General features: G+C 43.0%; 1 protein-coding gene across 3 annotated transcripts; it reads right to left on the reverse strand.

Annotated features, from left to right (window-relative positions):
* Window positions 1-274: 274 nt before the first annotated feature.
* Window positions 275-45,849, reverse strand: TMEM184B (transmembrane protein 184B). 3 transcript variants are annotated; one of them, XM_048500242.1, is made up of 10 exons: window positions 45,546-45,849; window positions 32,511-32,756; window positions 27,589-27,754; window positions 18,236-18,326; window positions 16,841-16,916; window positions 9,321-9,412; window positions 8,601-8,770; window positions 6,386-6,580; window positions 5,481-5,504; window positions 275-4,566 (listed from the first exon to the last, which is right to left on the reverse strand). In XM_048500242.1, exons 2-10 carry the CDS (start codon window positions 32,712-32,714, stop codon window positions 4,325-4,327), a joined length of 1,260 nt encoding a protein of 419 aa, XP_048356199.1. In that variant the 5' UTR covers window positions 32,715-32,756; window positions 45,546-45,849; the 3' UTR covers window positions 275-4,324. The 3 variants fall into 3 exon arrangements, with proteins under 3 accessions (XP_048356199.1, XP_048356200.1, XP_048356201.1); XM_048500243.1 differs by lacking the exon at window positions 45,546-45,849 and adding an exon at window positions 40,223-40,374; XM_048500244.1 differs by lacking the exon at window positions 5,481-5,504 and having other exon boundaries at window positions 45,546-45,848.
* Window positions 45,850-58,356: the final 12,507 nt, after the last annotated feature.

The raw sequence follows: 58,356 nt of genomic DNA on the forward strand, positions 1-58,356 counted from the left end.
GGCATGAATGACAATCTTAGCAGCGCTGAAACCAAGGACCAAGGGTGGAAGATACATTCTGGCAATTAGGATTACCTGCATTTTTCTATGGCCTTCAGAGTCTGTCCCTTTTGACCACAGTAAAACCTTCACCTTACTTGTGCGCAAAGTCAACATTGACAAACAAAATGGCACATCTGGTCATCAGGTTTCTTCTCTACCAGAGAGTTCTGTCAAAAGCACTTCAGTAGAAACATGGACAAGACCCACAAATTAGCAGCCAGAGACATATCAATTACAATCTATATTATCTCTTTATTTTTATTCGTCATATTTGCTTGTTTCCACAGAGCGGTAGAACATCACAAAAACCAAAACGGAGACGGCGCTCGTCTCTCAGTTCACATCAGTTATTACAGGATAGGTACAAAACTAGGTAACTCTGTCTTATCATACAGGATAATTTCTTTTCAATCATTTATATACAAATAACTAAAGCAACATGGAAAAATAGTAAAAAGCAAATTCCAAGGGATATATATATATATATATATTTTTTACATGGTTAAAAAAAGCAAGGAGAACGGAAGAGGGCTAAGCAAGGAGTAGTCTGTCAGGATTGATGCGGATGCACGGATACGGCTGATTAGCCTTTGAGAACCCCTTCACGGAGTACAGGATGAATTGTCGAAAGCTTTCACAGCCGGAATCACTAAGGTGTTGTGGGTTTTCCAGGGTTGTATGGCTGTGTTCCAGTAGTATTTTCTCCTGACGTTTCACCTGGCAACCCAGCCACAGATGAAGGCGAAATGTCAGGAGAAAACACTACTGGAACATGGCCATACAACCCGGAAAACCCACAACATTCTAGAATACAGGATCTTAGTGGTCTAATGGATCCAGGCTGCTTGAGCCTATCCCTTTCCTTCACCGGGAATCAGCAAAAAGACTACTGGTGCCTTTATAGCTCTACTTCTTTTTTTAAAGCCACTCAGCCAAAGAGTGCATTATGCTTCTAGGTACTACTGGCCCTCGCATTTGCTTTGACATATGTATTCCGACTTCGCACCACTACTAATGGGAAGCTTCAAGAATACTCTGATCCTATTCACAGTATATATTTATAAATAGTATACATTTTTTAAAAAATATATATAAAAATATATAGATATATATAGAACTACTCCCAGTGCTGAAATAACCGCACGACAACAGCATCGACTTCAGCTGCATCTTCCACCCAGCCCCTTACAAAAGCGGGTTCCCTGGGAAGACTTATCACTAATAAATGAAAAAAGGTGTGTGTCGGCGATGGGCACAAAGAACTGGAAAGCGCATGGATATGGTGGGGAGACACAGGCCCATAATAGGTGCGGTAGGTAGAGCACAACCTCCTCCAGAATCACAAACTGAAAAAGGTCAAGCACAGAAGTAAAAAGGTCATTTCAACAAAGGGCTCTTTGAAATCCATCCCCACTTCATGAGGCTGTTGTACGCCCCAAGGGCTGGGCAGAAGTCTTTCTGCTGGCACAAAAAAAAACAATTAATCTTCTTCAGCTGGTGCGGACCTGGCCTAACCCCACCAATGGGGTGTCCTACACTGGCAAAGAAGGTGGGCAGGCACTCCCCCCTTCCTTCTGCAGAAAAGGCACAGCTCAACAGGGCCATGTCTAGTGCTGAAGAAAAAGAGAGGATTATCGGGCAAGTGGGGTTCCTTCAGCTGTAAGGCCTCAAGTTCAAGCCTGATCCCTTAACAGTTTAACAACTGGGTGTTAGTTATTGCAAGACAGTGTGTGGGTTGCACGGACAATTTTTTTTTTTTAAGCAGCAATGTGATTTTCAAAATCAACCCATAAGAATCTACTGCACTGGTCTAAAAGCAAAAACAAAACAAAAAAAGGTGTGTGTGTGATTTCATATGTACAAAAACGTGTTACTTTTAAACCTCTACTTCCTTTCTGAGTTCTAACCCCTCTGGCTGTTTTGAGCAGGAGATATGAATGGAGCTGTTGTACTCCTGCCTCCTATCCAGTTTCTTCTGGAACATACAGAGTGAAGCGTAAACCACAGCAGCAGCAGCAGCAGCACAACCATCCCTCCAGGAAACACAGTCACAAGTCTTGGCAAACCTGCCCAACCCCACACGGTAACACTCTTACCCAACCAGGCGCAACTTGGATGAAGGGTGCTGCTACTGCCGTTGGCCACGACTGCTTGTGTGTATGAGTAAGACAGAGAGAGAGAGACCGGGGGGGGGGGGGGGAATTAAGGCACAGAGAAAAGGAGCAAGAATCATTCCCTGCAAATCCTCATTCCTGGACTCTCCAAAGAAAGGGTTAAACACACCTAAAGAGAACAGGTGCTCAGTGATTACAAGCAGTTGTGGGAACGAGACATTCTAGCCACTTAAACAGAACTAGCATTACTGGCAGTGAACAGGGAAGAGGAATCGAGAGACGTGTGGGGGAAGGACGAGGTCTGATGCTATTCCCCTTTTCTGCGGGCAGTGTTAATACATGCACAATTAACCACAACTACAACACAGAAGCGCAATACGCTGCATTGCTGTATTGCCATTTCCAGCTTTAAATTGTTAATGCACTGAAGTGTCACGTCACTGGCAGGTATTTCAGCTTGTAAAAAGGGAACTTAAAAGTCTGACATAGAGATGTTCAGTAAAGGGTAGATCAGGCCTAACGGGAGACAAGAAATTCTGTAAACAGTTTTCACTATATGGGCCACAGAGAATGCAACAGCACAATAACAGATACACATCAGAAAAAAGATGTTTGTTGTTCTTGGTCAAACTGCCACCCGCCTAGGATGTGAGTGAGGGAAGAGAAAAGGGATGTCCATCTTAGGTGAATATTCAGCACACTCTACGCCAGCGGCACTTATGTAAAACTAAACTATAACAAAAGGATAAAATAGAGATGACAGCAAAAAAGATCAAGGGCCTTTGAAGCAGATGATCTAGAATTTAAATCAGAAGAGTATCCCGCTCCAACAGAGGGCCTGGTGTAATACTAAAATTAAATATGAAGCTGCTTTTGGAAATCTTCCCTCTCAAAAGAGAATACAGAAGGGACTGAAATTAAATTACAGAATCTAAATGTCGACGTATAAAAGCTTTACGACAGATCCAGCTGAGAGAAATCCATGCAGAGAAGCAAATCCACTCCTGCAGATTCTCTCTTCCCGGATCAGTAATGCAACTAAGGGCCAGTCATCCAGTGTGATCCCTCATCCACACTGAAGTTTACAGCTGAGGATACACATTTTTATCCACCTGACATCATGACCGAAATGGCCATACACATCTGTTGTCTGCGACACTCTGTTGAGCAGAACTATCCCTAGACTGTGGCCATTAACTTCTCTCGTCTGCTGTTGACAAGTACTATTTTGCAGAATGCGGTGAGCTCCTCAAGAGAATACGATTTCATCACAAAAACGAGCTGCCACCACAATAAGATGTTTAAGAGCTGCTTATTGTTTCAATCCAGAAATGTCTTCTCTTCCTTCACCCAGTTCTAGTTCCTCTTTTGTGCAGCTGAATATTGTCCCTTCTGAGGAACCCAATGCAGGCCACTGGGGAGGGGTTATGGCTCACTGGCAGAACATCTGCTTGGCCTGTTGAAAGGTCTCAGGTCCAACCCCTTCCATCCACAGCTACAAAATGAGAAGGATCAGAAGTAGACCTTTACCTAAGGCCCTGGAAAACTGCTGCCAATCTGAATAGACAGCATGGTCCTTGAATGGACCAATGCTCTTGTTCAGTATAAGGCAGCTCCAAGTGCAACTAGTCCAGAATATACCTAATGGGATTCTCATCAAGATCGCCAAAGTTAATACTGAGTCAAAAACTGAACATCCAGCGTGGACTCAGACAAGAGTACAGAAGTACATTTTAGTAGTATAGGTGAAAAAAATAATTGACTGCTTCTGTTTTCAGTCAATTTTATTCCACATAGCTAAAGCAAGTGAGTAAAGATGCATTCTGTGTTTGTACACTGCCTGGCTCCTACCCTTGCCCTGAAAAGAATAAAAACAGAAAGACCATTTAAAAGAAAATCTGATCCCTCCTGAAGTTCTGCTCCCTCTGCCTGCATCTGGTGGTTCTAGGGCTCCTTACGTTTTCCTTGAGTGAAATATACTCCAGTTAAACCTTTACAGACAAGACCGAGAAAAAAATGCTCCAAACCACCTGCCTTAGCCAAAATGGTCCACGCTTGCAACTGGCGACAGGAAGAGCCCACACTTGACTTCAGCACCATTTAAAAAGGGATATGACTTGTGTTTCTGGTTCAATAAATAAAGGTCGCAGCATGCTTCATCAAGTTCTTTAGAACTCATCATCTGAGCTCAGCAACAGGGTCTTTTCATTGTCACGGGCACCAGAGTTGCTATGGGAACGAGAGATGACGTGACTGCCGTTACGCCAAGGTGGTCCGTGTTCCAGGGTTGACTGCTGGGTGTACTGCTGGTAGGCAGGGGAGAAATTGTGGATGGCATCCTGCACAATATCGTGAGGGTTCATGGTCTCCTTAAGGCTGCTGGAGATACTCTTCATGGGGGCACAGCGACCTGAAGAGAGAACAGAGCAAGTTGGGACAGGTGGAGCAGCTGGATATCCTCCCAGCTGGATAACTCTGGCAAACCTTACCTGATCGTAGTGCGTTAACGATCACATGAAGAATTAATGCACAACCATCCGGTAATTTTTTGCCAAGGAAAAGTTAAAAGAGTAATGGTAAGGTTAGGAAATATATTCAGGAGAAATGTAGCTTCAGGCAATGATCAGTCCAACTTAAGTATAAGTAAAAATAAATTTTAAAAAAAGTTTAAAAAGTGGTGAAAAGGGGATGAATAGGTGTCCAAAGCAGACCCTCTGAGAATGCTGGCAAAACCAAGTGAAGAGAGAAGCAGCTCAAAAGGAAACTCAGACCTCTGGGTCGGAAAGGGGTACAGGAAGCACAGCAAATTGGTACAGGGTACTCGTCATAAGGTGCAGAGAAGTTCCAGATGCTGCTAAATTTATTCACAACTGGAAATTGTCATGCTTTAAAACACTCCATGTTTAAATACGGTGAAACCTGCCTTCTGGATAACACATTAATTGGTTAATTTTAACAGGTTAAAAAAGGACAATACTATTCAAATAATGTAGCCAGTGGTTTGAGGGTGGAGAGTCATAGAATCCATACACATGCACAGTGGACACATCTCATGTGCAGCTCCAAGTTTTGTTGAAGCTTTCCTCAAAGTAACAGACTCAGCCACAGAGGAAAGTCACTTTTGCCTTTTTTAAAAAACTCAAATGTTTACCTTAATGGCCATCAAAGCTTCTGAGGCACAAAAAAATTCTCCAGAAGCCTCCCCTTGCATTTGTAGTTTTCCCAAAGTAGAGAATGTACGTTTGTTACTGATAATGGTGTACACACACCAAAGAAAAAGTGAAATAAATGCACACAGAGAGAGCGAGTGAGGATGGCACCTACCGTATGGCCCATATGTCGGAACAGCTGCACCAAACACCAGAGCCCAAAGCAGAGGAAAGAGAAAGTGGGGGAGAAAAAAACAAGAGACAGTGAGAGAGAAGAAGGGAGGGTGAGAGAAAAAGACAGGAGAAACAACAGGCTGAAAACTTCTCAAGACTCTCAACCACACCATCAGCACAAAATGCCACTCAACGGCAAACCTGACAACGGAAGCTATATTTTAAAAATTCTTGGAAAAAACACAAGGCCCTCCCTCCCCAGCTTTCCCACCAAACCCCTAAAAGTGGATTTCAGGCTCACCTCATCTCAGAAGTGTGCTGGGCCTACTCCCCATCTCAAGCAAGAGGAAAGACAATCTATAAGTTTGACTACAGCAATGAAGGGACTGGGCTTCACAGTAGTTTTTAAGATGAAGAACAGCAAAATTTCCAGCAAAATAATTGCCTTGCTCTGTAGTCATGAACTTCCTGACCCAGATGAGGTTTCTCTGGCTCCTTTGTCCTGAATATATCTACAAAATATTCTCACGGTCCACCCGTCAGGCCAAGAGAACTGCCCAAGAGCTATATATTCTCTTATCTCACCAGGCTGGACAATCAACATGAAAAGGATTTCTATTCTCCTTGTGACTGTTTTGTACGTGGGAACAAAGGAAGAGTGTGCTCGTGCACACACAGCGAGGAAGCTGCAACAGCGCTCAAAGAGAACTTCACCTTCTCCAACAGAAGACTGTCTCTCAGCTTTATAGTGGGTCCAGCTGAGCCCATGGGAAGGAAAGCCAGATCAGAAGCTGAGCCATAGAAGATAAGAGAGATTGTTCAGCTGCCCACATGGGACGCCCAGAGGAAGAATGAAGCCTCTAGAGTAAATCGTTCCATCTCATTGCGCTGCCCCAGCTTCCCTACCTTGCGCATCAAGACGCTTGTCTGCGTAAACCTTGTGCGTGAAGGCGTGCCGCAGAGCAATGGCTGCAAAGAACATTTCCACACAGATGATGAAATCCTGGTAGCCAGCTGCCACTGTCCCCTCGCCGACAGAGACGTTGGCAGACTGGATCTTAGGGATTGCACCACACTTCTCCAGAATGGCCAGCAACATCCCTGCAGAGAAGAGAACCAGATAGTGAAAGCTGAGAGGGGATGCAGAACAGTCCACAATGCAGCAATTAACAGCTGACTGCAAATGATCCCAAAAACCAGTGCTGAATAATGTTGGTCTGGGACAAAAGGAGATGTACCGGCTGCCCTAAAATTTATGGTAAGACATCCATCTAGTCTCCACATTTTCTGTATTTCCTGCATATCATCCCCCCTCCCCCGCAGACACTACAGCCGTCCTATCAATTTCTTCCGCACCATTTCATCTCCAACATGAAATAACTGATCTCACAGATGCCAGGGATTTGTCACCTCATTTCCCCCTTTCAGCAATTTCAGCAGGGGTAAAATCCCATTTATTTGTTGGTAAGCCGACTCTCACCACATCGCATCCGACCCAACCCGAAAGAAAGTGAAACAACAGCAGCAGTGTCTGATAAAGGGGGCTTTGACTCTCAAAAGTTTATACACTGATATATGGTTGGTCTCTAAAGTGCTACTGGACTCAAATCTAGCTCTTTTACTACAGATCAACATAACTACGCTCTGAAACTAACATGCAACCGTTTGTGTGGCCTCACCCAGTGGCATATCTGCCCAGGGATGGGGGGCACCCTGTCCCCAGGTACCACTAATCTGGTCACATGACCAGCAAGACGGTTTCCTGCTGCCTCGTCATCTTGGACCATCCTCAGTCCTGCCCATGTCGGCATTGATGTGGGTGGGGCCAAGGAAGACCAAAGACACTGTCCCCCAAGCCTCGCATCCCCCTTCTGGCTCTCAGCCAGCAGTCCCTTCTACCCTCCCCTCTGAGGAGAGCAGAAGCAACTGAAAGGCTCAGTTCTCATCTCCTTTGCTTTTATAAGCATGGAGGTGAGGCCGGGGGGGGGGGCCTTGGGGGACACCACCCCCAGGTGTAGCGGGGGGGGGGCTCAGAGAACAGCTGTCTCCGGGCACCATCTCCTCCCCCCCATACACCTCTGTCCTCACCCCTCTGTGGCTGGGCTCTCACATTTGAGAAATTTGGGTATATTATTGAAGGAACAGAACAGAGCAACATATGTGACTTTTCATGGCACACATCAAACAAAACAGAATTTACAACATAGTATAACTGGACAAAGAAGTTTTCAATTTCTGCCTGAATTTACATCCCACAACTGATGCTCATTTCTGTCTGAATTTACATCCCAGAACAACTGCGCTGGTTTCTTGCCAGTATATGCAAAGGGAAAAAGTTGTGACCAGGAAGCTAATTATTCCTAAGTTGCATCATATGGCAAAGGCAGCAAAGGCATTTTCTTACTTTCCCATGGCTTTTATGGGGGTATGACCAATACAGCACCTGGATGCTCACCTGAACTGGATGCTCACAGTGGACTACTAACCCAACAAGGATGCTGTAGTCACAGACAACATTTCCCAAAACTGCAAAAGTAATTTTATTTGGAGCCCTTCTTATTTTGCTTCTCTCCTCAACGGGGACTTAAACAGTTTACAGAAAAGACCAATACCAGCAAGTACAGCTATGCCCTGCTCTTCCAGGTGCATTGATAGCAAGCTATGTCTGTGGATACTGCAGTACCAAGATGGAGGAAGTGAATGAAAACAAAACTTAAGGTTCCAAATGCCTCAGCATTTCCCATTATCTGATGTGCTGGGAGGTACAAGGAGTGAAGTAAACATTTGATTGTAATTCTTAATAAAAAATGCTGTAGGATCTCAGACTTGTCATATCATTACCAAAAAACACCCCCTCTCCTATTGCCTGATTGAACAAGTTATCTTTTTAGAGCCCAGTGGGGTTGGTAGCAGGGTCAAGAGCAGAAATGGATACTGAGGAAGGAAGTAAATAGAAATGACTTCAGAAAACGGATCTTAAGCCGAGGATAGGTGACGACCCCCTCCCCCCTAATATTTCTGTGTCTGCTAGATATGCCTCATCAGGTCTGAATGGTCTTCAAGGCCACCCCAGTCACACACCTGCATCCTGTTTGTGGAGGGTATGAGCTAAAAGTCTCACCTTGCCAGAAGGACAGGAAAATGACAGACTTGACCATGAAGAATTTGAGGACAGGACTATAGGGACTGAGTAGTTCACGTGTGGCGAAATAGAAGAGGAACAGGGCGTAGAGTGCCAGGCTGACGGAAATATTGTAAATGATTGTCACGTACAGATACCCACTTCTGACACTGTAAGAAAAGAAAACACGAATGAACTCTCAGATACTTTTGTGCTTTTTCCTCCCACAAGCAGTGTTAAAGAATTTCTCTCAACCTGAATCCTACCAACCAATTCCATAGTTCAACAGGGACCCAAAAGACACAGGGAGAGATCATCATACTATGAGTACAGCCAGTAGCAGCCCCCATTCACAATACATTTTGCACCCATTCAAGACCACCTTCTGAGAACATGGTAGCTGTGAGGAAAGCATACCCATGTAAATATACAACCTGTGCGAAAACATACACAGACTTCTCTAGAACTTTGCCCGTGGCTACCGTGTGTCTAAAAAATTGCGCTAATCAGCTTTTATTTCTGTTTCATCCTACCAACCCACCAGGAATTGGTACAATTTACAATATTTCCTGAGTTCATCCTCACAATGACACACACCCTCATCTAAGAAAAGTTAACCAAGATTGGGCCCTAATCTCAAACAATTCGACTGCATCACATCTTATTGCAACTGGCCCTATCGCTTAGTCCAAGACAGAAGTTTCTATGAAAAAGACTTACTCAAAATCACCATCCTGGTACTTCCCAAAAGCCTGAAGGATAACCGTACTAATAGCCATGAGGGGCTTCACCACACAAAACTGAAGAGTAGCCTGGAAGAGACAGAAAAAGGGAGATGTGATGAGTACAAAAAGAACTGAGCATATCTTCCCTCCTTTTTGCCTTGACTTGTGTGCTCCAGGGTAGTCTGACTGCCTCAAATTTCAAAGCTAAGCAAGGCTGGCCCTGGTTAGTACTTGGATGGGAGATCACCAAGGGTGTCTAGCATTGCTATGCAGAGGCAGGCTGTGGCAAACCACCTCTGTCTCTTGCTATAAGTTGGCTGCGATTTGAAGGTGCTCTCTACCCTCCTCTACTCTCAGGTTTTGATCTCTAGTCAGCTCAAACCACCTGAGAACTATGACTAGCATTTCTGTTCAAACAGACTGACAATTTGTTCATGGGTTAGATGAATTTGGATGACATTGGAGAGATGAGACAGGGTAAAAGTATGTAAAAACATGGCTTCTGTTCTGTCTGAAGAATATGTACTGAAGGGTCTGCTCACAGCTCTTTCTGAAGTTGGGCAGAACAGAGAAAAAGGCAAGGCAGCAATATGTTCCACTTCAATTTTTAATATATATATGCCAGCCACAGACGCAGGCGAAACGTCAGGAGAGAATGCTGCTAGAACACAGCCATACAGCCCGGAAACCACACAGCACCCAAGTGATTCCGGCCGTGAAAGCCTTCGACAATACATATATAATATATATATATATTTTATGTTTGGATGGGAGGCCGCCAAGGAATATCAGAGCTATGACATGGAGGCAGGCAATGTTCAACCATCTCTGAACATCTCTGGCTTGAAAATCGCACCAGAGGTCGCCGTAAGTTAGATGTGATTTGATGACAAAAACATGTGTAAGCATATATATATATATATGCTTATATATACGGCGACCTCTGGTGCGATTTTCAAGCCAGAGATGTTTAGAGATGGTTGACCATTGACTGCCTCCATGTCACAGCTCTGATATTCCTTGGCGGCCTCCCATCCAAACACTAGCCCAAGGTCTGGCCCAAGGTCACCCAGCAAGCTTCCATAGTGCAAGCGGGGATTTGAACCTGGGTTTCTTGGCACCTTAATAACGACGCCACACTGGCTGTCACACACAAGATCATTGGGGGGGGGGGAAGTATTTAGCTGATCTAGTGCAGACCCACGTTAACAGAACATCAAAAAATGATGACCAAGTTTCTTTGAAAAATTCACAATGTTGCTTACAATCACAGAGATGGAGCTAGTCAGCCACTGAAACTGGATTCTACATCACAGTTATTATTTCAAAAGTAGAAGACTCTGGTTAAGGCATTTTTGTTAAAAAATCTTTTTGTAGCAGTTTGCACTGGCACAATGCTTCTGCTGGTTTATACTAATCAAACTGTGTTGTTACCTGCCTTGGGTCGCAAAAGGCTGGAAGAAAGGAGGAACTGAAAATATTTTTAAAATATAATATTCAAATATACAGGAGATCAAACAAAAGGGTATATAACCCATCACAGTAATAACCTTTCCTCCAAAGGATTTAAGTTTTATGCAGTTTTAGAAGACATGGATAAGGCAGGCTTTTGGTTGAGATTATTTCCTGTATATATCATTTCCATTCTTTCTCAAAGGACAGGACATCAGATTCAAGAAGAACAAGAGCTTCCAATAGCCTTCTTTCACATTCATACAAAGTGAAAAAGTGGGACCTTTAATGGAACCTTTGTGCTAAGATATTTCCCCCACTTTTAGCTAAAGCTATCGCTGTAATTGTCTTCCAAAGATAATTCAGATGATAAACCCAACATAACACATTCCCCAATAACATATTATAGTAAATTATAGCTTTAAAAATGACTTTTTGCTGATAAATCCCTAATCTAACACTTTGCAAAACCAATGCTTCTCAGCTGAGGATACTAAAGCCATTGAGGCACACATTTATCCTCATTTATATACTCTACATTTTCACTGTCAGTCCTCAATATCACATGATGGATAATAATACTGTATTTGGAAACTCTGGAAATACCAAACAACAACAACAACATGACTTCTTTTGAAGATGATTTCCTGTCAATGAAGCAGAAATGTAGGCCTGTGAAACCAGAATGACTTGCAGATGCACAATCTGTATTATACACAACTCACTAACTGGCAAGAGCTAGAGGCTGCCATATAGTGAGTCAAAAAGTCAACATTTATTTATGCCACTGTTGTGGGTATTCAAGCTAGGATACATCTAGCTATTTCCCTTCCTGTCTAGAACAGGAGGCTACCATAGTGAGTCAAAAAGTCAACTTCTTTATTTATGCCACTGTTGTGCATATTCAAGCTGGGAGACATCTAGCTATTTCCCTTCCTATTTAGAACAGAAAACAAGGCACATTCCAAATAATAACCAGATTGTTACCCAGCACAAGCATATCATTTTTGCATACAACAGTTGACATACAACTGAAAAGAAAAAGCTGGAATGCCACAGAAATTAAATTTGGGGCACTTTCTTCATCCAAATATACCACTCCAAATACAGAATGTCAGGGGTCTGGATAAAGAACTGATAGGAGGAACCGGGGTGGGGGATTCCAATTCTACACTTGAAGGTATGAACTTTCCTATAACTTACTTTTATGCCAGAACCCAGAACTTCAAACTGCAGGGGACTATGGTCTCCTTAGTCCATTCTCACTACAGCAGTGGTTCTCAACCTTCCTAACACTGCGACCCTTTAATACAGTTCCTCATGTTGTGGTGACCCACAACCCTAACATTTATCCATTTTACAGATGGAGAACACTGATGCAGAGAGTCTTAGGCGACCCCCAAAGGGGTCCCGACCCCCAGGTTGAGAACCACTGCACTACAGCAAGGTAAGACATCCTTCATGCGGAGCCTTTACTATAGCACTGGGAAAAGTTCCACACTGCTACATAATTATGCATCTACTACATCTACATCTCTCTTAGACACTGCCAAGTTGAATTCACAGTAGGACCATTCCAGTTCACAATAATCACATTTACACGAAGCTCTCACCAGATTTGACCACTTTCACTGCAGGAGTCTAACTAACCCTCTCTCCACCTTCCTAATCAACCTGCCTCAAACCAGAACTGTCCACACCTGTCTGTCCACACTGCAGCAAACAAGTTCAGATCTTCACTACGATTGTTCCAAGCACCATATTCATTTTTATTCAGTCTTGGGAAGTTTTTAGGCAGGTGGCTTTTGCCTTTTTGCCCCATAGCTACCCATCTAGACAGCAAGTACTGTTGAATGTATCTGAATTGTGGCTGTTTTTATCAAAAGCAGAACTATATTCACTGTGAGAGTAAACTTTCTTAAAACATTTTAAAAAGGGGAACTGCTGTTCCTTGCTTCAGAAGCCAGTACAGGAGAACTGGCTACTCTACTGAAAATTAACCCAACAGGTAGAGAAGACCTTTCATTAGCTGCAGAACATGAAAACGGGGGGGGGGGGGGAATACTCACAGAAGAATTTCCTGATTTTCATTTCTAAGATGTTGGAAGGAACAATAACAGCTGACGGTGGCCTTGGAAAGACCAGGTTGGAAGAATGTTTTAGGAATGGAGTTAATTGTCTTAGTGTACAGAATAGGTTAGGTCACCGAGTGGTCCAAACTCCTTCTCCATATACAGGATGCTGCTTTTATCCCACATCTGTAGGCAAAATATGAACTAGGCATCATGTTCAGAGAGGGAATAAAAGGGATGCAGCAGCCATCTCTTTTCTGGTAGGTACTCAAGCAGTAGGAGCTAGTTTACAGTTATACAAATGAGATGAGAAAGCGGGTGTTGTGTGTGTGGAAGATTGGGAGAGAGAAAGATTCCTTGTGATAAGATGCTCTTGGATGGTGGTCATAAGACTTCAACGAGATTAAAAATCCCAGCACAAGCCAGCTGGTGAGTCATGGCCAAGATGCGTGCTAGAAAAGGTCAAGCTAATTGTTAAGCTATGCCTTTGAGCTTCCTCTTCTCCATTTTGGAAATCATTTAATCATTTTTTCCCCTCCTTTTTGCAACACAGCCCCACAAAGCTTCTATTTTTAGACGCTTCCTGGTGAAGAAAGCATTGAGACACACAGGAACAGCCAGTGGGTGCAGGTGACCTTGACAGATAGCGGCTCTGTCACCGGACATAAATCTGGGGAAAGACCGACTTGCATTATGTTCAAGCTGTCTCCTTGTCTCAGAATGGCACGTTTGCCTAAGGCAAACAGAGTGCCAAGAGCAAGCAGTTTTTACAGGGAGGAAAGGAAGGGGGAGAGAAAGTTCTCAGAACCTGTCAAACCTGTTGTTTCAACAACTGCTTCCAGAGAAGCCCTTTCCTAAGCGGATTAGCAAATCCAGACACACACTTCTTTGTGGCTACCTCCGTGGTGGCTAGAAGAGCCGGTCTTCTGGTTTGTAAACCGAGGCAAAGATTACCGAAACTGCTGCACTCAACTCCTCTGCCTTCTCAAACACACTTGGCTCTGTGGCGCAGCAAGCTGATGGTGTTCTACAGTAAAGATCCCCCTGCAGTATGAAGCGTCACTAAACAGTTATTCACCATACGCCCCTGGTTGAGTGCCAGAAAATCTGACCAAATCTGAGACAAGCCTCTGCAGAGCAACAAAAACCAAAATATGAAACAAGTCATTCGGATAGGTGTTTGTTGTTTTGCATGGACTTCCTCTTGAAATGATGTGATGCACTGAATGGTTGTTAACAATGAAAACAGAAGTTCAACACAAAAATCGTTAAGACTTAGGGACCTGCAAGTTCATTTTTCAATCATCCTGTTGTGTTCGTACTCACTGGCAAGTACAGTGAAAGCCAGGATGAGTTCATTCCCAGCAATATTGCCTGCAGGTTTTTCTTCATTATCCCCACGTGTAACAAGGCTTCGGATTTTAATTCTTTAAGAAAGTACACTGAAAATTCAATGAAAGGGTTGAAAAAGTCTCTCTTAGGAGCCAACTATTCTTAGGGGCCAGAAACACACTCAGATGTCATGAGAAATAGACGGTCCTTCTGAAAGGAAGGAAATAGATCAAGCAGTGATTGCTCGAGAGCAGACAAGCCTCCTCTGTTCCTAATGGCACCACCGCCACTTTGGGAAGTGAACAGGTCATTAGTTTTTACGACTCAACCCTATAGACAGATTTTACCAAGAATAATGTTCTCAGCTCTTTGTGTAGACCTGACTGCATAATTTATTCGGTTTAATAACAGGGAGAGACTACCTCTGAGTGTGGTTCTTCCTGGGATGTTTTCTTGGGCAAGCCCTCGCCACAAGGATCTCTTGGCTTGCCCTTTTTGACGGGCATGTGACATTTTAATGACATATACGAACCCGGAACTCGATGCCCTTCATGCAATACAAACATGCTGGACACGGGCGAGTCAGAAATCTGCATATCTTGATACAAACTTGAAAAAGAAGCTAACTGCTCAACATCTACATGGATTAAAAATAGGAGTAGCAGCCTCAGTGCCCCATATCTCCAACCACGCTTTCACACAGACAATCAGGTTATACATCATTCTCTTACATAAGGTGTACCATAAATCCTCTCATTCTCAAATCTACTTAAACTGAACAATGTTCACTGCCTTTCTGTAACCTGACCACCGAGTGTGTCCCATCATGCCTTCCCTTTTCAATCCTTTCCCTGAGTCTCTTCATTTGTGTTTTGGTAATTATTCACACCAGCTTTTTACTCAGTACCATCCCTCCATAGCACCATTTCATGCTTGTTTATTAAAATAAGGTATTTCAGTATGGGCAAGGCTGAACATTTTAACCAAAGAACGTGGGTGAAAATATGCTGTTTGGGTGCACATGGACATTCTTCCACACTGTATTGCAAAATAAACAAATGAAGGTAAGCATATGAGAGACAGTCTGGTACAGTGGTAAATATGCGAGTAACCGAAGAGTTCTGGTTTCAAATCCCCACTCAGCTGTGAAATTCACTGGATGATGCTGGCCTAGTCACATCCTCTCAGCCTACCACACAAGGTTGTTGTGAGGATAAAATGGGGGAGCTCCTTGGTAGAAGGGCATGATCTCCAGGTACTGTTGACCTTTTAAAGGGAGGCTATCAGAAAGCCTTTCAGAAACATACAAGACAATGGGATTCAGTAAAGGCGTAAGTTTTCTTTCTTTAAAACACCTGCTCTTAGACTAAGGTCTTTAACAATAAAACTTCAATAAGACCCATATGTAAAAACACCTCCATTTGACTCTTCTCTGCAGCTTCAAAAAAAGAGAAAAGTACATTGAGGCTCAGAGTCCTCTAAGAGGAACTGAACCGCTTGATCTAATATTGGTCAAGAAAACATGGACTATTTATTAAAACATGGCACAACCCATTTTTGCCTAAGTTGAGACACATATGGATGTTGCAAAAGGATATGTACCAAGGAGTCCACTGACTGAACGGGGCTGGGATACAGCCGGTCTGAAAAAGGGGCAATGGCCGAGCAATACTTTTTACATAAATACCCCCAAACTTGCAAAATGTCAGGGTAATCAAGAGAGAACATGGAATGAGGTGAAAACAGAACAAGTTTATCATGGAAGAAAAGAAGAAAAGATCATGTGAAAATTAATTGTGTGAACACACCCTAAGAGAAATCATTTTACACTCCAAGTTGAACTTATACGACAGTAGAGACAGTAATATGGGCAGAAACTAAGCTTTCCTTATGCTGACATTATGGGTTCTAGCCCTATTGTGGTTTCTGCATTAACACTCTCCACATATTTTACAAAATGAAACAGTACAGATTCCTCTTATTGCAGAGCAGGGCCATGGCTGAAAAGTGAAGCTGAAGGTTACATAAGCAGAACAAGTTGAGATTGTGCTTCACAATTTCCTGTTGTATAGATCAAAAATATTTCCTCAAGGCTACACTGCTGGGTGTAATTAGAAAGCGGTCTTCCATTTCTGATGTTTTAAAATAGTAGTAACGTTTTCAGAGGTAAGAGCAGTATGCATGATTTAATACCTGAGTAAAATTTAAGCTGAAATTTCTAGCTGACAAAGAAAACGGCCTACTTCCCAGGCATACACTCTTGCAGTGGGAGAAATGTAATTACCACTTTTATTGAATAAGATCTGGGCTGAGCTTTTGTCGATCACATGTTTCAGGTGGGCATGGCCAGAGGTATGAGGCAAAAGGTTTCTGACCTGTGGCTTGCTCCCTGTGGCCCTGAGTGAACTAAGCCAGCCAATCCAGAACTCAGCCCACTGTACTGTTTATTCATTTAAATGGCTTTTTTTTGGGGGGGGGGGATCCCCATGAGGGAAAAGGAGAAGAGTAAAAATCTTAATAAAATATAAAAGTATTGTTTCAGCTGCTGCCGCCAAACTAGCCTAAAGAAGTCTGGTTAGATCCTGGTTTCAAAAGGTCCCATGAGGAGAATTATCCCCACAACTGGCTAGCTCACACATCAAATTCTCTTAGTCAATACCTGTTTGCAGAATCTCAGGAATCCAATGGAGTACGTTTTCCCCCATAAACAACAAGTTCCGTACATACAACTGGACCTAAAGGCGACACAACAGGACAGCCTATCAAAAAAGTTAAGGCAGTTTACAATGAATTAACAGTGCTATTATATTCCTTTTTGCTTTTGTTGAAAGGGGTTTTAAAATCCAGGTAACAAACAAATTAAAAAACCAAATGAAAATAGGCACATGTTTTAGACTTCCCCCTTTCCACAAAACTTTTTTTTCCCCAGGCCTCCAGCATTACTGTCTAAGCCATTTCCACTGTTTTTAAGGGCAATGCTCACCACTCATTTTAACAGAGCGGACAGCACTCTCAAATTCTACTAGAGTGACTTGACCAGAAGAAATGATCTCTCTGTTTCTGATGCACCATACAACACATGAAGTGCTTGGTGTACAGAAATAACAATGCTGGTTAATATGAAAGTACAGAATCAATGCCAAATGGCAAAGACAAAACTCCATCCACTAAATGGAGGTGGTGAGATAGCTGAGAGAACAGCAAAATGGCTGCAGGTACAATTCATGTGCAATTAACGTAATGGTCTGAACCACTCTGCAGCAATTAGTAGTAAGCACAAAAGAGGGCTCAGGCCATGTTGCTTCACTGTCGAGTTTCCAATGACACAGGCAGGACTGCAGCCCCTCACCAGGGATGAGAAGGGGACACAGGACTTATCTACAGCTCCAGAGGTAAGGTTTGTGGTCAGTGAAGCTTCAGAGCCAAGATTCCTCAGGGCGACAGAAGTGGGTAGTGAGCTGGCCATGCTGTGGCTTCTTGGCAGGCCAGAAACCAGACCCATGCCTCCACAGCCCAACAGCGGACTCAAGGAGTCAGGTCATAGAAAAAGGCAGAGCAAAGCTGGCCACAAGGAGGGACAGATCACTTCCAATACTTTCCCAGGGATGGGAGACAGCACCCAAAACTGTCTGGTCCCCCCCACAAACCAGTGGGAGAGACTTGCACTGATTGGAAAGAGGTATTTTAGCTCCTCCAGCCCAGCACCAAGAAAGATAGTCAGGATTACTCCTCCTTCCACAAAGCTAGCTCAGAGAGAAGGGTAGGAGAGGGAAGGGAGTGTCTGATGGGAATAAGTGTGGACGGAGTGAAAATTCAACCCCCTTCTTGTCCCAACCTGAGGCCTCTGTAGGGGTGGAAGGTGAACTCCATGTGCCTCCAAAGAGGGAGGATGTGCAATACCATTGCTCAATGACCCACCAGCCATATATTGTTGTATGGCCTTTTGCTTGCACTGGCTTTCCTCCTCATACTGTGATACATGCTTCCTTGTGTACTCACTTCCACCAAGGGAGGAAAGACAGACATGTTACATAAGACAGCACTGCATACTCACTCAATAGGTTTCCCCCGAATCTCTGACATGATAGAACTCTCCCCTCCAAGGTACTCATAGCAGAGACTAAGGAAGTTGTAGATTACAAAAGCTGCAAAAACAGAGAAAACCAGAAGAATCGCTCAATACACTGACAGCATTACAAAGGATATAACTGGTCTAGACTGCATGGAGGAGAATCTGTAGCTTGGGTGCTGTGGGTTTTCCGGGCTGTATAGCTGTGTTACAGTAGCATTTTCTCCTGACGTTTCGCCTGCATCTGTGGCTGGCATCTTCAGAGGATCTGAAGCCTTTGACAATACAATCTCTAGCTTGTTCCACGTCTAAACTAGACAAGGCTTATCTAAAAGAGTCATACCTTGCCTTTCAGCCAGGACCCAGCTCCCAATTCGTATTATTCAACAGTTGCCACAGGCAAGGACATAGGTAAGGGGGGGGTTTCTCGGGTTCAAACCCAACCCCCCCCAATTCATGTCCGAAGCTCTGCCCACCCATTTGTGGGTTTTTAAAACATTTTTAGTGTTTTTCAGTTTTTGGCCTTCAGGGGGCGCATTGTTTAGGCTAGCAGCACCAAACCTTCAGGGATTGTTTGGGGGACTCTCCTGATGATACTACCCAGGTTTGGTGAGGTTTGGTTCAGGGGGTCCAAAGTTATGGACTCCCAAAGGGGGTGCCCCTATCCTCCATTGTTTCCAATGGGAGCTAATAGAAGATGGGGGCTACATCTTTGAGGGGCCATAATTTTGGACACCCTGAACCAAACTTCACAAAACCTGGGTGGTATCATCAGGAGAATCTCTTACTGATACCACCCAGGTTTTGTGAAATTTGGTCCAGGGGGTCCAAAGCTATGGACTCCCAAAGGGAGTTCCCCCATCCCCCATTGTTTCCAATGGGAGCTATTGGAGATGGGGCTACACCTTTGAGGGTCCATAACTTTGGACCTCCTGAACCAAACTTCACCAAACCTGGGTGGTATCATTAGGAGAGTCTCCTAAAGATACCCTAAAAGTTTGGTGCTGCTAGCTTAACAATTGCACCCCTGACAGCAGGCACCCCCCAAATTTCCCCAGATTCTCCTTTTAAATCCACCCCCTTCGGCATGGATTTAAAGGGAGAATCTGAGGTCCTCAGTTTAGAAGAAGAGTTTGGATTTATATCCTCCCTTTCTCTCCTGTAGGAGACTCAAAGGAGCTTACAATCTCCTTCCCCCCTCACAACAAACACCCTGTGAGGTGGGTGGGGCTGAGAGAGCTCCAAAAAGCTGTGACTAGCTCAAGGTCACCCAGCTGGCGTGTGTTGGAGTGCACAGGCTAATCTGAATTCCCCAGATAAGCCTCCACAGCTCAAGTGGCAGAGCAGGGAATCAAAGCCGGTTCCTCCAGATTAGAATGCACCTGCTCTTAACCACTACGCCACATTGAAAGTGATCCTGTTTCACAGTGGGTGATAATCCACCCCAAAACAGCATCACTTTTAATGTTGTTGTTAAAAGGAGAATTTGGGCTCTCTAGTTTAAACACCATTGAAAGTGATGCTGTTTGGGGGTGGATTCCAGCATCACAGCGGCTGCCGGGGGAAGCGGGGCGCAAAACTCAGATTTTGCACCGGCTCCATTTTCCCTCTATGCCTCTGACCAAAGGGGAGGGCAGAAGGAACTGCCAGCTGCCGGCTGGGAGCCCAGCTGGTGGGGGGCAGGGGAGGGCAGGGCGGGGGAGTCTACCGTCCCCAGCCTTGGAGAGCTGCTTTATAAGCGCTAGGCCGGGGGTGGGGCTTGGGGAGGTGTGGCAATGCCCTAGGGGTGGGTGGGGGTATGGCCCACCCGAACCCCCCCATAAAAAATCTATACCTACGTCCCTGGCCACAGGGGAGGTGAGAGGGCGCTGGTGCTTGTATGTTTTCCCACTGTGCAAATTGCAACTCTGTATGTAGGGAAGAGGAAGTTTTGAACTTAGGGAAATGGTGGCAGGAAGGAGGGGAATCAACCCTCCCCTCCTTCCATGCCATGGTCCCAAATCACGGCCAAAATTCATGGCTGCCACCCCAATTAAAAACACTGTAGTGAGCCATTCATGGATCTCCCACTTTTCAAATTGGTCCCCACTTCCAAAGAATCATACAACTTTCCACTGGTTGAATAGGTGCTGCCAATGCCTTGTGAAGTCACTATGGGCAGCTGCAGCGACATGAATGGTTGTGGAAAACTTTCAAGGTGAAATTCATCTACCCCACTGGCCTAAGAGGTCAGAGAAATACACAGATTTTAAAAAACACCATTTCTTGGGATGCAAAAATATTCCATCTTCAAATAAGGACACTAGAAATGAAAGGAAGTCAATAGGTAACTATCTCAGCTAACCCTAAAGATGCTCCACTGGAAATCTATCAATGCCATCCTTAGAACACTTTCCTGGAAGTACGCTCCACTGAACAGACTACAGTAAGATTCTGAGTGGACATGCTTAGGATCGCACCCCTAAGTAGGTTATTTTCAGCACATGCTAGATTCTCCAGACTATGATCTCACTGCATATAGTGAATTTCTGGATGTATTCTTCTCCAAAAGACCAGTAAGAGTTAGCATTCTATACATTCAGATGTAAGTTCCATTCAGCTAAGTATGATGTGCTTCTCAGTAATCATACACAGAATTAGTCTGCATACAGTTCATTTCCCATCAACCTTGTCTCACCAAACTTTTATCAAAACAGTTAAGCCACTCCACCACAAAATACTCCCAGCAGAAACCATGATTTGTTCAAAATTCTTCTGCATCTCAATTTAGACGCCATTTCCAGAAACAACAGTGCTCCCTAGTGTCATTCTAGAACACTTATAATGTACCACAGCAGACAGGGAAATGCCCTTTTTAAAAAAAAATTAGTCACGTAACTTCCTTGCACTTTTTCTGCTTACTCTGAAGATCTCTTGTCTAGATACTAGCCAAGTACCAAAGTGTTACACTTGACATGAACCCTCTTCACAGTATGACCTACTGGCTCTAAGTCCGATTTTTTTCAAAAAGGAAGGATATCCCGGCACTTGCAATTTTTGTTGTGACTGGGCTTCACCCACAGCAGTACACTATGCTAGCTGCAAGTGGGTGAGTTTCTAACAGGTATGTGAAATTTGGATTCAGAAATATCTAGAATTCACCAAACCATTTCATACTCCAAACCCAAATGTTACAACTCCAAATATTTGGAATAATTCCCAACATTCAAGTGGCATCGGTTCCTACAGAAAGCAGACTAAGCATGCCAGTGAAAGTGAAATATATTCTTCAGACAGCTCAGATGCAAGGCAGGAATACGCAGGGACCTGACTGTCTTTTAATTGCTACAGCCATGGTTTGCCAAGGGAGTGTGGTAAGAACACAGCCTCTGACTGATCCTGAAGCAGACACAAACAGAAAGTACTTTCTCATTGGTCCTTTCCAATTTTAAATGCAGACATAACTGCTTCACAATCCCTCTGCTGTTTCCTGTAAATTAATGCTCCACATGCTAGAGCAGGCCGCTTGCCCTGTTTTGCCTTGATTTAGGTGGGAAATTGTTTTTTCCCCAACTGTCTTTAATGGAAGTCTGAATAAACTTTTAAAATCTGATGGGTCACATTTCCAGATTCTCATGCATGTTCCTTGTTCAGAACCTTATCCCAGCCGATAATCCTCTCCCCATCTGGACTGCAGGAACAATGACCTGCTGCAAGGGGTACTGAGATTACACTTCTTCTACATGGTATATAGAAATTAAACTTACCATTAGCTCCATTAGTCTAAGATTACGATTATTCAAGAAAAGCATATGTTCCCAAAGACTTTGAATAATCTGAGTTTAAACACAGTTATTCAAAATCTTTAAAACCAATTCATTTTTAAACTTTGCAATCCTCCTTCAAGTGCCAGAAGCAAAATCTTCTTTGGCAGAACACAAGAAACATATTGGCTGTTTACACTCATGACATAGTCTACCTTGTTTTTAAAGGGAGAGCCACTGCTATTGAAAGCTATATGGGAAAACTAGGAGGATGCTTCACTTTGCCCCTGCACATGCTTCAATTTATACAGTGAAACCTGAAAGTATTTATTTATTTAAAATATTCATATGCTTTGTTCTCTCCTGAGCAAACCCTGACTCAAGGCAAGTAATGATACAAAATACTATCAAACTGAACAATCACAGAGAAAAACAAACACTAAAACAATAATATACCAATCTTCAGGGGGAAAGAAGTATACCAGTGGTTCTCAACCTGGGGGTCGGGACCCCTTTGGGGGTCGCCTAAGACTCTCTGCATCCGTGTTCTCCATCTGTAAAATGGATAAATGTTATGGTTGGGGGTCACCACAACATGAGGAACTGTATTAAAGGGTCGCAGCATTAGGAAGGTTGAGAACCACTGAAGTATACTGATGCTAATATGCTATTCTCCTTCTGAATTACTTCATGCCATACCAGAGTGGATTTCTCGAAAAAAGTCACACTGAGGTCTCTTGTTTATTTACAAGATTTCTGAATGTCAGATTTATGTCCAACTATTCTTTTATTTTGTTTGGTGAACACAAACTGCTAAGAAACACATCACTGAGCTCTCTCACTTTCACATTTGTTCAAATGCAGGTGTTAAGAGGCCCTCAGGTAACTGATGACATCATTTGATCCTATAATTGCTACCGGTATAACCAAAAGTTAGAGTGTCTGCTGAGATGCCTGTGAAGAGGCTGTCTCTGAAGGAAGACAGAAGTAGACGTTCTCTAAATCTGAAGATCTGTATGTACAAGGTGAGTTATTCATAGAATCATTGAGTAGGAAGGGGCCATAAAGGCCATCTAGTCCAACCCCTTCTGCAATGCAAGATCAGCCTAAAGTATCTCGGACAAGTGTTTGTCCAACTCCTGCTTGAAGACTGCCAGTGAAGACGAGCTCACCTCCTCCTTAGGCAGTCAATTCCATTGCTGAATTGCTCTTACTGTAAAAAAAAAAGTTCCCCTAACTTCCAGCTGATACCTTTCTGTTCATAATTTACATCCAGTATTGCAAGTGCTATCCTCTGCTGCCAACAAGAACTGCTCCTAGCCCTCTTCTAAGTAACAGCCTTTCAAACACTTAGGGAAAGCAATCATATCCCCTCAACCTCCCCTTGTTTAGAGCGCCTGAGATAAGAGTTACAGGGGAAGTGGTATTTCTGTGCTGCTCACTTCTATGAGGATCTCTCTTATGACCCCTACTTCTAGCCTTACTTTTCCTTAGTGAACATTTCCTGGTAAAATGCTTGCTATCACATAATTTCTCTTTCGCATTCTAGAACAAAAAACGGCAGCAAGGCCCAGAACAGAGAAGATATAATCATAGATCATAAATTGGATGAGACCACACAGATGTTCTTACACCTATATTCAAATGCTGTTCTTACATTAACACCACAGGAGGCTTTCTTCCTCACAGGATTTGTATAGCTCCCAACAAAATCAATGTCTTTGCCTTGTGAAGGAAGCTTCAATCAGTTCAACAAACTACCTGTTACCTTTGTACAGCCACAGAGTAAACTCAGCTCTCATGGGGGAGGAAAACCAAATCCCACTGCTCCCTTTAGAAGGCCTCTTCCCCGGCCTTCCAAAATAGGAAGGGTCAACTGCAGAACTGTCCTTTCCAAACTCTTGGAAAGGAGGACATTGAGTTAGAAGGGAAAAGACAGGCTTTCCCACAATACTCTCCCCATCCTCAAAAAAGAACATTCATTATGGCAACAATATTGTTAACATTTTCTCAGCATAAGAAGACATTCAACTGTCAAAAAGAATTACTTCTTAAAATATTTAAAGAAATCACAAAGCAGAGATTCCTATATAAAACTTGCAATTATAAAAGCAAGCATAAGGAAAAAAGAGAAAGAGAGAGGCAGCACACGGACACTTGCTCTGAAGCACTGGCTGACATAAACTAGATTGAGGATTAAAAACTGGATATTCTGTTAACATTTTCCAAGGGCAGTTTTCCCAAGGGAAAAGACTCCCTTCTAACAAAGATGGATTCCCACCCTCTTCTGCTTTTTCCTGTCCTGCTTTTTCTAAGCTGTCAAATACAGACATACAGACAACACAAGAGGAGAAGGGAGGGCCAAAACCTCCACATGTAGCACATTAAGTGGGACAAACTTGTGAACTTTAGAATGTGGGCTTTAGAATATGAGCAGATGTTGCGATGTTTGCAAACTCCTTAGGCGAGGCAGAGGGGACAATAGCTGTTGCTAGGAGATGAGTTTCATAGAGCAGCGGGCTTCCTGCAGGGCCTTTGTATACACAAATCCAGCAAGTACAGGGGAGCGGGAAAACATGGATGAACAAAAAAGGTCTCCAGAATGTGTGTGCGCACACGCGCACTTGCCATCTGCTATCAAGTCCCAAGACAATGTCAGAGGCATGAAGGGCACACTGATCCCTCAATCAGGTCAAGCTGTCCATGTGCTAGGGCCCCCCAAAGTAGCATAGACTACACTAACATCAAGGTCAGCCTCCTTCTGATCTTCGTCCCGCTCTGAGATACGAAGGTGGTAGGCCTAGGAAGCACTACTCTTCTCCAGCAGTGGTGTTGTGTAACGCCACATCCATAAATAATAAGACCATAATTCTACAAGATTATCTTGTGGACCTGCATGCGTGACCAAGACCTGGGTTAGGGAGAGCGAAACAGTTGCTTTAAAAGAGCTCACCCTACCGGGTTCCTTGGTCTTCCACCAGTCTTGGACAAAGGGTCGGCGGGGTGGTGGTGGTGGTGGTGGCGGCAATGTTTATCTGGGAGGCTTTCTCTTTCAGAGCCCTCTCCACTCCAACAATCTCTGATATTGATTGTGTGGGCCTGGTGTGGAATGCTGCCAAGCATTTGGCTGTGCTGCTGGTGTACTGGCCGCCTAGCACGCCGGCCAACAGCCTGCTGAAACTGCTTACAGTCATCTCAGGTTGGGTCTTGAAATACTCCATACTCCTTGTCTTGGGGGATTTCAATACCAATGTAGATTCAGTCTCATCATCACAAACAGCAGACCTGGTGTCATCCATAAAGCATTGGAACACTCCCTGATTAAGATTAACCACACCCATCAAGCAGGCCCACACTGGATCTGATCTTTGGATTCTGATCTTGAGGCCACCCGTCAGTCCAAATTCCATCTGCCAGCCTCCCAACTATCAACCACCATCACGCACATGGTATGCTGCGCTATTTCTCTTCTTTGATTCTCCCCCATGCTCAGAGAGTCCTCTGATGAAGGGTCTGTTGTCGAGATGGTGTGGTTGGTCTTTCATAGGATTATATTTGCTGTTCTGCCATCTTTGGGGTTTTTAAGGATAAGAGGTCTATTGTTTAATTTTATGTACTTTATGCAATGTTTTTAAAATGTCTGCACACTGCCCTGAGCCTGGCCTTGGCCAGAAAGGACGGGATAGAAATGTAATAAAATTATAATAATACAAATAACAAGGCATAGAGCCATGAAGGCCAGCAGCAAATTAAGGCTACTGTGGTCTCTTACTTACCACAGTTTGTCCCAAGAAAATAAAGAGAAGTTACTTACTACAACCACAAATCTTTGAATGCCCTTTAGAGTAGTCACACAGATGTAACTGTGCCAGGAGCCTTTAAAAAGTTTTGTTCACTGGGGGGAAATTCAAGTCCTTACTCATGAGATTTGTAACCACCAAATCAAGGCAACATGATAGAATCTGCCCAGGATGATATTTGTTCTGCCAGGGCTCCTGGGCCTTTAATCCCTTGAATGGCCAGTTAAAATTCAGTAGGTAAAACTCTCCCCCCCCCACCCCCAAATTCTAGGAAAAGCTTCACCTGCTCATTTCCTTATGGCCATGCAAGTGATAAAAACACAAGAGGTTTGCTGGGGCAGGGCAGAGAAATATTCCTACTGAATTCCATCAATCTCGGAAGATGCCCCATCTTACAAAAACCTCTTCCAAAGACAAAGGGGTAGGTCCTGGGGGTTGCAAGGTGTCGCATTCAAATAATCATCTCTAGCAACAATTAATTCTCCTTTGTTCTTTGTGATCTCTGGACAGTCTTACAAAGGAGAGATCACAGAGCAGCTTAGAGCATGGAAGGCTTATGGAAACCAGATAAATATGTTTAGCAGCACAACCAAGTAAAAGACAACATTTTGCAAATTAGCATGTGCAAGTATATCACAAGTTGAATAATTTATTTTAAGTACATAAGCAATGTGAATGTTGTTTGATGCATTTGATACAGAGAATGTCTTTACAAGTACTGGATATTACAAAGAGCTAGCAGTTCAAGAAAATATCATTATCAACCTAGGCAAGGCTTCAAAGAATATTTTCCACTTTCAGCGGGGGACAGAAAACACATGAAGTGCTTTTCAGAGTAATATTCCAGTCTTCAGAGCAAGGTTCCATACTTCTGTCAATACTGCTGCTCAGAAAATGGTAACAGAAGATGCCTAGACCAAAGATTGCAGTTAGTATAGAATACTAGAACGTCTGCCCATATAATCTCTTCTAAGCATCAAAAACAAAAGCTGCTGTGATTTATTCAAAACAACTCCAGCAGAATAAAACAGTGCTCCAGTGGTACTTTAAAGACTTGCAAAATTTGCTCCAGCATGAGAATTTACAAGTTAGTGCATCAAATACGCTGGAGCATAAATCCAGTAGGTTCATGTTTTTATATTCACAACAGAAATGGCAGCAGATGTGAGACTCTGGTTTAATACAAGATGCATAAAAAATGAGTAACCGTTTCATTCCGCATGCATGAGGCTACCTCCAACTGTCGTTAGGAAATATAGGATTAAGAAAATCTAGTGCAAAATAAGCAGATACAAGAAGTTTCAGAAGTACAGTTAAAACAAAATGACATTTCTTAAGCAGGGGGATTCGCAAGATAATTAAGTCCCGAGACCATGTGGACTCTGAATGTATAGAAGGCGAAAGTGGCATATGATTAACTGTCCTTTTTGGTTTGGAAATTCTGCTTTAGTTAAGTAGTTCATGGTTGTAGAAGATAACTGTTTTAGGTCAGAGGCATGATCTAAACTTGCCACTCCAGACTTGTGAAAGAGAAATGACATAATCCAGGATATGCTAGGACAGGGGTCTGCAACCTGCGGCTTTCCAGATGTTTGTGGACTACAATTCCCAATTGGCCATGCTGGCAGGGGCTGATGGGATTTGTAGTCCATGAACATCTGGAGAGCCGCAGGTTACAGACCCCTGTGCTAGGACTTATCCATAGAGCAGCCATGAAACAGTCCTTCTTTCCTCCCATACTTTCAGGCTCACACAAAATAGTCCCCTCATTCAGTTTTGCCCTCCAAAACCTTACCTTCATAGCAATCCCTCACAGTGCCAAAGTAAACATAGTACTGGTCATTGGTGAAGAACAGGAGACTGAGCCACGAATCCACAGCATAAATGGGCACAATGAACAGGATCCGAACAATGTAGCGCTGCTCATTGGGGCAACTGTAGCAGCGCAGATGCATGTAGATCTGGATGAGAAAAAGATGGACACTGGAATCAGAGACCGATCACAAAGTAGAGCAAGTCTGGGTGAAGGAAGGGAAAACAAGGGAAAACTGAGAATGCAAAGTTACGTACCACATTAAAGTTACGTACCACATATTCGCAAGCGCTTTCAACAAGCTCTTTTATTTTTACAAAACAGAATTGGGGAGCTGAATGAAATCTGTTACTTGAAAAAAAGGTATTTCAAAGTGTGTCATATTCACTGGTACAACACTGGCAGTGTTCAGGAGTGTCAGGCTCAGAGGTGCAGGTTCAGATCCCCACTCTGGGTATGGAGGTTTTCTGGGGACCTTGAGCCTTTCTCTCTCAGCCTAGCCTACTTTACAAGGTTATTGTTGCAAGGATAAAATGGAGGAGGGGAGAACAATGTTCTAAGCAGCTCTGGAACATCAATGGGGAGAAAAGTGGGAAACGGCTAGACAAATAACACAAAATAAATATTTACTCACTTTAAAAAAGGAACCTTCCAAAATGGGTAGGCAAGACACTGAAGCTGCTATATATCATTCCTTAATCTTAATACAGACATGGAGGTTTCATAAGAGTCAGTACAAAACTATTAAAAAACCCATTTTAAAACACATACACAAAATACTTTTACTACACATGGCATAGGAGTTTCGGTACTGAATATTAGATGCAGCTTCCATGAGGTCACAATCTCAGTTTCATTGACAGCTTTGTAACTGAATGGTATATTTAACAACACTAGGTCATTTTTATTATCAGTTAAATCTTTACAAAGCTGAAGCAGGCTGAATAGTGAGTGTATTAGAATGCCCATCATGAACAATGCTTGACAGGTGCAACTGTGGCTAGTTAGTTTTAGCCCAACACCCTCTCCCACTTTGGGCTTTATTATAATGCCACTGTATCTAGTCAGCCATTTATGATACACTGGAAAGATACTGAGCATTTCAATTCTGGTGACTCCCAAGTTTCACAGTTAACCAAAGAATTAGCTATGCAACATTCATAATAGTCAGGAAGGAAAAACCACAGCCAAAGCGAACTCAGGATGCACACTGGTCCAGCATCCCGCTTCTGATCAGTCAATCCTGGCTATTACTTGGTAGTTAGCAATGGAACTGATACAGTGATGATCTTAAAAAGTTCTGCTGGATCATATCAAAACACATCTAGTCCAACTGTTTCTCAGAAGAGCAGAGACAGATGGTTCTGGCAAGGTTACAAGAACTGCAAGAAGCATTGCTCTGTTTGTCTCCAGCTTCTGGTATACAGAGGTATTCTGCCTCTAAACACAAAGATTCCATAACGAACCAAGACAATACTTCTGGATAGGTCCATCCTCCATAAACTGTCTCCCTTTTAAAAGCCATTTAAACTAGTACCAACTAGCATTTGTTGTCCAAACAAATTCTACAATGCCTGAGAAGTACTGGGGCTAGAATCTTGCTTACAAACCAGACAGCAGCCATAACTTGGATCCACCAGTAATTTCCACAGAGGAAAAAGGTTCTCATCCAGACTGCAATTTCCTCACCTTCCACGGCAGCTCTAGCACCCCCTCCCCAAAACTGCTGCTCCTGAGGGAGGGGAAATCCCCCTGAACAACATGGGCAGAGTGCTAGAGGACAGCAAGCAGACGGGGGTGGGGTGTGTGGGTGGGGGTGGGGTGTGTGTGGGGAATGACTAACATACTCCACTTATGGAAACCTTCCAGTGGATCCAAGCCCATCATCATACACCAGAAGCAACTGATGCCATTCCAGGTGCCATGCTCTGAAATAGAATCACTGGTGAGATTTGTCATTGCTGCCTGAGTCAAGGGCAGGGAAGATGCTACTCTGACTCACAGGTGACTAGTTCTCCTTTGAATCTAACTCAGCCAGGTGTGTCAATAACTAGTTAGCTTCTTTGGCAGTCATTTATCTGTTCATTACCACACAACAGCTAAACACGGTAGATAAATTGTAGGGTTTGTACAATTACTCATCATATGAGAATACTGGCAGAATGCATTACAAAAGAGAATGATAAATTTGGCTTGTATGAACCTGGTGAAATATGGCAGAAATTTTAACTGATCCATGGCTGCTTATTCCTTGTGTTAAGAATCAAACAGAACTGCAGAATAGAAAGATAAAGCCAAAAGGTTGTTATGTTCATGATCTTCACAGTTGTCTGCCTCAAGTAATTAAATGTGCAGAGTTATTCAGACTGCCAGCTGAAATGATATGTAGAAGCAGGTGGCTTACATGCCTCTGAAGAAGTAGTACTGACCATTACTTAGGGTTATGGAATAAAAGGCCTTGGGCCTGGCAAACCAATTTGTTTCTTGACACTAACACCAAGGCAGAAGGGGGGAAGCTTGATCTCCCGCTGCTTTGGCATTCCTTTGCTTTTCCCTACAAGTTGTTAATATGGGCTCATAGTTAAGGTCAACCCCTGGAATTATAAGCGTATGGCAAGCAGTGGAAAGGAGTTTGTGGATAAATCTTTTGGCAGCTCTAGTCTTACATTCAAACAGCCGCAGCCTGTCCAGCTCTGGGACTTTCAAGTACATTTCTCATACACAGCATTTCTCTTCTACAAAAGGGTATAAATGCCATTTCCTTTTGGCAGTTCACACATATTTGCTGTCCATTTTTCTCACGGAGCCTCAAGGCAGATTACAAAACAATGCAATGGGACATATAGTACAAAATGCTACTGTCAAAATTTTGCAGGAAAGCAGCTAAGTTGCCATTGAAAGGGCTTCCCATATATATCATCTATTCACAGAGTTTCTGGATTATACCTTAAATTAAAAAGACCTCCCAATACTGTCACCTAGGGGTTTGTTCAAAAACACAGGATAAAGTGGTGGCCAAACCCATGCTCTAAAAGGAAGTGTGGTCAGCTAGGAACTATTTTTGTCACATGGAAACAGAGTACAGAAGTTGCTCATACATACTACAGACGATAACATCACGTAACAGGGATAGTGCTCACAGCTGAAAGTAGGCTGCACGATTCCTAATGCAAAAAACAACCATTTTTGGCAGCAAGATCCATCAATATTACCTGATCCAAAGATGCACAGGGCAGAGTGGGACAGGCTCAGTGAGTCTGACATGGCACAGCCTGCCTAATCATTTTCTCTTTTAAGGGCTGCAGTTTTAAGGCACCACTTTTACCTACTCCAATCTGTTTCAGAACTGTGACGGACAGGCTAAGTTCTGCCTTTTCCTCAGAACAACCAATGAGAGCTGGCAGAATGCAGGAAAACAGCAGTCAAGTTAGCAGTTGGGAGTTGGCAGCTGGGGAGTTGAGAGGGGAATGGAGGACGTCTGACTGGGTGAAACTGATTACTTTCCGCCTGCTCTAAACAGTCTTCTGTGGCCCAATTTGTATCCAAAGGATACCAATTGTGGGAATAGGACAATTCAAAAGTTCAGTGGAAGCAAAACTTTGTAACTTCTACCTTACTTTCTTCAGTGTTATGTTAATACCAGAAATAAAAGTGAAACTTTGTTTAGCCCTATAGGTTGCGTATCGAAGGAAAAAGAATATGCACATACTCAATTTATTCTCTTGGTCTACATACATACATCACTTTGTGTGATATACATACACTCTGTGTGAATAAGGGCTTGTTATTCGGGAGGCTAGGCTACCATGTCTATAGATGTCTCTGTGACATCCACAGAGGACCTGAGACACAAAATGGCCATGGCTCTGTGTATTTTAAAAGAGATAAGAAGAATGGTCGGGGCCATGTCCTGACCTACCTGTGCCCCATAACCTGAGATAGGTTTAAAAGGAGTGGAAAAGGGGTGTGACAACACATCTGTGAGGTGGACGAGATATGTCCTCAGTTAGGGGATCAGGGTACAGCACAGAGCTGTGCCTAGAGAGAAGCAGGGAGCCGAGAGCCAACAATAAAAGTTTGCAACCTGAAAAAGCCAAGTCAAGAGTTCCAGGGTCAACACCAGGATTATCAGTACACCAAGGCAAGGGTCTGACATTTGAGTTCAGAGTCCAAAGGGTCCAGTCCAGGGGTCAAAGTTCACAGAGATCAGCATGGGGAGAGGATACAATGCAGCAATCAAGTGGCTTAGTTGCATCCAGGTCAGTGTGCTCCACAAACCTCCCTGTTGTAGGTCCTCCTGGGAGCCCAGCATTCATCCTGTGAGGAATCCGAGTCCTCCTGCTGAAGGGGGTGCCTTCTCTGAGCCAGCAACTGCACATTTTGCCTTTTAGCTTGCAAAGGATCAATGTGTCTCCCCTGCTTGCAGAAGATCTCTCCAATTCTGTCTCCATTGATGAATGGAGCTCAAGTGAGCTACTTGCCTGAGACACTTCAGCTGGAGTAGGCTGGGGCAGGCACTTTGGGCTCTAAATTCTGGCTAGTTTGCTATTCATCCTGCAGGGGCTCTGGCTGCTCTGGGTGCACCCCCTGTTGGTTCTCTGGCTGGTCTGAACTTTCCCGGTCCTGAGGACTCCTCAATCCCCAGGGTGCAGCCCAAAACAAAATATATACCCTACCAAATAATCACTCCACACTGTGCCACTGAGACAAGAACATCACATTATGGCATACCTCTGAAGATACTAGCCATAGTTGTGGGAGAAACATTAGGAGCAAAAGCTACCAGGACAAGAACACAGCACCACTCCAGCACCCAGTATTTGCTTTCATTTTTGCCACAATTGAAAAAGCCCCATCCCAGAGAGCTATTTTTTACAAATCAGGATTTTATTTATTTCTTTTACCTGATGGCAGGTGATGAGCAAAGCTGTCCACACAAAGAAACCTGAGATGGCTTGAGCAGCTGTTGTCATTAGGAATATAGGCTGTTCCACCACAGCGTGTCGGCCATCCTCAGGCATCTCAGTCAAATTGGAAGCTGCAGCAGGGGTGCTGGCTGTGGAGCCCAGCTCAGGCACTGACATGCCTCCAGTCATTACCATCATCATGCCTGTGCGTGCAGCCACTGATGAGCTGTGGGTCCTTCAAACCTGAAGGGGAAGAACAAAAAAAATAATCCATTAAAAGAATCAAAAGAAATAGTAACAACTCCATAGAAGACCCCAAATTGTTTATAGGCATTTGTCAGATCACATGACATCATTTGTATACCCGTGAATTACACTTCAACATTCTGTGGAGAAACTGAATAGAGCAAGCTTTAGATCTATCATAATACTAGACCTTGGAGGTACCCAATGAAGTTGTTGTATAACAGGTGCAGGACAGACAAAAGAAGATTCTTCTTTATTCAACAAGCAATTAAATTTTGGCCAGTGGAAATCATAATGGTTGTGAGTTTTTGTTTTGTTTTGTTTTTGCTGTCAATTTGCAGCCAACTTATGGCAAGCTGAAAACTTTTTCAAGGCAAGAGACGTTGTTCGTCCTGGCATTCCTTGATGGTTTTCCATGCAAATACTGACCACAGCAGACCCTGCTTAGCTTCTGAGATCTGACGAGATTGGGCTAGCCAGGTCAGGGTGCCATGAATAGAGATAACACTGGCTGATCAAGCATAACAGCTTGCTGCATGATGGGGGCATATGTTAGTCGCAGCAAGATTTCCTGTATGGACCTATTTCCTTGGAGCCCTGCTTTCACTTTCCATCTTTGGCAGTCCAGGGAATTTGCTCTTTCGGGGGGGGGGGGGGGGGGGGATTATTTTTGGAACCGTAATATAGGTAAAAGTGCAGTTTAAAAGCTAAACCAGCAATTTTGACTACTGGATGTAATGAGATCTGTGCCTTTAAGAAAAAGTGCCTTTAAGATGTACCTTTAAGAATCACTTGATGGGCAGAGTTAAGAGTTTTCTGCAGAAAAACTGAATACCCAGAAGGGAATGCCTCCTCATGTGTAAACCAAAAAACATGAGGAGGCCCCTCTGTAAGCTTACTGTGCACCGAATAGCCATGAAGAGCCCCGAAGTTAGAATGCTACGTGTAATGGACCATTTAAAAAGGGTTAGACAGATTCATGGATGATAGGTCCATCAATGTCTACCAGCCATGGTTAGCAAAAGTGATCTCCATATTCACATATTCTGAAACCCAGTACAACACCTGGAGAAGACCTTGGACTCTACACTCTGTTCGTTTGTCCCCCAGAACAAGTGATGGGCCATTGTGAGATAGGATGCTGGACTAGATGGACTGCTTGTCTGATCCAGTAAGGCACTTTTTATGTTCTTACACTTTAGACGTAACAAATGGTGAAGAGGCTGTAGTTTTGTGCTCTGCACACACAAGACTCAGGTTCAATCCCAAGATTCTCTGGTTAAAGGGGTAACGTAGCAGGTGATGTAAAAGAACTCGACCAGAGATCCTGGAGAGCCACTGCCAGTCAATATTGACCCTGACAGACCAACAGTCTGGCTCAGCATCAGACAGCTTCATGTGATATCACTGACATAATATGAAGAATAAGGTTCTAAACTGAAATTGTGGGGAATTGTGAAACCTGCCTAAAAGCAGTCCTGTACTTCTAAGTACTCAGTACCTCTTGGTAGCACTGTGTGAGAACAAGATCTGTAAGATGAATATGAGCAGTTGGTATGATGCAGCAGCAAAAAAGGCTAATGCGGTCTTGGAATGTATCAATGGGGTATTCAGGTTAGTTTTTTAAACAACAGGTTGCAATAAGGTCCCAGCTTGGATAGGTAACTATCCGGGCCATCTTCAAGGTTTTGGTTTCAACCATTAAGGCCGTGCGCAGTCTTGGACCCACATGCCTGAGGGACCTCCTCTCTCCATATTGCCCAATTAGATCCCTCCGCTCATCGGAGGTGAATCTTCTGGAAACCCCTGGCCCAAAGGACGCCCGGCTGGCCTCAATGAGGTCCAGGGCCTTTTCGGTCCTGGCCCCTACCTGGTGGAACAAGCTCCCCCCCCCCGCCCCCGGAGATCACAGCAGTTCACAGAATCAGAGTTATCATAAGGGACCATACAGGCTATCTAGTCACCACCTCCCAAGGCAGCTGATTTCACTGCTGAACTACTCTCACCACAATTTTTTTTCTTTAATGTCCAGCTAGTACCTTTCTGCATATAACTTACTGCATGCCTATCCTCTGCTGCCAACAGAAATGGGTCCCAGCCATCCTCTCAGTGACAGCCTTTCAAATACAAGACAGCGATCTTACTGCCCTCAGCCTCTTCCTTTCCAAATTAAACATTCCTAGGACCCTAAGCATTTTCTTGGTCTCCAGGTCCCTGATCATCCTCATCGCTCTCCTCTGCACCTGCTCCATTCTGTCTTTATCCTCATGGAATTGAGGCCTCCAGAATTGGACACAGTACACCAGGTGATGTCTGACCAATGTGGTGTATAGCAGGCCTATGACATATTGTGATTTGGATGTTATGCCCCCATTGATACATTCCAAGATCGCATTAGCCTTTTTTGCTGCTGCATCATACCAACTGCTCATATTCATCTTACAGATCTTGTTCTCACACAGTGCTACCAAGAGGTACTGAGTACTTAGAAGATGTAACATTTAGCTTGCTTACGATCAAAGCTTAAAGTCAATATTCTTTACAGAATGGCAGCTGATCAGAGAAGACAATATATACAGCGTGGATTTTAAATGCCAAATAAATTATAACAATTGCACAAGAACACTAACAATTAAAAAATCCTGAAATCTGAATATTTTGTTATATAGAGCTTAAATACTATATGCGATTACTGTATCTTGCTTTTCTTCTGCCATGCAGGAGAGCAAATAAGGTAACACAAGAGAAGGAAATAGCTGGTCTCCAGTCCTTTCACAACAGATCTTTTTTATTTTTTGGATGGCATAGCAGCCACTGTTCAAGTTATGTAACAATTCCTGTTTGAGTTCTCTTCTTTTTAAGCAGCTTTCATTACTGAAACATCAATCCTATGGAGCAAATATTTCCATGTATTGTCTCTGCCCCGTGGTGAACTTGTTTTAAAATATAAGAGAAAAACAAAACCATTTGAAGAAAAATTAACAAGAACCAAGTTGACTTTAATATGAGGTCAGATTCCAATTATAATGCATTTATGATGGTAACAAAATAGCCCCTTTCTGAGTGCCTGCAATCGAACTAGCAACATAGCCTCATAGGAGATGAGCTCCAATCCACCTCTAGAAGAGAAGAGAAGAGTTTGGATATATATCCCCCCTTTCTCTCCCGTAGCCGTAGGAGACTCAAAGGGGCTTACAATCTCCTTGCCCTCCCTCCCTCACAACAAACACCCTGTGAGGTAGGTGGGGCTGAGAGAGCTCCAAGAAGCTGTGACTAGCCCAAGGTCACCCAGCTGGCGTGTGTGGGAGTGTACAGGCTAATCTGAATTTCCCAGATAAGCCTTCACAGCTCAGGCGGCACAGCGGGGAATCAAACCCGGTTCCTCCAGATTAGAATGCACCTTGCTCTTAACCACTATGCCACTGTTTGCTTACATTTCACACATGTGTACTGTGCCTCTTCCTGTACTGGGAGTGACTTGGATCAATTCAATAAAACATACGAATAAAGGAAAAACAACAACAGAGGAACTAGCAAAATTAGAAACACAATCAGTGGACTTTTTGTCCAAAAACATCCAAAAAACTATGAGAAAATACAATTATCTTAGAAAAGCTTGCTGGAACAGGGTGGCCTTGCACAATGTACATAACCTAAGGAGGGTGGGCAGTCAAGACATCTACTCTGGCAAACTGTTCTGGAATACTACTACCAATAAGGCTGATGCTCTTAATCATAGCCAAATGGACCAATTCAAACTATTCCAAAGAAAAATTAAGTCTTGGCAAAAAGAAAAAAGAAAAAAAGGTAAACATACAGCGGAACCTCGGTTTTCATTGGTAATCCGTCTGAAAACAATCGATGAAAACCGAAACCGATGAAACCTTTTCCATAGGAATCAATGTAAATCCAATTAATCTGTTCTAGGCACTCCAAAAAACATACCAAAAACACATTTTTTATGAATAAACATCGTGTTTAATGCTGAAAACAGTAACAAACAATAACACTAGGACCAACTTCAGAGCCAGTGGACCAATGTTGTACCAGAAAGCTGTCCAAAGAGGCCTGTTTCTGACGCCTCCTTAAGATTTGTCTGAAATGGGGCAAGACATTGTCATTAAACAAGTTGCAGACACGGCCTGCAACAGCTTTGTCTGGGTGATTTTTTCCTCACTGAAAACATTGATGAAAACCGAAACCACTGAAAACCGAAGGCAATGAAAACCAAGGTTCCACTGTATACTATGGTTGTTATATTTTAATTAGTTTCAAGACTAAAAAATGAAATTAATACAGCCAGAAGAGAAGAATTGGTTTTTACGCCCCTATTCTAACTTTAAGGAAACTCACTGGCTTACAATCACATTCTCTTCATCTTCCTACAGCAGACTCCTTGTGAGATAGAGTTTGAAGAGTACTGTGACTAAGGTCACCAAGCAGTCTTCATGTGTAGGGGAAACAAACAAAATGCACCAGATTAGAGAGTGGGGAATCAAACTCGGTTCTCCAGATTAGAGTCTGCCACTCTTTATCACTACACTAACTTTCCAGAGGTTTAATAAGGGGACTAACAGAATTTGAAAAGGAGATTATACAACAGCCTAAAAACTGCACCCCCTGCAGGCCAAAAACTGAAAAACATAAACAAATACCAAAAAACCCCTGAAATTTTTGCTAGCCCCCAGGCGCGCACCCGGTGCAATGTGCACCCCGTGGCCCCCTTGTAGCTCCACCTCTGGGCAAGTGTAATTAGACCAGTGGTGTCTAATTCTGGCACTTCATATGTCCATGGACTACAATTCCCATCAACCCCTGCTGGCACAGTCAATTGGCCAGCAGATACTGATGGGAATTGTAGTCCATGAACATATAAAGCGCCAGAGCTCAACACCCCTAAATTAAATTTTCCAGAAGCTAAAGACAACATGAGACACATGCTGCCCTCTGGTGAGTGAAGGTTGAATTTTGCCACATCACCTCTGTGCCATATTTATTTTCCTCTGAACAATCAGAACTGTCTGTTGATGAGTAGTAGTAGTTCCTAACAGACTGTGTCCCCATGGAGGGACAGAGACTTACTCCAGAACCCAGCCTTTTGGACAGAAAAGAGTTGCCGGGGGGTGGGGGAATGTTCATATTTTCCAAGAAATATGTATTCTTGACATCATTTATTCATTTATTCATAAATTCAAGAACCGCCCCCTCCTCCAGGATGTTACACAGAATTCTGTGTAGCCATGCTTTGAAAACAAATTGAAAACTTCAGGTGTTGCCAAGGTGTAGGATCAGCTTCAGGCCCACAACAGATTTTCAATCGACTCCCCACATCCCCGGATACTAAGCACTCCCTGCCCCCCACACACTACTATTCACCTCAGTCTATTCCAATTTTTCAGACAGACAAAAGGCTCTTTAATCCAGTGACATCAGCAAAGGAGCCCTTCCCTTATAATGCACCACATCTGCTCACTCACATAGAAGAGACAAGACAGTGGGAAATAAGAGCAAAGAGCTGAGGCGTCTAAAGGCTTTCCACTGAGGTTTCTGGATACTTTTCACACAGAAATAATTGGAGAAGCAGTTCTTGGCCTGTTTCATGGAATTCATGTAGGAATGAGTCACTGGCCAGAACCAGTGCTGCTGGTCTTCTTGTCTTCACCCCACTGCCAAAACAGCCCAATTTAAAAATGAATAAAGCACAGTGTTGAGGGGCCTCACATGTATCTAACGCTCCTGAAAATAGGAGCAGGGGAGAAAATTCAGGTTTTAACATCTTGTTGATTATTTTTATGGTCTGTTTCTAGCCTGATTGTTTTTTTATGAAGACAAACTAATTGTTTTATGAATGGACGTTATTGTTTTTTATTGTATAGTTCTATTGTGTGGGCTATCTTGGGCAGGTGCTTGAACATTTTCTAAACACACAAGAAATTTACAAATGTATTCCAGATGGGCATGGCATCTTCTATTACAACCTTCCTCTTCAGAACAGACACTGTACTGCATTCTGTGTTTTCTCTACTCTTTTGAAAAAGAATATGAGGGCCAAGCTGGTACGTGAAATTGTATCCTAAACACATGAACAAGACTTCTTTCAGATCTCAACATTCAAAGCTACCAAGTTACAAACATTTAAAATGTATAAGCGCAGCAATGAATTGGTTCTGGTGGGTTTTCCGGGCTGTGTGGCCGTGGTCTGGTGGATCTTGTTCCTAACGTTTCGCCTGCATCTGTGGCTGGCATCTTCAGAGGTGTATCACAGAGGGAGGTGTGTAACAGACTTCCCTCTGTTACACCTCTGAAGATGCCAGTCACAGATGCAGGTGAAACGTTGGGAACAAGATCCACCAGACTATAGCCACACAGCCCAGAAAACACACCAGAACCAGTTGAATCCGGCTGTGAAAGCCTTTGGCAATGCAGCAATGAATGATCAAATTAAACCAAAGACCTCATCTGCTTATCTACCGTAATTAGTTGATGACTTAGAAAATGCAACCTATATTCATACTAAGTTCAATTTAAGGTATTATCGACCACGGCCACACAGCCCACCTCTGAAGATGCCAGCCACAGATGCAGGCGAAACGTTAGGAACAAAATCTACCAGATCACGGCCACACAGCCCGGAAAACCCACCAGAACCAGTCAATTTGCATTTTCTAAGTCATCAACACCTTAGTTTCTCTGGATTTCATCCTTCATGAGTTCAGCCCTGCATTCCTCCTTTACCATGACTGGTTAGTTGAGGGCCTCGCTAATATATTTTTCGATAAAGAAAGGTAAGATCAGACTTCTTCCACTCCAGCTTTTGAAATGTTCTTCCCTCCAAGGCCTGTCTTATGTATTTATTTACATAATTTGTACTCCTTAGTGGTGACCCAAAGCAGTGTTTACATAGCCTTGTTCTCTTTGATACAGATGAGGGAGGTGTGTTTATTTTAAAAGATTTTTCATAGAACACAGTGGTCATCCTGTTTGGGCTTTTAAAAATGTACTTTATTAACTGTTTTTAGTACAATATTTGTGATATTATTTTATGAGGTACCCTGGCTTTGTGCAAAGGGAAGAAACATATAGACTTTTTTTAGTTTTACAAGTTTTACGAAATGAGAATTACATCGGGGACAAGAAAGGGTCTTTAGCATAATCTCATGAGCAAAATATTAGGAAAGAAATCCATGATAACACTTTTGATTTCACATTTTTATCAACGTGCTCTTGTGGAGGTTGAAGTTATGTGATGCTGCAAAACAATTACATAGAATTATGAGGGCGCTTGGACAGGTGAAAGACTCAAGATCAAGGTAAGGCAAGAGGAGAATGGAGACCTCAGCAAGGTGCTTACCCAGCACAGGTAGCTATGACAAAAAGAACAACTACACTACACCATTCTGTTATAGAAGCTGCCTATACCAGGTTTCATAGCATGTATTTAATGAACCTTTTAAGCCACTTACCTGGCCCTTGTCTGGTCTTCAGTTACATTCCCATTACAAGAAGTAAAAAATGCTGGAATGCAGTGGAGTGTGTTTTTGAAAGCTTTGTTTGGAAATTTCTTCTTTTAAAAAAATTTACATAAAGCAGTTCCACAATCCACTGGGGAAAAAGGTAAAGATAAAGATAACATAGAAAGTATGTGGATTCAGTATTTTGTGTACAGGCTAAAAGGTGAAACCTGAGTCTAAGAGAATCAAATGATCTGAAAGAAACAGTTTACAATTTGCATCACCAATTTCTGTTATGAGGGGGGGTTGGGGGGGAGGTTCAGCAAGTAGAAAATAACTAAGCCCCCAAATTCCCACCCCCACACTCATAGCCTTTCTTTGACAGACGATGGACTATTATTGTGCCATGACACCAGAAGCATGACAACAACCCAGTAATGAAGTAGATGATGAGGCTACAAGTCACTTTGATCACAGAACAAAAGAACAGCTGAGATAAGGAGCCTTCCTGTCACCAGGTGATCCCTACCTCTTCTGTACCTTTGGGATCACACCCCAAACCAGCTTACATTCTCTTCTGGATTGCATAGAACAATTTTGTCCATCCACATTAAATGATATAATTCAACTGTCTGCATAACAAACTATCATCCAAACAAAGCTCCTGTAATCATGCTGTGGAGGACTGAATAGTCTTGAACACTCATGAGATTTTTGCTCGTTCATCATATCTTATCCAAACAGCTGGCAACGCACTCAGTGGAACAAAAGACAGAAAATGCCACTCAGGCTTTTAAAAAAAACCCTGTCAGAACAAAAGGCTCTTTGCTGTAAAAGATGAAAAGAAAGGAGTATCAATAGCTGTTTTGTCTGGTAAATACTCCACTTCTATGTAATTACAAACTTTAATTCAACACACATTGACAAGATCTGCATGACTTAGACATGCAACAACATTACTGCCGGATTTAAGTTTCTCAATTTATCCCTGAAGAAGAGAGCAAACTTGTCTCCATACCACTATTTCACAGTCCTTTTCTCTTACCCCTGTGGCAGGCTGCACTCTCAGCTTCCTGTCTTTGGCCTATTCTTCCCTTTGCTCTACGGTCTACACCAAGGCAATCCATTCAGTTGCCCATCTACCTTCCACTTCAGGTCAGATCTGAGATTGGAAAGGAAGCCCTTTTACCATGAACTGCTGCTCGCTCTTTCTCCAAAGGAGCAGTTTTCTGCTCTATTAATTTCTGCTGTTTCTTTGTTTTGGTAGTCCCATTATAATAGGTCTGTATACCACAGCCAGTGTCTTTTGGGTGGGGGAAGGCAGGAAACAAATGGAGGCAGCTAAGCCCATGCTTCTTTTGACAACAGGATCAAACTCTTACCATGAACTTACTTTTGCTGTTCCCCAAATAAAAAGAAGTACACAGAAGATCACAAGCTAAGGTTGCTTTTGTTAGGCAAACTTACTGGCATCCAGTAACAGGGACAGAAAGCTGAAAACAAAGTTTCATTTTTCCAGCTATGCAACTACAACAGGGGAGTGGGTACAATTTCTCTTGTACACGAATCTTGTTCAGTAATTTGAAATCTCGTTTGTCACTGAGACAAACCAACTGAATTTGTGGCAGTGACAATATTTGAAACAGGAACTTCATCGACTCTCACATTTCACAGTTGGCCCATTGCAAACGCAAACCAGTGACATATAAATTAAGACAATAAACATCGTAACACACTAAATGTCTGTTTTAAAAGGAATATCTAATAACATACATTGTTCTTGAAATACCATAGGCTTCAGGCGTCTGCAACCTGCGGCTCTCCAGATGTTCATGGACTACAAATCCCATCAGCCCCTGCCAGCATGGCCACAGGTTGAAGACCTCTGGCTCATATGGACTGGTGATAACATCTAATTCACACAATATGCGGGGAAGAGGTTGAGTTTCTACCTTGTATTATATGCAACAGTCGCCCAACAGTTGTGCGTTGACCGCAGTTCCTGTGCATGTGAAGTTCAAATCAGATCATGATTGGGGTGCAAGTGAAGAATGGAGCTTCAGCCTCCCCTCACACCCTGTACCATCTTCCCAACCTGCAATAGTCTAAGGAGTATGTTATTTAGCATGCTGGAAACCCATGTGTATACTCATGAGTTTCCTTTACAGGCCAAATACCCCTACCCCCACACATGGCCCATTTCAGGTCAGGATAACTGTATGTAACATGAGGAACTAAAGCCTCTTCCTTGCACACTGATTTGTAATCCAAATTGGGCACCTCGTGCTTGGGAATTGAAGAGAACCTGCAACTCATGTGTGGCTGTTAAACTTACACAGAAAACAGGGTGGATATTCCATGCCTAACCTATGTACTTTGTAATGTCTGAATCAACTACACATGTGCCTCACGCATGAACATTATTCCCTAGATAAGATAGAGGCATCAATCACTGGAAAAGTCATGGAAATATAGTCCCTTCCAAGAGATGGAACTGTTGCCATCCCATCAGATGGGAGTGGCAGAAAGACACCTACAGTCCATCATAAAGACAGCAGTTTCATTAGGACTATAGTACCACAAACCATTCACTATTCAGTGAGAACAGAGGCTGAGAAGGTAACCATGATCCAATATCTGTTAGAGTACTGTTTAAAGAGCATAGGGTGCTGCAGGTGAAACGTGTTAGTTAATTCTCTCCTCCCCCTTCTGCTTCCTGTAAACTGTGTCCCTCAGGGATTATTAAAATGATCACCAGACTGCATTACATGCTCTGCGTTCATGTGCCAGCTCCTTGGATACAAGCTGATCTGTTGCTTTCTCGGTCACTGTTTACACTGAAACAAACAAAGCTAAACATCAGTGAACACCCTGCTAAGAAAGTACCAAAAATGGGAATGCAACTATAGACAACTTTCCAGTTGAGCCAAAATTCTAGCATCCTGGAATATCACACATTAAAACTTTGATTTCATTCATTCCACAGAGAACACAGCCTCAAGAAAGATTGCCTCCCCAGTATGTAACTCTTACTGGAAACTGGTTTGCTAGATATTATTTTCAATGTCCATCATCTTTTTCAGCTATTTTAGCTTAAGGCTTTATTTATCCCACTTTACTGTTATGATTAGTTACAGATCACTTTTTTAAGACTCCCCTGGGGCTCTTGCAGGATTGTCTTGGCAGGAGTCTGATTTTCCATCACTTATAGTACTAGGCAGAGAGAGCTACTCCAATCAAAGTACATTTATTTCAAACCCTGCATAGGATTGCACTGCACGAATGCTAGGGGAAGACTGAACTTAAATGGGCTGGGGGTGGAATAAAATGAATGAAATCAAAGCAAAAAAATGGCCTGTGGTAAGTCTGTAAACTACTCATGGCTGTTTTGTATTCCTTTTCTATACCACCCAGAGTAACAGTTGGCAGCAATTTTAAGGAGCTGCTGTGACTGCCAATAAAGTTTTGTTGTCAGGATGGAATAAGAACTTCTTCAATTTACTCCTTTAGTGGCGTTATTCTACCCATTTTATCTCGTATTGTACAGTGCAGAATGCACCCAACAGCTGGAAATACTGCAACTATTACAAGTTGTCCGTACAAGATATGCATAAGTATACATTCAACATGATTCACTTCCATTACATAACCCACACATACACACTTGAGAGCATGCACACAAAATAAGTTTTGAATGAACTTCAAACAAGAAATATTAAAATCTTCCTATGATTTATATAATAGAGCTCCACATTAAACGATTACATTTACATTTTGTTTTTAATATCAGAAGTTCCAAACATCCCATGACAATGAATGGTGAAAATGACAGTAAAAAGAGTTATAACTTCTGTACGCTCTCCAAAAACCTAACAATACCACACACTGCCGATTAACATGTTACATTTTGAACTTGGGCATCAACAGTACTCAAGATGAACTGCAAAACATACAAACGACTGCAAAATATGGAAAATATACAACTATAAATGGTCACAATACAGTTAAATATTCTCCCCACCAGCAATAAATGCAGAAACAATGCCTTAATGCTGCTTTCGTGTATGTTATGAAGGAAAACACAGTCCTTTAAATGTCCGCACTCCATTAATAACTGTTAGCTCCTATTCAAAATAACAGATGTGAACTGGCTCTCAAGCTACTCTTTGAAGTCAACACCTGGGAAAAATAATCACATATGTCTCTAAGAGCCCTTGTTTTTGGATTTACAAAATTGCATTTAACAAGTGCTCATCAACTTGAAATGGCCTCTAACAACTGCACACATATTCCAACAGACAGAAACAAAAGAAAGAACCACAGTTATATGAAGAAGTATAATTTAACTTGGATTCATGGAACTGGATAAGAAGTGTGTCTAATTGTTCGTATTTCTCCAGGAAAAAAACCAAGAGTAAGGCAGCAACAACAGGCTTAGAACATCAACAGCGTCTTGAAACCTCAACATAACTTTTCATCAATATCAAGAAGCTTCAATTCCAACATTAAATACTTCACTGTAGTTGAGTGATTCCAACAAGTGTAATGCCGCACGCTACTCCATTTAGAGCTATTAGCCTCAGATCAACTCCCAAATATTTAATCTAGAACCACATTCAGCCACGGGACCCATGCTATGTCACTCAAGACAATGTACTGTGGATGCAGGACAGTATTCCATTTGCAATGTTCAATTCCACAAGTGGCAGGATGCTGCAGCACAAGCGCCTCTTCCGTGGTGAAAGACCCTACCTTTCAGTACCATCACTTGGGCAACCAGAACATAAATGTGGCACCTCTCACAAGCGCATGTCCATTCCCAAGGCCACCATCGCCCACTCGGCACTACAACACCCCACCAGAGAACCCTCATTCATCCTGCTGGACTACCTCAATACCCACGATTATATCATGTACTGCATTACTATTAAGGGACCCTAAAAACATCAGAATGAGAACATGGCTTATAAAACCTGCCAGCAAATAAATACATTCACACTGGCCCATCTGGTGTCACATCTGCAAGCAAAATCCTCAAAACCCCTATCTGAGGTGGCAGGGGGGGGGGGGGTCCATGCCTATCATCCGCACACACATGCCGCCACAGCTCGCTTTCACCCAACTGTTGAACAGACCCCCCCACCCCCGGGAGCGGGTCTACGGAGCACCACTCGCCCCTCTTCCAGGGGCCTTAACGGTTGTGCCAGCAGGGCAGAAGTGCCCCTTCCTCAGCATCCTCTCCCGACTGCCAGCCTGTCCCACCATCACCCCCCGGGCACCCTTCGGCAAAGCCCCGCATTGTGCACAGGGGCGGCTCCCATCCCTCCCTCCTTACCGCCACGCGGCACTGCCAGGGCCAGCCGGGTCGCCGCTCCTCCCGCTCCCCCTGGCCGGCACGGACCGCTCCGTCGTTCGAGGGACGGGGCGGAGCGAGAGGCCCTCAGGAGCCCATGGCCAAGGCAGCCGGGCCTCCCTCGGCCAGGTCCGCGGCTGCGCAGCCGCTCCGGTCCCCGTCGGAGCCGCTCTCAGGTCCGCCGCCTCCTCGGCCCAGAGGGAAGTCGCGCCGGGTGGGGGGGGAAGAGAAGAAGGGCTGAGCAAAAGATGGGACAGGCGAAGCAGAGGAGTCGCTCCGCGCAGGCGCTGAGCTCGCACACTCGCCCCGCCTCCACAGCCCCCCAGCTGGGGCGAAGGCGGATCTAACGAGAAAGTGACATAAACAGCGGGCCCTTAAAGAAGCAGCGTCACCCGCAGGGCTTTTGAGCGCGCTTAAAGGGGCAGGGTCCCTTCTCTCGCGTTTAGGTATGGGCCCCTCTCCCCGCCCTTCGAGCTTCCTCCGACTTTACTTAATGTTGTCAAGCGCTACTGGTGGATTGAGGCCATGGGATTCCTCCTCCTCCCCCTCCCCCCTTACGCAAAGGGTTTCAACCCTGAGGATGCTTTCCTAGGAGTAAAAGCCCATTGAATTAGAACGGGACTTCCCTCTTTAGAACGGCTGCCCAAATTACTCCGGGTAGAATAACCCCGCAGCACGGCAGTTAAACAGGCTTCAAAACAGAGTAGTCTGTCCCATAAAAAAGAACAAGGAAAAGGAATCTCGAGGCATCTAAAAGACGTACCGTGGCCGTCCCTTTATCCGATGATCCCCCTGGTGTTTCCTCAGACACAAAAGCTCAGAGGGGCTACAACAATATGAAGCAACTAAGTACAAATAGTGGCCAGGTTATATTCCAGAGACTAGATCAGTGCAATTCCTCCGTTAAGTTTAATAGTAATTGTTAAGATCAGCACAATATTTATATCTACTGTTAAGTTGCAAATTGTTGTTTTGGTATTATATAATATCCACAGGGCAGTATTTCACGCGTTGTTTTAAAGTCCGTGGGGTTTTTTTGTGGACAGCATGGGTGGGTGGGGGGGGGGGGTCATCACAAGGGGTAGGATGAGGGTAGGGGTTTCCAGGTTGAGAAATCCCTGGAGGTTTGGGAGTGAAGTCTAGAGGGTGGGATTTACCGAAGGAGGGGCCATCAACGGTGTAATTACCTGCTGGCCACCCTTCAAGGCTACCATTTTCTCCAGCAAAACAGATCTCTGTAGCTGGGATATCTCCTCTCCAGGCACCACCTGGAGACTGACAACCTTAGTTAAAGGTAGATCCAGTCCCACATCAGACTTCCAGGGAAATTACCTGATGGGCGGGTGCCCTGGATGGTCTCCAGCACTAAGCAAGCTCTTCAAGGAGATCAGCTCATCAACGGCATTCTGTACAACCACAAACCATTCACTATTCAGTGAATGACAGTTTGTAGCAGGAGGCAATGGTTGAGCTCATTGTTGGCCCTACAGTGCTGGTCTGTAGTAACACAAAAACCACTTCAAGATAGGGCTGACAGCTCTGGGTTGAGAAATTCCTGGAGATTTGTGGGCAGAACCTTTGGGAGGATCTCAGGTGGTGTAGCGGCATACAGCCCACCTTCAGAGCAGCCATTTTCTCCGGGGGATCTGATCTGTCATCTGGTGACCAGTTGTAGTGCCAAGAGTTTCCCATATCTCACTTGTAGGTTGGCAATCTTAGAGTAGGCTTCTTATTCCAACTAAGTCATTTACACTTCCCAGTTCACTGACACTGATGCAGAAGAGGTCTGCAGGAGAAACTATCCCTGTACTCTGTTCTGAAAATATTAAGTGTCTTGAAGTCTTCAAAACTGCATCACTGCAGACAGGGGTGGCATCAGCATACTGCCATTCGTTCAAGTCTTGCTGCTACCAACCCCCCAGTAGTGCAGCCTTCCCCCACTCATTTGCTCATGTTCCACCATCCACATTCCTGGTTGCACATACTGCTTTGCAGCTCTGGGGAACGATGCACATGCAGCACATAGTACAGTGCTCCTGGCATCGGCATTCCTAGCCCGACACACAATCCAGTGTTGTGGAGGAAAGGGCCTATGTAGTAGGTAGCTATGCGTGTGGACTCAAGAGCGCACAGAAGGAAGGACACACAGGAGTCTGGGAGGTGTGAGTGGAACTGAGCAGAGAAGGACTCTGGTGGTTTTCTGCCTGAGGTTAACCAAAAGAGAGAAAAAACACAGAATGAGCCCTGATTGTGAATAGAAACCATTATTCATAAATAAATATGGATATATTTATTTGTTAGCCTGACAAATTTACATAATATCCCTCACTTTGTACTCTCAACAAGTCTGAGAGGTAGGTTGCCAAAGAGAGAGAATGACTGATTCTGGGGTGCTGAGAGCTCCTTGACTGAAGGAGGAATCTGAACACAGTCCCAAAATTATTCCAGAAAGATGATTTTATTTATCAAAGCTGTGGCCTATCATTCTATTACAATGCTCAATATATTAATAACTGTGTGATGTGGCTGCTAAGAAATGCAATGCGATTCTAGGCTGCATCAATAGGCGTATAGTGTCTAGATCAAGGGAAGTAATAGTACCACTCCATTCTGCATTGGTCAGACCTGACCTGGAATACTGTGTCCAGTTCAGGTTACCACAATTCAAGAAGAATATTGGCAACCTGGTGCGTGTCCAGAGGAGGGCAACCAAAATGGCAAAAGGTCTGGAATCCATGCCCTATGAGGAGAGAGAGACTTAGGGAGTTGGATATGTTTTTTCTGAGGAAGGGAAGGTTAAGGGAAGACATAATGGCCATGTTTAAATATTTTAAGGGATCATGTTGATGAGAGAGCAAGCTTGTTTTCTGTTGTTCCAGAGATTAGGACGAGGAGTAATGGATTCAGGGGACAGGAAAAGAGATTCCACCTAAACACTAGGAAGAACTTCCTGACAGTAAGGGCTGTTTGACAGTGGAATACGCTGCCTTGGAGGATAGTGGAGTCTCCTTCTTTGGATGTTTTCAAACAGAGGCTGTATGGTATGGGCATCTGTCAGGAGTGCAAGGCAGGGGGTTGGACTGGATGGCCCTTGTGGTCTCCTCCAACTCTATGATTCTATGAATAAAGCTACATCCAAACAGCATCACCAGAATTGTTAAAACAAGCCCATATAGAAAACATTACAGTAATCTTATTTCATTGATTTACTACTTCATTTATACCCCACCTTTCTTATAATGCAGACCCATCCTCAGAACAAGCCTGTGAGCTATGTTAAGCTGTGTGTTTGACTATCCGTGAGTACCCAATGAGCTTCCATTGACGGCGCAGTGGAAATTGGAACCTGGGTCTCCCAGATCCTAGACCAAAACTCTAAGCACTAGTTCTTTTATTACACTCTATTTTTTGAAACTACATATTAGCACAAATATTTCTTGAAAGCTCTGAAGAATGGAAAATATTTTACAACTGGTTTAATACGTGACTGACTTAATGCAACTGTGTTTTTAAAAAATGTGATATTTTTCTCAACTTAGCACTAGGAGGCACTCTTGTTACCCTAAATTCAAGCGCAGGAGAAAAAGACAGGAAAAAAACCAAAATCAGAGTAGGTCTACGGCTGTGAAGGCTCATGGGATTTCTCCATCAGATGCCAAGCAGAACCAGTCAGAGCTGGGGCTAATGGGATACTGACGGCACTGATCTGCCTCACTTACATTTTGAAAAATATTCTATTTGATTTATGACAGAAGAACATCTCCTTGAAAGAATTATACTCCGGTTTTATAATAGGAAAGATTCTGGTTAACAAAACACAGCAGGTAATTCTCCTTTCAAAAGTGGTAGTACTCCAAAAGGAACCCCCAGTCAACTGAGTTTTGCCCTCCCTGGAGTCCCCCTCCCCAAGCCTCTTTGAAGGCAGCACGGCTGCGCTGTTTCCATTCCCAGCCACGATGAAATGCCCCCCTCCCCTCCAGGATTGCACTATAGGAGAATAAGTCAATTGATATCATATAGAACAGTCTGAATCATACATAATTAGTAATAATTATTAAGAATGAATTGAATTATAACCAGTGGTGGGATCCAAAAATTTTAATAACAGGTTCCGATGGTGGTGAGATTCAAACGGTGGCGCAGCCGCACACACGCACCGCCAGTCCCTATTGGGCAGGGAGGTTGCTTTAGTAACCCCTTCTCGGCACTCAGAAAAAATTAGTAACCGCTTCTAGAGAAGCGGTGAGAACTGGTTGGATCCCACCTCTGAATAAAACTATATCATTTTAATTAGGAAGCAAGTGGTAATTCTGTAACTGTGCTTATATTTGCCACAGAGAAAATCGGGAGTGTTCCCTTTCTGTCTAGAGTATAGTTTGGGGACTATTCTCTTTGCTTGTCTATTTATATTTTACATGGAAAAAAGCCTTACCTGAAAACTGGCCAGAATGGAAAAAGCTGGCCACGTCACTGGGAAATTAGATAGTTAAGTACCCAGTTATGCCCAGAGAGGGTACTCAGGAACAGCTGCTACATAGGAGGAACAGCTGCTACAGCCTTCTGTTCACTGCAAATGGCTGCTACATACAAGGTGGTGGCCTGTTGGAATATGCAGCTTGAATTCTGAGCATGTATGCTAGTCAAAGACCTTCTCCACCTGTTTACATTGTGCATGATCTAGCACACATTGTTACGCTAATGTTCTCGAACTTGTTGCAATGAACTGCAAGAACAAATAATTGTTTGAGCCTTGCAAGCCAAACTTTGTATTTTAAAGCAGGAAGTAATTAAAGGGATTTATGTCTGAGTAAACATGCTAGATCCCAGCTGTATCACTTCAATCCTAAGCACACTTATTTTTTTTTATTCATTAAAATATCTTTACCCCGCCTTTTCTTGTGGCTCACAGCAGTTGCACATTTAACTTCACTAAGCCTGCTTCTGAGGAAACATTAATACATCTTGTTGTGTACACATTATGTAGACTATCCATAATCATTTTTCCAGGTCTCTTTAACTCATCATTCCTATTAACACGCATTCTTAAATTAACATGCTCTCTTCTCCAGCAGAGCAGGAGTCCACCCACATATATCTTTTGAGCTCAAGTTTCCACAGTGGCCACTTTGAAGGTAAACATGAAATTGCCTGTGCAGTAAAAAAAAGAAGAAGAAAAACAAAATACTCACAGTCCAATTCTTTATTTTTTAGTGTTTTTATTTGCTGCATTTCCAGAACATGGCTGCCTCAGGCAGGTCACACCATAAAATCAGAAATAAGAATTCAAAGCACTAACAGCAACACAGAATTATAAAAATCCACACCAACAATAATAAAAACCAGCCAGCAGCATAAAACAAACTAACAGTTCAAAGGTAGTAAAGCATAACATAACCAATGTCAGCAAAAGACTGTAATACTGATTTGGTATAATACTGTGGGAAGGGGACCACATACCCAACATACGGCTGCCAAGTCTCTCCTGGCCACTGTTGGGACCAGGGATTAGGGTTGCCAGCTCCAGGTTGGGAAACCCCTGGAGATTTGGGGATGGAGCCTGTGGACGACAGGGATCTCAATGCCATAGAGCAGAGGTGTTCAACTCTGGTGCTTCAGATGCTCATGGACTACAATTCCAATCAGCCCCTGCTGGCATGGCCAATTGCCATATTAAACAGATCCCTATATATACAGTCCTTGTTTTTTAGGCTTGGCTGGCCTCAAATCTTTCAGTAATGGCCAATTGCCATGCCAGCAGGGGCTGATGGGAATTGCAATCCATGAGTATCTGAAGTGCCAGAGTTGGACACCCCTGCCATAGAGTCTGCCCTCCAAAGTTCCATTTTCTCTACAGGAACTGATGCTTGTAGTCCGGAGATGAGCTGTAGTTCTGGGGGATCTCCAGGTCCCATCTGGAGGCTGGCATCCTTAGTTCCCAATAGCTACTCGTGGCTACAAAAGCTTTAAAAACTAATGGTGGCACTTTCAAGATCATTTCCCACATGACTTCTCAGGCCCACAGAGGCCTATAACCAAACTAGAACATGTACCTGCTAAATCCTCTGAATGGCCAAACCAAGCAAACAAACCAGAAGTCCATTGGTTTGGAAAAACGTTTTATGTCACAGGACAAAGTAATATGCGAGCCTGTTTAATGTCCAGCCTGATTGAATGCTATTGGAATTGGCCCTGCCTTGACTATGGGCTGGTTCACATGAATGCAAGCAGCATCACCAGGATACAAATCATGTGAATGAGCCATAATAGATCTAATAAAATAGATATAGCTTTCCCATTACCTCAGCTGGAATACTTCTGAAACATGGATCTGTTCAGACAGCAAGGCAGAAAAATTGAGCTAAATGCCCTGTTTCAGTGCAATCTAATGAGTTTTCAGGGGCCCCCTTGTTTGCATTTTAAGTGACACAAGATTTATATCTTCCACAGTTTAGGAGATACACATCTTAAGATTTCAAATGTCTGTGTACAAGTCCCACAGGATCTTTTCTTCCTTAATACTAAATAGTAGTACTTTACCCCAAAGTTTCTTAATGCATCAGAACTGACTTTTGGCTAGCTTCAGCCCTTTACGTTGCCCCTGGCTGCCTGTACTACCAAAGGAAGAGTTAAGTATAACTGTCTCAGCTTTTTCAAAGCTCAATCCCTTTGATTCTCTTCAAAATCTAGAGGTTTGATCAAATCCAGTTGATCTTGATAAACTCTCTGTTCCTTTGAAGTGCTCTTTACCTTAAATCTGTGCTTTGTTATTTAGTTAGGACCAATATTTACTCTTCATCTGCATTATAAAAGCTTCTCGAACAGATTCAATGCATGTTCACACTAATCCTTCGTGGGATTGTTTTGGCCAATGAAACCAAATGGCTAGTCACATTTTCTGCTGTGTGGGACTCAAGGATTTATAGGTTGATTTCTGTAATCAGGTGATTATTCCAGAGGGACAGCTGTATTAGCCTGTAGCAGCAATAAGAGAAGACCTGAATGACTCTTTGAAGGTGTTAACAAAACATTAACAAAAACTGCATCTGATGAAGAGTAAATCTACTCTGGAATAAGCTTTGTATGTCTTTAAGGAGTCACTGGGTTCCTGTCTTAATCTAAATACTTGATTGTCATAAGGATTACCAGTGGCAAGGACTAAACATACGGTACCAAAAATAATCTACATGTCCCACCTGTATAAATTATGAAAATCATGCACATTGGTATATCTTTTATTTTGCTACTGCTTGTCACAAGGAAGAACAGAGAGCTGGAGACTGAAGCCGCTGACCAATAAACTCCTATTTAATCAATTTCACTATAGTCTCCATGAATCTATTTCCCCAGTCAGGACTAGAAAGTTAGTTTTCGAACTGAAAATAAAGCTGGGACCCACCAGTGGTTGATTTTGCACCCAACACCTTTTTCCATTTATGTGGAATGCTGTAGGGACCTACAGAAAAAAAATCTGATAAAGCCACTTTGCAAACCAAACAGTGAAAGCCAAATGAGCATGGAAGTAAATTTGTTTACAGACAAAATAGTGTCACTTCTGATTGGTTCTTCTAGTGGCATGTATGGGAACAAGTGATGAAAAAGAGATGACCAGCACTGTTTCCTTTCCTTACCAGTAGCAGGATTCAATTATAGTTATCATAAAAACACAAGAAGAGGCCTGCTAGATCAGACTGCATTGCAAGGTCTTTAGCACAAAGAAGTGGATATGGTAAGAGTTTTTAAAAAAATATATGACAGAGGCTGTATACTGATCTCTACAGAAATGAGTGCAGACTTGTTTGGGCATGTCTCTTGCACAAACAGGAAACTAATTCTGGAACAAAGTGATGCATTCCTTTCCCCTAGAATAAAATAATAAAAGTAGAGCAGGTCCCATAGATAAGATGTTATGGTGAAACAGCTTCCCTGGTTGCACAGAAAAAACAACAACTAAAATGAGCCATCAAATTGTGCATTGATCAGGAGTTGTTTTTTTTAAGGAGGAATGAACAGAACAGGTAATGCCTGTGAAGGCCAAAGGCCAAATTGACAGATCAAGATTCAGAAGGTTTCTTGGTCTTACATCAACAGAAGTTGGGCAATAAGAATTATTGACTTACCTGGTTTGTGTGTTTAACTCTGCAGAAACAGCATATCAGCCAACCTTTTGGTCTCTTCTAATACCCTATTTATCTAAAAGACAGGCAGGTTACCCCCTTCGCACACCCATGTGCCATCCACACACACACACACCCCAAAAAAGGAAAAGAAAAACAATGACCATCTTAAATTTACATAAAAGTTATAGGTATGTAACTTGTTTCTAATGGTGCTTTAAAATATTTCAGCGTAGTTTTCATTATAGACTGCCTTAGCCAGGAGTCTGAAGAGGCAGCATAAATATACCCTAAATAAATAAAAGTAAGATAATTAAAAATACTTTTTTAGAGGGTGCATCTTATATTCAGGGTTGTTTTCCTTTTAAGTAAATAATCTAAATGGTCCCCAATAAATGCAGTCAAAAGTTCAATCCACCTCTTTTTGTATCCTGCCCCTCCTTTAAGGAGCTTGGGGCAATTTACACATTTATCTTCTCCTGTACCACAGCCTCACAACAACCCTGTGCATTGGGATTTGAGAGAGAAGGGAGGAAGCCCAAAGTTACTCAGCGTTGTTTGCTGGTGATTTGAAACCAGCTACCCCCAGCTAACACTTTTTTTCACGAATATGATTGTTTCATAAGTAGTGTCAGCAAGATGTGAATCAGTTCTTCCAGAAAACCATGCTCACTATTCCCAGAGGTAGTTTACTCATTTTTTAGTGAAAGACAGTAGATTCTCAGAAGAACTATTTTTTATGTTCTTGAATTCAACCTTTGAAAACACTTCCAGGGACTAAACCTTTAGTCCTATCTGAGATTAAACTGCAGCTGAATTGCTGGTTTGCTCGAACAGGTCAATAACAATGATCAATGGCAAAAATGCAATAAATAGATCAGAACTAGGCCAGAGAGAGAGAACCAAGAATTATTTTACATTTTATATTTTGAAGACCAGCAAATGTTACATAAAACTTTAGGTGCTAGTTTTGAGGAGTAGTAGTTTAGATTTATATCCCATCTTTCTGCCGTGTAAGGAGACTCGATGCGACTTACAAACTCACAACTCTACGTGATGAAGTAGGTGGAGCTGAGAGAGTTCTGAACAAACAGTGGCTAGCTAAGGTTACCCAGCAGGAATGTAGGAGAGGGAAACAGATCTGATTAACCAGATAAGAGTCTATTGCTCTCGTAGAGGAGTTGGGAATCAAACCCGATTCTCCAAATTGAAGTCTACCAGCTCTTAACCACAAGTACACCATGATGGCTCTAGAGCCCCTAAAGCTCTCCAAGACAATCTTTTGTACTCTGTTCCATCACACTGAACATGAACTGAGTGCATCCCCTGTGTACCAGCAAAGGAACATAGAGAAGTATTCTCAGCCATTGTTTCACAATTGTGGAACTTGCTGTTCTTAGACCCAATTAACCTAAAACAAGCACACCAAATCACACTGAAGCTACTTTCCCATGTTGCTGTCCCACAAGACAGAGGGGAGGGCACAACTTCCTTGTGAGCATGTGAGAAAAAAAGAGATCTGTCAAAAGGTGTTTCTAAACATTCTCTTAGCTGTGCAGCAGCTACTTATTCATGAAAGAGCCAGTGAGGTGAGATGGATAAACTGTCAGTCTAGGATTCCACAAACCATAAAGATCACATGGGATAACTTTGGGACAGTCATTCATTCATTCTCTCTCTCCGCCTCAGCCTAATTTAATTCACATAGTTGTTGAGGTGACAAAATGGATATGGGGTGGGGAGTTGGGGGGTGGGGGGAGAAACATGTATACTACCCAGCATAAATACATATAGAGCAGTGCCATATAAATGTGGGATGCATGTCAGGCCTGGCTCATGCATACAGGAGAATGGGGTGAATTGATTATATTAATTCTAACTGAAAGTGGGAGATGATGGAGATCAATTTGTTATGGGTAAGAGCATCAGACTGGGATCTAGGGGACCCAGATTTGAATCTGCACTCTGTGATGTGTGTGTGTGTTTACAGTCAAAAGGACCTTTCAGAGTTGGAATCCACCACTTGCAGTCTAGTGTAATTCAACATCTGAGAGCTCTGCTTCCGAATCACCACCTCATATTCTTTTATATATGTGCACAAAGTCGAAGTGACTCAACTATGTGGGCAGAACCCAGAAGGTCTTACACCACTTGGAGGGGAAACTATTTCGTGGGAAATGATTCCACAGGGAAGACCTAAATGATTGGCCTCGCCCACATAGTTGGGACATATAGTAACAGCACCTTGCCCTGTGGCATTTGTTCACATGGATGAGCTGCCTCAAGGACTTGTCTGTTGAGAGGCAACACAAAAATATCCTAAGTAAACAGCTCTTACACTAGTGCAAGAACATCTGAAGAGGGCTGAAATCAGAAGCTAAATACTTATGGGAAGCATTGTTGGGTTTCCTGATGTAGCTAACTTTTAAGAAACCCAACATATAAGGAACTCTAGTAAGAGGTTTTCTTTTCTTTTTCTAAAGAGAGCACCCCGTTTTATGACAGGGTATACTTAAGTAGTATTAGTCATCCAAATCTCTTGTGAAGAGCCAGGATAGAAATGGAACACTATTGCTGAAACTGCTTTAAAGGAAGCAGTTTCTTTGGTCCCCGAGGGCCATGTACTGGTTGGAGCAAAGCTGAACAGGTGCAACAAAGATTGGGAAAGAACTTCCTAATTTATCTTACTCAATAAAGTGAACCAAGGAAGATCTCACTACTGATGCCACGCTTAGTCACATAGACAGCTAATGTTAGCTGGAATGGGAAACCTTGCTGACGGATGGTTTCAGCATCACTATGTAACAGGAAGATCTACACCACAGGCTTAATGGGAAGCATAGGGTCATCCCAGCCATCATCTGTGCGCGTTTAACACATAATCTTTACAAGGATCAGTGCTGGTAGGGAATTGCTCTTCATGGATTACTCTGCCCTAGTGCAGGATGATACCCTTTGCTTAAAGCTGCCTGGGTAGACATCAGTTTTTTGTTTTTAATTAATAAGAGCCAACAGTATATCCTGCAGCCTCTGTAGGCAGCCAGGTTGATTGCAGAGCTGCATCTAAGTTTCAGTATTGAACCTGCCTGATAGCCAGATGCTCAGGAACTAAAATTAGGACCAGCCTCTACCAGCATGGCCAATTGGCCATGCTGGTAGGGCTGGATGGGAATTGTGTAGTTCCTGAACATCTGGAGAGCCGCGAGGTTCCCTTGCAATTCCCTGATCTAGCTAGTTAAAAGTGGACAGTTCTTTCTCTACGGTAGACCTAACTTCATGATCATTTAGCCCAGTAAAAGCAGAAAAGACGTCACCACTTTAAAGCTCAACTCAATGTTTTTTAACTACGGTATATAGTCCCATCAGTGTATATGGGTAAGCCACACTGCAGGAGCTCTTAACTTTAAACTCATTACTGCATCATCATTGAATGTCCACCAAGTTATAAGCAGAAGATGAGGACATAAAAAGCACTTCAGACAAGGCAGTTTCATTTAGGGACATATTTCAATATATGCATACAAGCACTCAGATCTCAGGCATGCATCCAGTGAGTTGATGGCCAACTCCTGTTGACTGTATGTGTCATTTTTAAAGGGCTTTTTGGAGATCTAGGATCTGAATTTATTCTCAGAACAGGATGGGACATCGAAAACTGTCAGAAACCCCTTCAAGTAGAAAGGGCTGTCTAAAATCCTTAATGCCCCCCAATAGTTAACCTCCTCCATGCCCATATGCACCCATTAAGAACGACTATTTTCAGTCCAAAAGATCAACTAATTATCATAACCCTTTTATAGAGCGACGTTTTTCATTAAATTTTTTAAATGCTTATTAAAATCACACATTAAACTAATATAGTTGGAAAATATGACAGGAGGATAATATGAAAAAATAATATTAAGACTAGGCCTTCTTTTCTCTACATTTGAGGAAATTGTCAAGATTTTTGGCAATCCATCTTTTTATGCAGAAAGCATGTCAATTCATTTACTTTTTCACAGAAAGTGGCATGCCTGCCTTCTGCCAAATCAGACAATTGACCTGTTGAACTCAGTACTGTCAACTCTGGCTGCCAGTGACATCCGCACACTGGAGATAATACAGGTTGGCCAATTGTTCAGCCTAACTTAAGTGCAAAACAAAACACTTCTTCCTAACTGAAGTGCAAAACAAAACACTGCAAATCGCCACAAATCTCTTCAAAATGAAGCAAGTGTCTGCCTTTAAAATACCTGGTAGCAGCAGCCTGACCCCCCCCCCCCTTTTTGCAGCCTTGCTATTTAAAGGAAATAAATGTGTGCTAAATTATCTCCCTTTCACACTTGATAGTGGTAGAACCTGGATATACTTTTAAGAAATAAAATGTAAAGTGAAAGTTAGCTCACAGTTCTTTTTGAAATTTTGATCCCTCCTCTCCATTGTACCTTGGCAAAAAAGTCTCCTCAGCAGTAAGTGATGAAATATGAAATCATCTCCCTCAGACCTCCATCCAGCACGTCAACAAGAAAAATCTCATTAGATTCTGCCTCTGAGATACTGAACTTCTAATAAGCTCAAGCGTGGTGCTACCAGACCAGGCTTTGGGGCAGAAGTTCCAAGGAGCTGTTACTTATATGACCATCTATAAAGGGCAGGGAAACATAAGTATAGAGTCCAAAATGTGCAGTACTGAATCT

This window comes from Sphaerodactylus townsendi, linkage group LG06 (genome assembly GCF_021028975.2).
Source record: "Sphaerodactylus townsendi isolate TG3544 linkage group LG06, MPM_Stown_v2.3, whole genome shotgun sequence".
Lineage (NCBI taxonomy): Eukaryota > Metazoa > Chordata > Lepidosauria > Squamata > Sphaerodactylidae > Sphaerodactylus > Sphaerodactylus townsendi.

What these genes read in the sequence shown, in the direction of transcription:
- TMEM184B (XM_048500242.1), bottom strand. Translation starts at nt 32,714, where the DNA reads ATGATGATGGTAATGACTGGAGGCATGTCAGTGCCTGAGCTGGGCTCC. An exon ending in TACCAGGATGGTGATTTTGA is followed by an intron (nt 8,771 to 9,320) that starts GTAAGTCTTTTT and finishes CTTTTCTTACAG; the next exon opens with TGTCAGAAGTGGGTATCTGT. An exon ending in TCCGACATATGGGCCATACG is followed by an intron (nt 4,567 to 5,480) that starts GTAGGTGCCATC and finishes TTCTCTCTTCAG; the next exon opens with GTCGCTGTGCCCCCATGAAG.